Below are 72,089 nucleotides of genomic sequence, written 5' to 3'. Positions count from 1 at the left end.
TTATGTATAGGGATGCAAAAGATTTCTGTACATAGTTTTGTATCCTTTAACCTTACTGAATTTATTTATCAGTTTTAGTAGTTTTTTTTTTTGTTTTGTTTTTGGTGCCTTTCAGGTTTTCTATATATAATTACCAGGTCATCTGCAAATAGTTTAAGTTTTACTTCTTCCTTACCAGTTTAGGTGCCTTTTATTTCTTTTTCTTATCTGTTTGCTGGGGCTAGGACTTCCTGTGTCATGTTGAATAAAAGTGGTGAGTGTGGACATCCCTGTCATGTTTCTGACTATAGAGAAAAAACTCTCAGTGTTTCCCCATTGTGGGGTTTTCATATATGATGTTTATGATGTTGAGCTATATTCCCTCCAACCCTACTTTTTTGAGCATTTTTGTAATGAATGGATGTTGTACCTTGTCAAATGCATTATTGATTTGTGAATATTAAACCATCCTTATTGTGATGGTTTAAACCTCATATCGTGAATATTAAACATCCCGGAATATATCCCACTTGATTGTGGTGAATCATTTTTTTAATGTATTGTTGCATTTGGTTTGTTAATATTTTATTGAGAATTTCTGCATCTAACTTCATCGGGGATATTGGTCTTTAGTTCTTTTTCTGGTGGGGGAACTTTATCTGATTTTGGTAATACTAGCTCATAGAATGAATATGGAAGGTTTGCTTTCTCTTCTGTTTTTGAATGTTTTGAGGAGAATAGGTATTAACTCTTTTTAAATGTTTGGTAAAATTCACCTATGAATCCATCTGGGTCTGGACTTTTGTTTTTTTTGAGTTTTTAAATTACTGATTCAATTTCATTGCTAGTAATTGGTCTGTTCAGAATTTCTTTTTTTTCCTGATTCAGTTTTGAGAGGTTATATGTTTCTAAGAATTTGTATGTTTCTTCTGGGTGGTCCAGTTTTTTGGCATATAATTTTTCATAATATTCTTTTATAATCCTTTGTCTGTGGTATCATTTCTGATCTTACTTATGTGGGTTCTCCCTCCCCTTCCCTCTGTGTCTCTCTGTCTCTCTGTCTCCTTTCAGAATGAGTCTGACTAATACTTTATCAATTTGGTCGACCTCTTCAGAAAACTAGTTCCTGTCTTTATTTACTAATCCTATTTTTTTTTTAGTCTTTGTTTCACTTATTTCTGCCTTAATCTTTCCTTCCTTCTACTCTTTGGGCTTTGTTCTTCTTTTTCTAGCTCCTCTAGATGTATAGTTAGCTTGTTTATTTGAGGCTTTTCTTGCTTTTTGATGTAGGCTTCTATTGCTATAATCTTCCCTTTTAGAACAGCTTTTGCTGCATCCCAATGATATTGGACCATTGTGTTTTGATTTTTATTTTTTTCCATGTCTTTTCTGATATCCCCTTTGATTTTCTGGTTTATCCATTATTCATTGTTTAGTATCATGTTTTTTAACCTTCATGTGTTTGTGTTCTCTCCATATTTTTTCTTATGATTGATTTCTAGTTTCAAAGGTTGTGGTCACAAAATATCCACGATATGAGTTCACTCATTTTGAATTTTTTTGAGACTTGTTTTGTGGCTTAATATGTGATCTTCTGGAGGCTGTTCTCTGGGCACTTGAAAAGAGTATATATTTCACTGTTCTGGGATGGAATGTTCTGAATATATCTATTAGATCCATTTGGTCCAAGGTGTCATTCAAAGTCCACTGTTTCATTATTGATTTTCTGCCTGGATGATGTAAATGGGGTTTTAAAGTGCCATGTTATTATTGTATTACTACTGATTTCTTCCTTTATGTCTGTTAATAATTGCTTTATGTATTTGGGTGCTCCCATGTTTGATGCATATTCACAATTGTATCTTCTTCTTGGGTTGTACCTTTATGATTCTGTAGTGTCTGTCCTTCCTTGTTTCATTACATTCTTTGTTTTAGTCTATTTTGTTCAATATAAATTTTCTTCTTGGTTTCATTTGCAAGTGTGTTTTTATATCCCTTCACTTTCTGTATGCATGTCTCTTTAAATTGTAGATGAATCTTTCATAAGCAACACATACATATGTTTTCCTTTTTTAACTATTCAGTCTGCTTGTCTTTTGATTCGAACATTTAGTCCATTATATTCCAAATGACTATTGATAGATATATACTTATTTCCATTTCATAACTTATTTTTACAATTGTTTTTGTAGCTCTCCTCTGTTCCTTTCTTCTCTTGCTCTTTTTCCTTGTGGTGTGCTGGCTTTTTTTAGTGATCTACTTGGATTCCTTTGTCTTTATTTTTTGCATATCTGTTAGAGGTTTTGATTTGTACTTACCATGAGGCTGATATATAACATCCTATGTCTATAATAGTCTGTATTAGGTCAAGTTTTGCTTAAATTTAAATCTTTCTGAAAGTGCTAAATTTTATTCCCCTGCCATGTTTTATGTATAGGACATCATACTTTACATTCTTTTATTTTGTCAATTCCATGACTGATTTTTTAGATATAATTGATTTTATACCTTTCGTGCTTTAACCTCTGTATTAGTTTTACAGTGATTAATCTACCACTTTTGTTATATCTTATATTTACTTGTGAAATTGTTTTCCTTTTCTTATGTTCTTACTCAAGATTATGGCTTTTCCTTTCCTCCCCTAGGATTCAATTTAATGTTTCTTGTAAGGCTTAGACATTCCTTTAACTTATGTTTGTCTGGGAAACTGTATCTCTCCTATTATGAATGACAGCCTTGCTACATATAATATTCTTGGTTCCAAGGTGGGGTTTTTTTGTTTTTGTTTTTTGTTTGTTTTTGTTATTGTTTTCTTTTCACTACTTTGAATCTGTTATGCCATTGCCTCTGGCCTTCAAAGTTTTTGCTGGAAAATCAGCTAATAGCTTTATGGGAGTTCTCTTCTATGTAACTGTTTTCTTTTCTTTACTGCTTTTCAAATTCTCTCTTTAACAGTACTTTTTGTTATTTTAAGTATTATGTGTCTTGATGTGGACCTCCTTGGGTTGATTTTGTTACAGGTTCTCTGTACCTCTTGGATGGATGTCTGTTCTTTCTATGGATTAGGAAGTTTTCAGCTATTATTTCTTCAAACAAATTTTCTTCCCCCTTTGCTCTCTCTTCTTCTGGAATCTCTGTAATGTGAATGTTATTACTCTTGATGATGTCATTGAATTCTCTTAATCTTATTTTTTTACTTTTTCTTGTTGAGCTTGGTTGCTTACCATTACTCTGTCCTCTAGCTCACCTCTTCTACTTCCTCTAGTTTACTGTTTATTCCTTCCAGTATATTTCTGATTTCAGTTATTGAGTTCTTTATCTCTAGCTGGTTCTTTTTAGATATATTCTATCTCTTTGTTGAAGGTCTTGCTAAAATCATCCACTTTTTCCTCAAGTCTAGTAAGTAGCTTTACATCAGGCATATCACTTATCTCTGTTTAATTTAGTTCTTTTGCTGTGGTTTTGTCCTTGTCTTTCATTTTGGACATATTTCTTCCTCTTTCTTCTCCTTTTGTCTCACTCTCTGCATTAGGAAAATGCACTCTGTATTAGGAAAATCAACTATATTTCCTAATCTTCAGCATAGTGGCCTTATGTAGAAGTCCTAGAGTGCCTTATAGTCCATTGTATCCTGTTCACCAGAACCTGGTGCTTCAGGTTTGCCTACTATGTGTTTTGTATGCTATGCTCTCCTATCATGGTTGAGCCACATTTGCCTTTAGTCCCATTGACTGCAGTGGTCCAGTTTGCCTGTTATGACCTGGATTTCCTTTCTGTGCTGTTAAAGGACCCATCTGAGGCTGCCTTGGGCTTGTAGTTGGGTCAGACCAGGTGCCTTCCTTCAGCCCCTTTGCTGGAACTGTAGTAGCACTCAATTACAGGGCACTCTACCTATGTTATCCCCTGATAACATAGATTGGTAGATGGGGCCTGCAGTCAGGACCGATGTCTGCCCCTATTTTGTCTGTTGGGGCTACAGTGACCCCCTAACTGTAGGGATCTCTTCTTATGCTACTTCCTGTGAGATTTTTCTTGGTGGATGAGGCTGGAAGTCAGATCAAATATCTTCTCCAAGCCCACTACTGAGCCAGCAGTCAAACTGGTGTCTATGGCTATCTTCCCCTCTTCCCAGGGCATGAGTCACTTTGGAGTGGTCCTGGCCACTGCTGGGGTTGTTCACAGAGCCATAAGGGGTCACTTTGGATGGACTCCTGCTGAACAGAATGAGTTCAAAGGGCCACTTATAGGAGAAAATGGGAGTTCAGTGCTCAGTGTCAGCAAGGTATGTGCCATTGCCTAATAGGGCTGCTTGAAGGATGAGGGCTGGCCAGAGCCACCTTCAGGGGCTCCTGTGAGTGGGTGTGTTGGATGGGGTGGATCTGCAAAAGAACAAGAAGGTGGGGCACATGGTATTAGCAAGTTTCATGGGAAGTGTTTTTTCTAATCTCAGCAGGTGTCTGGATCTAGGCTGGGGGAATGGGAAAGAGAAATGGCACCCTTTAGCTCTTTTCTTCTTAAGGAAGACGTCTAAAGATCCCTGCCCCTCTAGCATGCTTTCTGAGATTAGTAAACAAATAACCTTCCCTATATCTCAGGTGTTTTTCAAACTACTACTTTGTTTGGTATATACTGACTCTTTAAGGACATGGACATAGTTTCCTATCACCCTCTGGCTCTCCCAGAGCCAGGCCTACTGATTTTTAAAGTTCTTTCTGTTAGGCCTTACTGATTGTAGTAACTTGCAAAGTTAAGCCTCTGGTTTTCAAAACCAAAAGTTATGGGGCCTAGCCTTCTCAATGCAGGTCACCCATGTCTAGAGTGCTTGGTGTTGAGTCTTTTCCTCTCTCTTCTCTATCCTTGTGGTGTCCCTCTCTCTCATGGTTAGTCTCACTGTTGAGTTTGGTTCCTGATCAGGGCTCTGCCCTTCCTAGCATATTTAGATGTGACCACCTCTCTGTGAACTGTGAAGAGTGTTCTAGCAGTCTTCAGTTCATTTTCTGGATTAGTTACACTGATGTGGCTGCTACTTAGGTGTATATTTGGAAGGAGGTAAGCTTAGGATCCTCTTACTCTGCCATTTCCCCAGGATCCTCCCTGTAACTTTGTTTTTGAGTGACATTGGACAATATTTTCCCTTATTATATCATACTTGTAAAATTTTTGAAACGAGGTTGAATGAGTGGAGGAATGTTCTCCCAATAAGGGTAAAAGGAGCTGACTCTGTTTTCAGATGGCACTCTTATGCATTAGAGGAGTTACAAATTATCTTCTTATTTATGACTTGCCTTAACAAAGTCTTCATGGGGATTCTATTTCCTAGAGTTCATGATGCCCAACATAAACATATCAAATTTTGTGCTTGAGAATAAGGAGATAAATTACTCAAGAGAAGGACCCCTAGAAGTAAAACTACTGGGTCTTGAATACAAGCATATTTTGGTAAAGATACCAAATTACTTTCTAAAAACTGTTCAGTAATTTTTGACCAAATAGAACTTCCATATTTCCAAATTTTCAGTCCTGTTTAGTATTATTCTTTTGTTTTCTCTTTACCAGTGTAATAGGGGATATGGCACATCTCTCTTGTCTTAATTCATATTTTATTACCTGTTAGATTGAGTATTTTTTTTGTTTGCCATTTTTATATTTTTCTTTTTTTAAAGATTGTATTTATTTATTTATTTTAGAGAGAAAGAGAGCATGAGTGGGGGGACTGGGACAGAGGGGGAGAGGGAAAAGCAGACTCCCCACTGAGCAAGGAGCCTGATGGAGGTCTTGATCCCAGGATCATGACCTGAGCCAAAAGCAGACACTTAACTGACTGAGCCACCCAGGCACCCCTATATATTTTTCTTTAAATTTGCTTGTGATATTTGACTCATAACCTTTTAGATAATGAAATAAGGTTGTCATTTGAGAGTTAAGTGCTCTAAGTACACATAATGGATAGGAAAACATATGCCAACTCTTGATTAGAATGATTCCTGGAATGGTGTGTCTTAATTTTAAACTAGTGAGAAACATTAATACACCTACAAAAAGATTGTATGTAGTCCTGAATGTATAGATAAATAAGAGGAGCCACTGAAACAATTCATTAAGTTAATGTCAATTATGAGGTGTTTTCGTGACTGGCCAGCTAAATCTCCTATCCTAGCTTTATCATTCTATAACCCTTATACAGAATAAGTCCTTTGTCATTCAAAACTTTTGTGGATCTCTGCTTCGTTAATATTTAGTCATTTCCATGAGGCTGGAAATGTTCCTTAATCTTTATGTGTCCATAATATCTGGCATACTTAATTTAAAAAATTGCAGGGGGATGCTTTAAGTTAAACAAAACTGAACTGAACTTTAACACACTGAGATTAACTCAGTATATGTTTTATGTCTATTATATCCTACTTGCCTTTATTACCTAATTGCTAACAAACATTTTTATAGCTATCTTGATTGATTTGAAAGCTTTTATTAAACATGGGATTATGACTTTTGCCTCTTTTGTAATATCTGTAACCACTTATTTTGATATTCTTACAAATTGTTTTTGATCAGTGTCCGTTTATTTAGGTAACATCCAATGAAGTAACCTCAAACACGGAAAACTAAATATGAAAACTACAGAGTACAAGGACTCATAAAAATCTGAGACCTAGATCTGAACCATCTAGTTTTCCACTGGCTTTCTATTCCATCCTCCAAATTGCCTTGTTTGTATGAAACAACAGTAGAATTTACCTGGAAATCAATGCTCTGTGTGCTTGTATTCTCCTTAGGGCACTTACTGCATATGCTAGCCTGTTAAACTTTTCGCAAATGGACACATATGGTAAGAACTAGAACAATAATGGTCTGAGGGACTTAAAATCTGTTCTAAGTAGTAAAAACAAAACCATAATCATATCTTCAGTTCAAAAACCACAGATTTGAACTTAAAGCTGACTTAAATTGAGTAAGCTCCTCATGGCATGGAATCAGTGATGCAGGGATGATTCTGTGACTAATAAGGGACTGAATCAATCATGCTCGCCTTCCTTCTTCTATTCTTTCCATGATATGGTAGGATCCTCCTCAAGTTGCATTTAAAATTTGAGAAAAATAAATGCTACAGGATGCTTTTTAAAACAATGCCTATATAAGGGGGAAAAAACTACTTAGGAATTTTAATATATATAGTTGATTGTTTCAGGGAAGATGAGATGAGCCTTAGAGTATTAGAACTAGTATCATATGAGATTTTGGACTGCATTTACCAGCTTTAGATCACCAGATGAAGGTCCTCTAGTAGCAAAAGTCTAATTGTGACAGAAATACAACAATAAAAGCATACATGTGCTTTGCAAAGGACATTAAGTATGGATTTGTGTTACAGCTTCACAGTTGTCTAAAAGACTTCCTTGGAACCCACATGTCGGTTCCTTAGCTTTTTCATGGCTTCCTTTACATCTTTATTCCTCAATGTATAGATCATGGGGTTAAGGACAGGAGTAAAGACAGTAAAAAACACAGAAATAAATTTATCAATTGGGAAGTTTTCAAAGGGCCAAATATAAATGAAGATTAATGGACCAAAGAACAGAACCACAACAGTAATGTGGGCAGACAGGGTGGAAAACGCCTTGGACATGCCACCAGAGGCTTGGTGGTGGACAGTAGCAAGAATAATAATGTAAGAAATGAGCAAAAGGAGGAAGCAGATAAGTGAAAGCAGGCCACTATTGGTGAGCACCAGGATCTCTAAAACATACGTGTCTAAGCAGGCAAGCTTGATCACAAGGGGAAGGTCACAAAAGAAATTATCTACCTTATTGGGTCCACAGAAAGGAAGATTGACAGTGAATGCCAGGTGGCTGGCTGAGTGTAAGATGCCAGTGGTCCAGGAGACCCCCACTAAAACAGTGCACACCCTTTGGCTCATGATGGTCATGTAGTGCAGAGGTTTGCATATAGCAATGTATCTATCATAGGCCATGGCAACAAGAAGCACCATCTCACTACCCCCAAAAACATGCAAGAAAAATATTTGTGACATGCATCCCTGGAAGGTGATGGTCTTGTGTTCATTGAGGAAGTCTGCAATCATTTTGGGAGTGGCAAATGTAGCCTGACACACATCAATAAAGGAGAGATTGCTAAGAAGAAAATACATTGGGGAATGTAAGCGAGAGTCTATAATTACTGTGAGGATGATAAGGATGTTTCCCAACACTGCAGCTCCATAAAACACAGAAAAGATAAAGAAAAGGAAGAGTTGGATGTCCCGAGAACTAGACAGGCCCAACAAAATGAATTCAGTAACCACTGATTTATTGCTCCATCCATTAACTGACTCTGGGCTGCTGAAGTTATCTGCAAGAAACACAGATAATTAAAAAGAATAAGGAAACCTGTGATTCACAGACCTGTACCTCTGGGGCTAAAAATACATTATGTGTTTATTAAAAATTTTTTAGAAAATTTTAAAAAAGGGTAAGGATAAGCATTTCACCACTTTGCAAATGGAGTAGATGCTTCAGTTCTAATAATTATAAAAATAATATAGTGAGACTATAGGACAATGATTATTCACATTACTATTAGGAGTTGTTGTTTTCTCTGTGATTATTTACATAATTATATGAATTGTTCTTTACTTTTGCACTTAATGAATTGGCATGAGGGGGAGAGAGAGAGGAAGGAGGAGGGAGGGAAAGACAGAGATAGTTATCTAACACATAAGTCAATATGGAAGGAAGGAAGAAGTTGAGTATTTGCCTTTGTGTTGTAAAGTGTTTTTGTAGAAGTGTGCAAGATCCCTGTAATACCTTTAAAGATACAAACATTGTACTTACGCATTCAGATTATAACTTGCAGAAAATGAGCCTGGTGCCCTTTACAGAATCGTGAAGGGAGAGAAAAGTTAGGCCAAGTATAAAGAGGTGGAAATCAGCCCAGTTACTTTAGTAAATGATAACAGAGAAAGGAGTGTGATGTGGCCATGTATTTGAGATATCTGCAGTTATAAGAGAGACGAAAGTTAATTTGTAACAAGTCAAATTAGTGTGAGCAACAGATTGTTCACTATTCTATATTAAAACAATTAAGTTTTATAGCAATGAACTTTATGATTTAGCAGTGAAAAATTATCTTCCCAGAACCTCAGAAGCATATATTCTTTTAAATAAAAAATTATTATTTTATGAAAATGGGAAATGGATGCAAACAAGTATCACAGAAAGAGAACTACAAATAGCAAATAGCCATTTGAAGAAATGATCAACCTCACTGGTAACCAAAGAAATAAAATTTCAGTGAAAAAAATTATCCATCAACAGAAGAATTTATAAAGATGATGCACACACACACACACACACACACACTTCACGCACAATGGAATATTACTCAGCCACAAATAGGATGAGATCTTGCCATTTGTGACAATATGCATGGGCATAAGACGGAATTATGCTATGTGAAATAAATCAGACTGAGAAAAACAAAACAAATGGATAAACAGGCAAACCAATAGTCTCTTAGTATCACAGCTGTACTATTTACTTTTTTCAATGTGATTTTTCTTTTAGATAGTTGAATTCAGTACTAAAAATAGTCTGACTAGCTACCTGCTCATCAAATATGAGAACGAAAGCAATTTTAACTAGCATGTTTGCTGATTTAATTTATATTTGTACTACTTATGTTTGCTGCTGATTTTATAACCTCTTCTTTCTCTAATGATGTTACTATCACAATAACAAAAGTATTTTTCCAAAGCCTACCAAATAGTGTAATTGATGTAATGAATTCATTCAACAAATGCTATAGGTTGCCTTCTCTGTACCATGAATTTTATAGACTCTGGAGACAAAGCAATGAAAAAGAAAAGAAAAGAAAAAGTGTTCAACCTTCATGTAGCTGGTGTTCTAAAGGGGGTAAAAGGGATGACAGAAGCTATTAAAAATAAATAACATATACATTTATGTCAGTTAGTGACAAGTGCTATGGAAAAAATTAAGCAGAACAAAGATATATGGACTAACCAGGTGGTCAGAAAAAGCTTCACTAGTTTCTCAAAGATTGTGGGAAATTAAGAGCAAGCCTTGATACTAAGAGCATGATAGCAAGCAGGTGCAAGAACTTATTTAGATGAAATAAGCATTCTCTTGGGAAATGTCAGTATAATTTTGTCAGTTTTATTGGAAATTAAATGAATGGGACATTGGCTTTTAACCTTATTATGGAATTGACAAATGCATAATTATCTTTTCTGAACAGTATTCTACCTCATAGGCTTAAATACATCTACAGTTTTCAGGAACTATAAATTCAGTCTTACAATAAAGAAATGCATTTTAAACTAACCTTTTTATTTTCTAGAATGAAATGTGGATATTACAAAAATTGCTTTACAAATTTTATATCTCCATATATATGTAATCTATAAGCAGATTTGAAAGGCAATTTTATATATTCTTGTATGAATATGCTAATTTTATCATTCAAAATAAAATTGAAATGATCTGTGATTTCCAGAACAAATCCTTTGAAATGAAGTTCATACCCAGATATCAAGCTGGGAAGACCTTCCTGTGTAACACTTAGTGACAACTAGTTGAGATTATTTATTTATTTATTTATGGCATGACTTTCAAATATTGAGTCCATTTAAAATATAAATATAAAAAAATAATATAAAACTTGCTAATTACTGTTTTAATAATACCCCCATAGACTCTTATGCCTGTTGAAACTTTTCTGTATTATTTCTCTGTGTATAAAGACCTGACAAGAGTTTGCCAAGTGAGAAATGATTTAAAATAAAGGGATGCCTGGGTGGCTCAGTTGGTTAAGTGGCTGCCTTTGGCTCAGGTCATGATCCCAGGGTCTTGGGATCAAGCCCCGCATCATGTTCTCTGCTTGGCGGGGAACCTCCTTCTCTCTCTGCCTCTGCCTGCCACTCTGCCTGTTTGTGCTGTCTCTCTCTCTCACTGACAAATAAATAAATAAAATCTTTAAAAATGTATTAAAACAAAGTTTTATCCTTGTTTATGTCTAGTTAGTTGTATTGAATTGACTTGGTTTAGTTCTAGATTTATAGGCAGACTTTCTCTAAAACCATCCTAAAAGGATTTTTTCCATATTAAGAGATAATCATATTTTTATTCACAGTTATGATATCAGCCAGTCTTCATAGGAAGACAGAGTGTGAAAATTTCTACAGTAAAATATTAATAGTACTTGTTTGAGATCAGAAAATCTGGACTTAGTTCCTGGCTCCACACTAACTCTTTATAATAGTGTTTGTACATTAATTCCCACTTATTGAGCACCTGCTATGATACGTGTCAAGCATTCTATAGGCCTGCAGATATAATAATGATCACAACAGAGAGGATTCATGTCTTTGTGCAGTTCACCCCAACTCTTTGAACTTTGTTGCAGCATACATTTGAAAGAGGTATATAAACTATGAAGTGATAACTTTTAGTTGAGTGAGCATACTATTATATTAAAAAGCAGATAATAAAGTTTTACCTCTACTTGGTAAAGCCAGTCTAAACAAAAAAATACCTGCTTCTGAGCAGATTAATAATCTAGGAGATTTTAAAAGACCAAAGAATAATGAGGCATAATTCACAATAAAGATAACCATATTTATACGAGGAAATTATCTTCTTGTCTCTGTATATAAGTAATTAAATTGGATAAAGGCTTTTGGATATGTCAGACTTGATTTAGTTGCCTTACATTATTACATGACTAATAATTCCATAAATATATACCATATAAGAGAGTGCAAAAGAATAGAAGCTGGAAAATGTCCTCAATAATATATATATATATATATATATATATATATATATAGCATTCTGTACTTGTAAAATGCTGGGAGGAAAGAGCATCTGTTAATCATAACAACCAGAATTTTCTTAGTCAACTTCATATAAAGCACCATGCTAAACACTTCATCCATTATCTCATTTCTTCTTACAACAGTGCTCCAAAGGAAGTACTATTATTACCCTACACAGCAGAAACAGCTAAATCCTAGCAGTAAAGTTAGTGTCACAGGTGTATTCAAAACACACCTATATGTCACTTAATGAAGAGGTCTGATCGCTGAGAATCTATCAGAGGAAGTCTACCTGGTCGTTACAATGACAGTTTTATGTCCCATTCTATTCTCTATCCTCATCTCTATTCTTTCAGATTTATGTATCAGTATGCCCACCTTTACCTGGGCATCTCAATCCATCACCTGTGTTAGCAGTAAAAATAATCAGATGGTTCGATACTGTGTTTGATTTAGAATTTCATAAACAGACTCCAAATTCTTATGCCCAAGAGCCCATGTTGTCTTAATTCTAGTAATCACTTTAACCCACAATCCCTTTAACTTTCTGAATGATGACATGTAAACTTAATTTTTTACCTGATGTGATTAACTTCCACATACCAATTATGAGAGAAATTCTAGGGGAGTAACAACAGGTTGAAGAAGAGAAACCTCCAAACATTTTTATAAAGACTGAGTCACAAAGCCCCCAAAAAACAAATGTTTAAGTATCATACCACACACCCATACATCTTGGATAACCAGTACCATGGATTGCAATAGCTAATTAAAGAACTTCCTTTGTGAAGTGAAGTCATCTTGCTGTGGGAGTTATTAACACAATTTCAGTTGCTTTTCCCAAAAACAAGATGGAACGGATTTTTAAAATGTTGCCCATAATTACACATGAGGCATATATCACAAGGGGGACATTTAGTGACCCAGAAGCTTGCAGCAGCTACATTCACTCTCATTTAATAATCTTTCTCTCTCCATGTGGCTTCCTTTTTCTATACTTTTTTTTTTTTTTTTTTTTTTTTTTTTTTTTAGGGAAAGAGGGGGTGGGGGCGGGGCAGAGGGAGAAGGAGAGGGAAAGAGAGAATCAAGAGCAGATTCCACCCCAGCATGGAGCCCCCAACACAGCTTGACAGTCATGACCTGACCTGAAACCAGGAGTTGGATACTTAACCAACTGAGCCACCTAGGCTTCCCTCTTCATGTGGCTTTCCACTGTTTAGAGTGACTGTGCCCATAAGTACTAGGTCACAAGCTCGGGAAAATGTAAATCTGGCAATGGGTCTAAGAGAATTGGAATTTTGTTTTCTCTAATCCTTCATTTCTTTCTTTTCACAGAAATATTTATGATAAAGTTTTTTTTTTTAAACTCCATGCTATACAGTATGCCACCAAAACCCCCAAATTTTTTAGTTGTCATTGCTCAGTACCTAACCATACATTAGAATCAGAAAGAAAGCTTATTTGGACATAAGTGGGTAGAACTATACACCTAGCTTCCTTTTGGACATTGGAAAGATACCTAAGAGCAGTTAGAAGGGCTGAAAAGGTCTACAGAGAAGAGCAGGTGACAGAAAGAAAATAGTTAATGTTGAGAAACAGAATAAATGCCCAGAAAATTTGGTGAGTCTGAAGAGCTTTGACTTCTCTGAGTTCTTGACTAGTAGACTAAATTCCTTCTTGACATCATCTCTTTAATGTTTCATAGGTATTTCAGTTCTTCTGTTTCCAAACCTATTTGTACTTTACTCTGCCTCATGCCAGCTAATGGCACTTCTGTGTCCTGTGATTCTAGTCAAATATTTAGGTCCTTCCCTTTCCTTATTCCCTTTCTAAACCCTGCTTTACCTTCCCCCCAAATATTCCCAATTTATCAAATTATTTCCATCTTAACTCCCTGTCCAAATCTTTATTTTCTTTTCCCATTAAGTGTCTCAAAGGGCTTCTAATAGTCTCTGCCTTGTACCATTGATATTTTCCAGTCATTTCTCTAGAATGATCTTTAAAAATAAAATCAGAATTGGTCATACAACTTTAAAATGGTAAATGCATTCCATTGCTCTAGAAATAAAATCAGTGCCCTTGCCAAGTGTGTGTCATTTTACATTTCACATGTTAACCTCAACCTCATGTTTTCTCACTCTGCTCAGTCACTAAACCTATGCTTTCATTTCCTGGAATACTCCTTTTCATATCAGTGAGTTTTGCTTTCTCTTTCTTCTATCTGAATATTTTTTTCTCTGGCTCTTCATGTTCTATATCCTCATTTAAAAAAAAAAATTGTGTAGGGGCGCCTGGGTGGCTCAGTGGTTTAAAGCCTCGGCCTTCAGCTCAGGTCATGATCTCAGGGTCCTGGGATCCAGCTCCGCATCCGGCTCTCTGCTCGGCAGCGAGCCTGCTTCCCCCCTCTGCCTGCCTCTCTGCCTACTTGTGATCTCTGTCAAATAAAAAAAAAAAATTGTGTATTTATTAGAGAACGTGAGCAAGAGAGCACAAGCAGTGAGGGGCAGCAGAGGGAGAGGGAAAAGCATGCTCCCCACTGAGCAGGGAGCCCGATATGAGACTCCGTTTCAGGACCCTGAGATCATGATCTGAGTTGAAGGCAGACGCTTAGCCAACTGAGCCACCCAGGTACCGCTGTGTCCTCATTTTTAAAGTATCAGATGAAATATCATTCTACAGAGCAGATTTATCTGCATACACTTCCCTCTCTATATACTCCTCCTAATTTTGAATTTTTTTCATCTTGCAACATTATTTGCTCCCTCATAATACTCATTACAGTTTTAATTTTTACTTATTTTGTGTACATGTTATTTGTTTGTCCTCTCTACCCCAAGATTATAGGCTCCATGCATGCAAGAACTGAATCTCTCAGACCACTGTTAAATTTGGCACATAACTTAGCAAGTGGTAAATGCCCAAATAATAGTATTGATTCAGTGAATAACTGAATAGGTAATTGCCCATGAGATGGTTACTTTTTATTTTTAAGAACTGCTATAAAGCTTTGTTGTTTTGAGAATATCACATAAATGGGATCATATGTGTTTCCTCTATATATTGGCTTTTTTTTAACCCAACATAATGCCTTTGAGATTCAGTCATAAGTCAATAGTTTCTTCCTTTTTATTCTGAGTACCATTCTAAACCAATTCTGGACTTGGCCATGTGTCTTGTTCTGTCCAGGAGGCTGCATTGCATCTCACAAATGAGAGGCCATGTAGAGAAAACTGAGGTGCCTTTGGCTGATAGTCAGCTAGCTCCTACTGCCAACTTGCCAACCACCAAATATGTGAGTGAGGTCATTGTTGATCTTCCAATTTCCAGACTTACCAGACAATATAGCAGAGGTTATATATGCTGACCCACACCAGAGAAAGAACCCACTGGGTTTGTGAGCTAATATAAAATGCTTGCTGTTTTATTTGTTTATTTTTAAAATGCTTGTTAATTTCAATCAATAAATTTTGGAACAGTTTGATACCATTTTCTTCTACTTCTTGCCACATCACTAAGATTCTAGCAGTAGTTATATCCTTGACTACTCAATATCCTATTGTCCCCTTTATGGCTCCAGCTCTTACTAGTTTCATCCCCTTCTTTTGTGCTTCAGGTTAACGGTGGCAAAAGTTCCTGCTGCTAGTTCCTGAATTCCTCATTTAATTCTGCCAGGACTTCTCTATATTGTATGTTATATTAAAAATCTCAGCCAAGTGTGCTTTCTATTTCCTTTTGTGACCTTAATTTGTATACTTCTTGACGTATTCTAAAATTATCTCAGATTTCATCATTCCATTAAAACTATTCCCATTTATCTCTTATTTTAGCTGCCTGCTCAAAACTTAGAAAAACTTGCAGAAAAGTGGCCTGCCAAGGTACTTCACTAAATAAAAGGCCTTTGGGAATTATATCATCCCAATGTGAAAAGAAGGTGCTAGAAATAGTTGATATTAAATAGCATGTTTTCTCTGTACTCCATATCTAATTACATACTGAATATATCCACTTCAAGTCCATTATGTACAATACTTAATTTTCATCTTCCCCATATTTTATACATAATGAATATTTTAAAAATTAGTGAATAAACTCCTCTTGAAGTATATATCTTCCTGCTAGTTCCCTAAGCAAGAAATCTGAGAGTCAATGCTGATTCTCCCTTACCTTCAAATGCAGCCAATCGATAGGCTTATCTTTAAAAACCTCTGAATCTGTTCAGTTATATCTGTCCAACCCTCATCTCCCATTGCAGGGAATCCATTTTCTCTCCTAAAAGGCAGCATCCTTTACGAGTTTCTTTGATATTTCCAAAGATAATTTATAGATATATAGATAGATAGAGATAATTTATAAATAACTATAAATATATAACATCTCCTGCATTTATATCATTAAACACAAGTGGTAACACACTTTGTACATGACTCTACATGCTGATTTTTCTGATAAATAATACTTTGTGGAGATATTTCCTATTTGTACATATATAATGCTGTAGTACTTTCTTTGTCTGAAAAAAAAATATTGCCATTTGCAACAACATGGATGGATTTAGAGGGTATTGTACTAAGTGCAATAAAAGAAAACATATACTATATGATTTCACTTACATGTGGAGTCTAAAAAAATAAATGAGTAAACAAAAAGCAGAAACATATTAATGAATACAAAGAACAAACTGATGGTTGCCAGAGGCAGATGAGGTGAGGGGATGGGCATAATGAGTGAAGGGGTGTAGGAGGTACAGGATTCTGGTTATGAAATGAATAAGTCATGGGGATAAAAGGTACAGCATCTGTAGTATAGTAAATAGTATTGTAATAGCACTGTATGGTTATAGGGGGTAGCTACACTACTAGTGAGCATACCATAACAGAGTTGTTGACCATGTTGTACACCTGAAGCTAATGTAATATTTTGTGTCACTTATATTTCAATTAAAAAATACTTATTATCTTTTATGGTTTCTGTGTGCTAAGAATTCAGTAATGGTTTGACTGGGCAGTTCCAGCTTAGGGTGTCTCATTCTCATAAAGCTACAATGAAAGGCTTGGCTGGGACTGAATGATACACTTCTCTGGCTGGGAGTTGGTGCTGGAGCTTGGAAAGAGGCCTCCATTCCTCTCCATAGACTTACTTGAGTGTCCCCATGATATAGTAAGTGATTTCCTCCAGAGTAAGCAGTGTAAAGAGAACAAAGTTTTCTATGATCAGATCTCAGAAATACCTCCTTGTGGTCACTTTTACCATATTCTGTGGGACACACAAGTCGGCTCTAACTTGGTATGGAAGGGACAAAAGAAAAGCTTGAAAGCCAGGATATTCAGATCATTAGAGATTGGCTACCACAATTGCAGTATTTAATTTTGGCAGAAATGGGAGGCAATGGGTGCCTTCATATGCTACTGCTAGGTGTGTAAATTGGTATACTTCATTTAGGGGGTGATTTGATAGTGGCTAATAAGATTTAAAATGCACATATCTTTGCATATATTCTATGTCCACTGTAGCAGTGTTTGCAATAACAAAAAGAAAAGGAAAAAATAAATGTCTGTAAATAAGGGAGTAGATCAATAAATTATAGACTACTATGGAGGATTTAAAAAGATGTGTGCAGATCTATAATTGGCCATAGAAAGATTTCTAAGGCAAATTGTTAAGCAACAAACAGAAAGAAAATACTCTTCCATTTATACAAGAAGGAAAAAAACACACAAAAACTGATTTTGTATGTTGCATATAAATGAATGGATACAAAAATCCATGATAAACCTCTTGAAGGATAGTGTAAAAATTTTGGCAGTTACTTCTGAAAATGGTGTGGAGAGTGGAGTGGAGGCAGTACCTTTGCTTTATAATATTTTGTCTTATTTGAATTTTTAACAAAATGTCTTTAACAATTTAAATATTTAAACTTGGTACCAGACTGACAACTTAAGATAGCCTCTTCTAGTAAAGAATATAGTGTTTAGACTTTATGATATCTATTTTAGCTTTCAGAGCCCCTTTCTGGTTTATAGATTTCTAATTGCTGCTACAATTTTGTTGATCTCAGAGCAAGTCTTTAGAAATCATTAAGGGAAGAGGGCAAGGTCTCAACTTCAAGCCTTTACTTATGGTGTTATAATGCATAGGAAGTGGCTGTTAGATATACAGATATTAAAATATTGCCTCCCACTTAGCCTCAGTTTTATCATCTATAAAGTATAGATAAAATATAACACTGCCTACCATATAATACTACTGTGATCAAATGTGACACTGACAGTTGTTGGCACTTACTAGACATGCAAAAAGTAGCCACTAGATCCATTCTACATTTCTTATCAAAACTAAAGCATTGTTTTGGTCAATGTGGAGGATGTGACTGAATATATGCTAAGTAGAATGAAACCAATCATGATGGGTGTTGGTTTACTCTTATTCTTCCCCCAAGAGTATTCATGGGAGGAATACCACCTGGATCAGACTTATATTAGCTTATGAGAGTGTATTTTTCTTGGACTATACAATCAAAACACAAAACACAATCTATTGCATTACAAAGGGAAAAAGTCTTTATAAACAATTATTACATAAATACTTAAGCATCCATATCTAGATATCTGTTATTAAATTGTTTGGAGGTCATTTATATTCTCTGAGCTTGAATTTCCTTAGTGAAAAATAAAGAGTCTGGGTTAAATTATCTCTAACAACCCTTCCTATGCCAAAAGTCCATGATGAAGTGCTCTCTAGCCCTCCTTTAATCTGGGCCACTCCTTTTCCTTATAACTAGAATACAGCATAAGATGGTCTCTAGTTATTTTTAATAGCTGGGCAGCATTCTATTTTATTGATATACCAATAATATATTTTAGAAGTCTACATTGATTGACATTTAGATTTTTATATTTACATTTTAAAAATATTTTGTTCTTGGGGCACCTGGGTCGCTCAGCGAGTTAAGCCTTTGCCTTCGGCTCAGGTCATGATCCCAGGGTTCTGGGATTGAGCCCTACATCGGGCTCTCTGCTCAGCGGGGAGCCTGCTTCCCCCTCTCTCTCTGCCTGCCTCTCTGCCTGCTTGTGATCTCTCTCTGTCAAATAAATAAATAAAATCTAAAAAAATTAAAAATAAAATCTTTTGTTCTTAAAATCAGTGCTTGCAATACATACTAAGTCCAATAATTACCAATTCAAAGTTTTAAATTTTAATAGATATTTATATTTTCCTTCATATATATTACCAATTTAGAGATTTAATAACAATACTTGAGGTTTCTTTTTTCTTGGGAGGGTTTGAGATTTGAGGTTCATGTTTTACCGGTCTTGTCAACATGTTATACTATCAGACTCTTGGATCTTTGCCAATCACATAGGTAAACAAAAGAATTTTGCTATACTTACATTTGTATTTTTTCATAAGATAGTTTTACTGTTTATTTGTTTATTAATATGTCCAAGAATCACTTTCATTACATTAGTAATTAATTCCCTATTCATATACTTTGCTAATTTTGCTCCTGCCTTATGGGCATTTACTTACTGGCTTCAAAGAGTTCTTTACAAATTAAAGATATAACCCCTACAAATAATCCTGCTTTTCACATAGTTTTATTTTTAATTTTATAATAGGCTTTTAAAACAACAACAACAAAATAAAACCTCTGTGGAAAATTATGTTGTCAGATTTATCAATCTTTTTTTTTTTTTAACTTTATGACTTTAGGATTTTTTTGGTCAAACTTGGTGTGATAGGTTATGCCTGATCACTCAAAACCCAAGTAGATCTAATAGTGAAGAATGTGAAAATGGAAGAATGTGTCTCTGGCAATATAAAGAATTGAGCAAGTCAAATAGCCACTCATTAAATTCTAATTTCCCTCCTCCTCCTGCTGCTGTTCTTATTCCCCCTCTTCTCCATTTTCCCCTTGTGCCATAGACTTTCTCTCCCAGTTGAGGATCAGAGCAGCAAAATGACTTGATTTTTTAAGAGTGCTATCATTACCCCCCATTTTCACCAGCAAGGTAGAGTTAAAAAGAAAAAAATGGTATCAAGAACGTCATGACTGCATTAATGTTTATTGTGTATTTTTAAAGTTTTTGACACTGTGTAAAAATATATAAAAAGTATTCAAGTATAAAAGATCATTATCATATTTGACATTGTATGAATGAACCAAAAAGTCTGAATTTCTAAGAAACTTAAAGTTTATAAGCATTATCGTGGTCTAAAAAGACTGTGTGTCTATATCTGAAACTCTGCACTAGGATTTAGCATGCAGAGTTAAATTCTATGTATATAGCCACTAACTTATGTATTACAAGTGAAATACTGAATCCAGAATGAAGACAATTACAAACTTTCTGTTTTATGTTAGGCAATTATTTTCTTCAGTGTTAGAATACATTTAGTCTTCCTGTTACAAGACCTTTTTCATGATGTAAATCACAGGAGAAGTACATAAGAAAAATTTGGCTAATGAATGAAATACTAATAATAGATTTTTAAATATTTATTATTAGATATAAACAAATTTTACTTTCCCTCTTCTGGTTTACAAAAATTACGAAAGGATAGATTTCAGATTTGGTCATCAAATAATTCTGGTCACTTTGCGCATCAGCATACTTTAGGTACACATGGAACTTTTAAACTTTTTCTGTGAATAATGAAGAATTCATTATAACCAATTATTTCTACTTAAAATAAGTAAACTTGGAAAAAAGATACAAAGACATTTCTCAACTTATGATGGTTTGACTTACAACTTTTTGACTTTTTGATGATGTGAAAGTGATAAGCATTCAGTAGAATCTGTACTTTGAATTTTGAATTTTGATCATATCCTGGGCTAATGATATGTGGTATGATACTGTTGCATGATGTTGGGCACCCACAGTTCCCAGTCAGCCAAATAATATGAGGATAAACAACCAATATACTTACTACCATTTTGTATCCATACAAGCATTCTGTTGTTCATTTTCAGTAGAGTATTCAATAAATTACTTGAGATTTGAATACTTTATTATAAAATGGGCTTTGTATTAAATGATTTTGCCCAGTTGTAGGCTAATCCTAAAATAGGCTTTCTGTTAGATGGTTTTTCACAGTTGTCGGCTAATGTAAGTGTTCTAAGCACATTTAAGGTAGTCTAGGCTAAGCTATGATGTTCAATAGGTTAGATGTATTAAATGCATTTTCAGGGGCGCCTGGGTGGCTCAGTGAGTTAAAGCCTCTGCTTTCGGCTCAGGTCATGATCCCAGGGTCCTGGGATCGAGCCCCGAATTGGGCTCTCTGCTCAGCGGGGAGCCTGTTTCCTCCTCTCTCTCTGCCTGCTTCTCTGCCTACTTGTGATCTCTGTCAAATAAATAAATAAAATCTTTAAAAAAAATAAAATGCATTTTCAGCTTACAGTGGGTTTGTCAGGAAGCAACTCCATTGTATTTCAAGGAAGGTCTGCAGATGCTGCTGATACCAGTAAATATCTAGAAAATGCTTTATAATGAGTATAAATTCATATTAAATCATCTAGAGGAAAAAAGAAAAATTGAGATGAGAAAGATGATACATAACCAAATACACTTGATCCTTGAACAATGCAGGTATTAGAGACACCAACTCCCCACAAAGTAGAAAATCCAAGTATAACTTTCAGCTGTCCCCAAATTTAACTATTAATAGCCTACTATTGATTGGAAGCCTTACTGAGAACATGAACAATCAATTAGCACATATTTTTATGTTATATATATTGTATACTATATTCTTACAATAAAGTAAGGTCAAGAAAAATATTAAGAAAATCATTAGGAAGAGAAAATACACTTACAGTATTATACTGTATTTATTTAAAAAAAATCCACATATAAGTGGACCCATACAGTTCAAACCCATGTTGTTCAGGCATCAACTGTATGTATAACCAAATTATAAATTACCAAAATATTCAGTACAGAAAGAAAAGATAAGCTAACTAATATACATTAATGAGGTAAAATCTATGTTGCAAGACACATTTCTTTTTACTATGTCAATATATGGAAAAGTATAATTAAGTTGAAAGTATCAAAAGCTCAGTTTGCTTATACATTTTGAGTGCAAGGTATAAAAATGTCATGTGTTCAGTTGAAGAGAATCACAAGTTTAGTAACATGAGTAGCATTTTATGTAGATTAGAATATCATTAGCAAAAGTAATTGGCATGGTGTTGTGATCCAGTAGAGGCTTTTTATTCCCATTCAGGATTACCTCATGGTGATCTCTAGTTTTTCCAGGAGTTCACATGATGGTTTCTCAGTTTTCGCATGGCTGATTTAACATCTTCATTCCTTAGAGAGTAGATGATGGGGTTCAGCAGGGGTGTACAAACAGTGTAGAACACAGAAAGGAACTTATCCACAGAGAGTCTGCTAAAAGGCCATATATAGAAGTAAATGCAAGGCCCAAAGAAAAGAATCACTACTGTAATGTGAGCAGTTAATGTAGAAAGTGCCTTGGATGAACTGCTGGAGGACCGGCGACGAACAGTGATCAAAATGATGGTGTAGGAAATAATTAAAGCCAGAAAACAACCCAGTGATATCAGGCCACTGTTAGTTAGGGTCATAATTTCCATTTCATAAGTATCCATACAAGCCAGCTCTATCACCAGGGGAAGGTCACAAAAGAAGCTGTCTACCTCATTGGGGCCACAGAATGGCAGATCCACTGTAAAAGCCAAGTGACTCACAGAATGAAGAATACCCACAGACCAGGAAATAAACACAAAAATTATACATAGTCTCTGATTCATAATTGTGCTATAGTGTAGGGGCTTACAGATAGCTATAAATCTGTCATATGCCATAGCTACAAGCAACATCATCTCACTCCCAACAAAACTATGAAGAAGGAATATCTGGACCATGCAGCCCTCAAAGGAGATAGTCTTGTGTTCAACAAAGAAGTCCAAAAGCATCTTGGGAGTGGCAAAATTAGATTGGCAGATATCAATGAAGGAAAGGTTACTGAGCAGGAAGTACATAGGTGAGTTCAAATGGGAGTCAGAGGAAATTATAACAATAATCATGATGTTGCCCAGAACTGATGTCACATATACTAAAGAGAAGATGGCAAAAAAGAAAAGCTGAAGTTCCCAAGATTTAGAAAGTCCCAGAAGCACAAACTCAGATACCACTGATTCATTTGTGTTAGCCATGAAGCATTCTCCTGTTACCTAAGTAAAGGAAAATCAGGAAAGATCACAATGGTGGTACTATATCCAGTATATATACAAAAGAAATATGATAAGATTTCAATTAAAAGTCAATTTAGTTTAATGAAATTATATAAGTAATCAATTGACTAACATCTGTGATTGCAATATAAAGTAGAAGTACAGAAAAAGGTATGATATGGATGGTTTCATAATTTAGTAGATATACACATTAAAAAATAAAAATATATATATATTAAATCCCAAACAAGCAAATTTGATACATTAACACCACAAATATTAGTAAGATGAAAGAAATTATGCCAAAATGGTGAGGTAAGGTATCATGGGATAGGTATTACTTAAGTTAAAACTTCTTAAAAGTTTTGAATTTGCCAGCCAAAACTGAATAGAAAAGTCCATTTCAAGCAAAGGGAATAATGGGAAGAAAGACATAAAGGTGGAATGGAAAGACATTTTCACAAAGCCAATAAATTGAATGGCCTGGCTGGAGGAGGGTATATAATAAGGAGCAATAAAAATGAAGATGGTAATGACAGATCAGAAGCAAAGCATGGAATAGTTATTAATGCCTTGAAAAAGAAGGCTAAGTAGACTAGATTAATATTCTTGGAATTGAAAATCATAAAGTGCTTGACATTGTTTTAAGAGGCTTAATGGAAGCAATTTGCCATATTATGAAAAGAAGAGCCAATGTTGATGCTCTGAAGTTTCTTTAAAGATCAAAAATGTTTCTTTCATCCATGTAACAGTTTACCAGTGTCCACCTTCTGTCACATAAAGATCAATTTTGAATGAACCACCCATGTATTTTCAGTGTATTCTCTCTACCTTTTATCTCTTCCTTTTTTTTTTTAAAGATTTTTTTATTTATTTATTTGACAGAAATCACAAGTAAGCAGAGAGGCAGGCAGAGAGAGAGGAGGAAGCAGGCTCCCTGCTGAGCAGAAAGCCCAATGTGGGGCTAGAACCCAGGACCTGGGATCATGACCTGAGCCGAAGGCAGCGGCTTAACCCACTGAGCCACCCAGGCGCCCCTTCCTAAACACATCTGATGCACCTGTATTTATCAAAATCTGTGACACCTTTCAGATATCATCCTTTTGGAAATACTCCATATGATTGGTGCATTTTGAATGCATGACAGATTTTCAGAAGAGTGAAGTTTAGTGCTTAAATTGTCTCTTGAATGTTTTTGTTTGTTTGTTTGTTTTGTCATTGTGACCATTTGATCCCAGAAAAAAAAATCCTACGTGACCTCTGGTTGTTCAGGAATCATTTTTGCCTCTAGTCCTAGATACCCAACAATATACAGTAGGAATTTGTCATTATACCGATTGATTCTGTATTCTGTATTTGGCCATGATAAATATAACTAATATAATAAATTTTTTAAACTTTTAAGGTAAAATTGTATAGGTAAACATAAATCAATTAAAAAATGTTACAAACTTTCATTGTGGTTGTTGAAGCACTAAGTTCTACTCTTTCAAGGGTTCCCATCTTTGCATCTGAATTATGATATCTAGTTTTAAGAAGAGTGCCAAAACTTAAGTGACTGAAGAATATAAACAGATCAGGAAGGCATGAACTGACCTCCATATAAACTTCTATTATGGAATTCTTTATCTCCATGGGGAAGAGTTGAGCCAATGCTCGAATGTCTGATCACATATTTACAATGCAAAGGGGAGGAAGGAGGCAAATAAACATTGAAAAGGAAAATGACGCCTATTTCTAAGATCTAAAGTGCTAAAGGACTACAGTTATGAATTTTTAAAAAGATAAGATTAAACTTTCAAATTTAAGAAGATGCCATGAGGGGCTACTTACAGTGTTCAGTTTATTGTAAAGCCTGCCAAATGTGGTCACCTATTAAGATAACGCTGAAGAGTGAGAGGAAGAAGAGAAGGAGGAAGAGAAGGGGAAGCATAATGGTTAAAACATGTTAGATAAAGTTAGTGGTATTAATACAATTTCAAAAGATCATTTTATCTTTGAAAAAAAGATACCCTAAAAAAATTTTTTTCTACAAATTCCATCTTTCTAATACCTAATGAATGTTAAGGTTTGTCAGTTTCATTTTTCAAAATACATGAAGTAACTAGAAAATCCTTTCCACACTGAATTTCCTGTGATCTCTTAATCCAAGGAGAGTATACCAGGTTCAGTGTTAGATCTCATTTTCTTTTTAATAATTAAGGTAAGTACCCATTAGAAGAGATACATAGCATATACCACTTAGTAGGTATGTGACTGACCTTGGGAGATAGAACTACATTATTTCCAAAGCTGTTTTCATCTCTAAAATTCTAAATGTAGAGGCTGTTATATTATGGAAACATGTGAAGTTTATACAAGTCACTAAATTCCTTGGGCTATGCACAGAACACCCAGAAGCTTCTCCATTAATGAGTCATTTGTGTGTTCATCACTAGGCTACTTAGAGATAACAAATGTTTTCAGATCAGAAAATATACTGTAAGAAAATTTCCTCTTCCCAATGTAAGGCCAAGTCTGATATGTAAAAGTTGATGTTATATCAGTACCCATCTAAAATATTGCAATAGAACTCCAAAACCATAAACATGCATATTTTTTCTTTTCATTATTTCATCTTATAATAGTTGATTACCTATAAGCCTAGCAATAAAAAACAAAGATACACCTTTTTGACCTACTTTGTGTAGCTACTCCTTCTTTATTCCAGGGAAATTATGATGGTCAGCAAATATTTGCTTAACAAATGGCTAAATATTCTCGAATACAAAGCATGAAGGAAGCAAAGAAGGGACAGATAATGGTTATAGCATACTTCCCTTTGTTTATCAGATGCTGATCCTATTATATCAGAGCCACCTTAAGCCAGTGTAGTGGGAAATCAACAGAGAAGTAGAGAGCCAGTTATTTGCCTCTTTTAGGTAGAGCTTCCAGCTTGACTGAGACAACAGTGGCTTTTCCTTTTCATTCTTCTAGTTGCTGATTTTGCATCTAGAGGACAGTTTACAAATTATCTAGTCCAAACACAGTGATCAAATGCATGATAATGTTTACACTTTTAATTTCTCCCAGTCCTTCAGTTCTTCCTTATTTTCTCCAAATACGGTGTCCCACAGTTATTTTCTAAGCTCCCCGCTTTTGCTGTGAGTCTTCATGCCTAAAATATTTGTGATATATTCTTGACTTGATGCATTTTAGTAGGTCTCTGCACTAAGCTGTGCAGAAGCAAGCACCTCAGGTAGTGAGGCTCCTCCTTTACTCCTTACTATACAAGTGCAGTATCCTAAGTTAAGGCAATATAAAGCCTTAAATCTTGTTCTATGGAACAGATTTCACTGGGGAAGTGAGAAATCACTCATTGGAGATCTGATGTCACCCTGCAGTGGGAGTAATTATGTTTTACAAATTTTTCTTTCCAGGAATGGAAAAGAAAAAAAGTTTTTTACCAACTAGTTGGTATATAGGAAAGCAAAATATTACTAGATTTTCACTGACTTCCACTCAGCAAATACTTTTTCAACCACTAACTTTTTGTGAAAATAATGAAACCATCCTAAAAAGGATCACCTAGCCTCAGGGTGGTTTCCTCCATTTGCAGGGAGCTCAGTATTTCCCAAGATAGTTCTGTCTATTGTTAAATTGCACAACTGGTTCTACCATTAGTAGTTTAGTAGAACAAATGTGTTCTCACTTCAGCAGGATAGTTTTTCAAATACTTGAAGGTGCTCTTCATTTCTTTTCCATGAAAAATCTTTTATTTCTCTAAACAGATGTCAGCAGTTCTTCCAATACATTTTACATAGTAAATTTTCTGTATTTCCAAAGCTGGTGATGTAGATGTGAGTTTCAAATGGTCATCTTTAAAAAAGGAAATTGAAAGTAAGTTTCCTTGTATATGCTCCGTATGTTTGTGTGTGTATATATACTGTAGTAAAATGTTCACATACCTAGCAATGCATGAACATTGATATTGCAGCATTGATTGAAAGAGAAAGCTAATACTGGAAAAACACCTACATATCTATGAATCTGAGAATGAAGCAATATAATTTTTTAACATGATAGATATATTCAATGATTTAAATTATTTTTGTATATGAATTTATGTGTCATAAAATATGTCAGGAGAAAGTAATTGGAGACTGATAAAATTATTATGTGCATAGTTTTATAAGCAAAAAAAAATGAACAAACTTATGAAAAAAAGTTTTAAAATACCCAGTAATACAGATTCAAAACTGAAATGTAAACAAAAGAAATGGTGAGAAGATGTATAAAAGGGACTTAAAGTGAATCTGTAAATATTTTTAGGAGTTTAAGCTATGGCCAAATATACTATATGCATAATAGTAGTAAGTTTAGCTAATATTATTTTAATATTTTACTTTCTGTATTTTTATATCTTGACTATTTGGCAAAAGTGTGATTTTCAAAAAAGTTAGAAAAATATATTAAATGAGAAAAACTTAATTTATTTATGTTTATTTATTTAGCAGGCTCCATGCCCAAAGTGGGGCTTGAACTAATGACCTTGAGATGGAGAGTTACATACTCTACTGACTAAGCCAATCAGATGCCCCTAATGAGCAACAGTTTATAAAATTACAAAGAAAATACAGTGAAGGACAGTTTCCATTCACAAAGATAAAATATAAAGTATCTGGAAAAAGTTAATCATAAATATACAGGTTGTACATGTAAAAATTTTAAAACAGTGGAAATATGAAAGGAATAAAAAATACAGGGAAGTATATTTCTTTTTTTGATTAGAAAGACTCAGTTTTGCCAAAAATTTGTTATCTTTAAATCTAAATATAATATAAATTTAATGTAAATTGTTTCAGAAAATATTTATTTTGGGGATACCAGGGTGGCTTAGTCTGTTAAGGGCCTGCCTTTGGCTTAGGTCATGATCCCAGGGTACCAGATGGAGTCCTGCATCAGGCTCCTTACTCAGCAGGAAGCCTGCTTCTTCCTCTGACTTTGCCCTCCCCTGCTTGTTCGTGCTCTTTCTCACTCTCTGCCTATTGGACCAATAAATAAGTAAAATCTTTTTTAAAAGAAAAAAAGAAAATACTGTTTTATAAGAAAATATTTGTTATTTTTTAAATTTATTTTCAGCATAACAGTATTCATTGTTTTTGTACCACACCCAGTGCTCCATGCAATCCGTGCCCTCTCTAATACCCACCACCTGGTTCCCCCAACCTCCCACCCCCCCACCTCTTCAAACCCTTCAGATTGTTTTTCAGAGTCCGTAGTCTCTCATTGTTCACCTCCCCTTCCAATTTCCCCCAACTGCCTTCTCCTAACTCCTCATGTCCTCCATGCTATTTGTTATGCTCCACAAATAAGTGAAACCATATGGTAATTGACTCTCTCTGCTTGACTTATTTCACTCAGCATAATCTCTTCCAGTCCCATCCATGTTGCTACAAAGTTGGGTATTCATCCTTTCTGATGGAGGCATAATACTCCATAGTGTAAATAGACCACATCTTCCTTATCCATTTGTCCATTGAAGGGCATCTTGGTTCTTTCCACAGTTTGGCAACCGTGGACATTGCTGCTATAAACATTGGGGTACAGATGGTCCCTCTTTTCACCACATCTGTATCTTTGGGGTAAATAACCAGGAGTGCAATTGCAGGGTCATAGGGAAGTTCTATTTTTAATTTCTTGAGGAATCTCCACACTGTTCTCCAAAGAGGCTGCACCAACTTGCATTCCCACCAAAGTGGAAGAGGGTTCCCCTTTCTCCACATCCCCTCCAACACATGTTGTTCCTGTCTTGCTAATTTTGGCCATTCTAACTGGCGTAAGGTAGTATCTCAATGTGGTTTTAATTTGAATCTCCCTGATGGCTAGTGATGATGAACATTTTTTCATGTGTCTGATAACCATTTGTATGTCTTCATTGGAGAAGTGTCTGTTCATATCTTCTGCCCATTTTTTGATATGATTATCTGTTTTGTGTGTGTTGAGTTTGAGGAGTTCTTTATAGATCCTGGATATCAATCTTTTGTCTGTACTGTCATTTGCAAATATCTTCTCCCATTCTGTGGGTTGCCTCTTTGTTTTCTTGACTGTTTGCTTTGCTGTGCAGAAGCTTTTGATTTTGATGAAGTCCCAGAAGTTTATTTTGGCTTTAGTTTCCTTCGCCTTTGGAGACATATCTTGAAAGAAGTTGCTGTGGCTGATATCGAAGAGATTACTGCCTATGTTCTCTAGGATTCTGATGGATTCCTGTCTCATGTTGAGGTCTTTTATCCATTTTGAGTTTATCTTTGTGTACAGTGTAAGAGAATGGTCGAGTTTCATTCTTCTACATATAGCTGCCCAGTTTTCCCAGCACCATTTATTGATGAGACTGTCTTTTTTCCACTGTATATTTTTTCCCACAATGCTTTGAAACTGGAGCTCAGTCACAAGGAAAAGTTCAGAAGGAACTCAAACACCTGGAAGCTAAAGACCACCTTGCTTAAGAATGCTTAGATCAACCAGGAGATCAAAGAAGAACTGAAACAATTCATGGAAACCAATGAGAATGAAGACACTTCAGTCCAAAACCTATGGGATAGAGCAAAGGCGGTCCTAAGGGGGAAATACATAGCCATCCAAGCCTCCCTCAAAGAAATGGAAAAATCCAGAACAAACCAGCTGTCTCTACACCTTAAAGAACTGGGGAATCAACAACAAATCAAACCAACTCCACACATAAGAAGGGAAATCATCAAGATTAGAGCTGAGATCAATGAGGTAGAAACCAGAGATACAGTAGAACATATCAAGGAAACTAGAAGCTGGTTTTTTGAAAGAATCAATAAGATCGATAAACCATTGGCCACACTAATCCAAAAGAATAGAGAGAAAGCCCAAATTCATAAAATTATGAATGAAAAGGGAGAGATCACAACTAACACCAAGGAAGTAGAAACAATCATCCGAAGTTATTATCAACAGTTATATGACAAAAAGCTAAGCAACCTAGATGAAATGGATGCATTCCTGGAAAACTATAAACTCCCAAAATTGAACCAGGAAGAAATCAACAACCTAAATAGACCGATATCTAGTAACGAGATTGAAGCAGTGATCAAAAACCAAAAAAGGGCCACCTGGGTGGCTCAGTGGGTTAAAGCCTCTGCCTTCGGCTCAGGTCATGATCCCAGGGTCCTGGGGTCGAGCCCCGCATCAGGCTCTCTGCTCAGCGGAGAGCCTGCTTCCCTTCCTCTCTCTCTGCCCGCCCCTCTGCCTAGTTGTGATCTGTGTCTGTCAAATAAATAAATATTAAAAAAAAAAAACAACCTCCCCAAAAACAAGAGCCCAGGACCTGATGGATTCCCTGGGGAATTCTACCAAACTTTCAAAGAAGAAATAACACCTATTCTCCTGAAGTGGTTTCAAAAAATGGAAGCAGAAGGAAAACTTCCAGACTCTTTCTATGAAGACAGCATTACCCTGATCCCCAAACCAGCCAAAGACCCTACCAAAAAGGAGAATTTCAGACCAATATCACTGATGAATATGGATGCTAAGATTCTCAACAGGATCCTAGCAAACAGGATCCAACAGCACATTAAAAAGATTATCCACCATGACCAGGTGGGATTCATTCCTGGGCTACAAGGATGGTTCAACATTCGCAAATCAATCAATGTGATAGAACAAATTAATAAGAGAAGAGAGAAGAACCACATGGTCCTCTCAATTGATGCAGAAAAAGCATTTGACAAAATCCAGCATCCGTTCCTGATTAAAACACTTCAAAATATAGGGATGGGGGAACATTCCTGAACTTCATCAAATCTATGTATGAAAAACCCACAGCAAATATCATCCTCAATGGGAAAAAGCTTTCAGCCTTCCCATTTAGATTGGGAACACGACAAGGATGCCCACTCTCACCACTCTTGTTCAACATAGTACTAGAAGTCCTAGCAACAGCAATCAGACAACAAAGAGAAATAAAAGGTATCCAAATTGGCAATGAAGAAGTCAAACTCTCTCTCTTCGCAGATGACATGATTCTTTATATGGAAAACCCAAAAGACTCCACCCCCAAACTACTAGAACTCATACAGCAATTCAGTAACGTGGCAGGATACAAAGTCAATGTACAGAAATCAGTGGCTTTCTTATACACTATCAATGAAAATACAGAAAGGGAAATTAGAGAATCGATTCCATTTACTATAGCACCAAGAACCATAAGATACCTGGGAATAAACCTAACCAAAGTGGTAAACGATCTGTACTCGAGGAACTACAGAACACTCATGAAAGAAATGGAAGAAGACACAAAAAGATGGAAGACCATTCCATGCTCTTGGATCAGAAGAATAAACATTGTTAAAATGTCTATACTGCCTAGAGCAATCTATACTTTTAATGCCATTCCAATCAAAACTCCACTGGTATTCTTCAAAGAGCTGGAGCAAATAGTCCAAAAATTTGTAAGGAACCAGAAGAGAACCCAAATCGCTAAGGAAATGTTGAAAAACAAACATAAAACTGGGGGCATCACGTTACCTGATTTCAAGCTTTACTACAAAGCTGTGATCACCAAGACAGAATGGTACTGGCATAAAAACAGACACATAGACCAGTGGAACAGAGGAGAGAGCCCAGATATGGACCCTCAACTCTATGGTCAGTTAATCGTCGACAAAACAGGAAAAAATATACAATGATTATCTGTTTTGTGTGTGTTGAGTTTGAGGAGTTCTTTATAGATCCTGGATATCAATCTTTTGTCTTTACTGTCATTTGCAAATATCTTCTCCCATTCTGTGGGTTGCCTCTTTGTTTTCTTGACTGTTTGCGTTGCTGTGCAGAAGCTTTTGATTTTGATGAAGTCCCAAAAGTTTATTTTGGCTTTTGTTTCCTTTGCCTTTGGAGACATATCTTGAAAGAAGTTGCTGTGGCTGATATCGAAGAGATTACTGCCTATGTTCTCTTCTAGGATTCTGATGGATTCCTGTCTCATGTTGAGGTCTTTTATCCATTTTGAGTTTATCTTTGTGTATGGTGTAAGAGAATGGTCAAGTTTCATTCTTAGTCTTTGACAAAACAGGAAAAAATATACAGTGGAAAAAAGTCTCTTCAATAAATGGTGCTGGGAAAACTGGACTGCTATATGTAGAAGAATGAAACATTCTCTTTATTTTTAAGAAGATGACAAAATTAGAGGCCCAGGACAATGGAGGGGGACAGCAGGCAAGGAAGGAAAACCCATATCTGGAGTAGGAGTCCATCCCAATAAGGATAAATCACTGCCCCCCACATGGAAGAAGGGGTGTGATATATTTGACTTGCCACTGAATGGATGTGGTCTCACTGCGGAATGGCATCATATCAGGATTTCAGGTTCAGTTCCTTCTGCTGATCAAGTGTTTAGGAGCATTACCCAGAACTTAGGAGACTAATCTTAATAAAAGGGATTCCATAGCTTTGGTCTCAAATGGACACTGATGTGAGGTATAAAAATCCACACACTTTGTGCCTACTCACATAGACATGTCCTTATTTTTCTCTGCCACATATTCCAATTTTGATCTTTTAAGACATCTAACAAACCAATAAAACTGTATTTCACTGTCCAGGAATTCATATTTACTTCCACATAGGACCGATTTTCCATCCCAGATTTGATAACTGAGTGAAATATTTATGGCTTTTCCCAGTAATAGAATTTTCCCTCACCAGTTTCCATTAGAGTCATCTGAGTGGACAAGAATGCAGCAGTTGTCCATTTTGGGCTTGCAACAAGACAAGCAGATCATTTATAGAAACCCTTCTATGAGACCATAAAATTGATCTGATGTAAGGGTATTAATGCAACAAAAGTAGGTAATATAGAATTCTGGACTACTTAAGGGTGCTGATTACTTGTGATTTTATACCTGCTTCAGCCTGGTGCCAGAGGTACTAGTTGTAATACTTGTTGGCTTACTGCTGTGACAGCTAGAAATTGTGACTTGTTGATACTTGGTTCATAATGAGCAGTGCTAGTCACATAGTCACTTGAAAATCCATGGTCTCTGACACTAGAAAACTCAGTCTCTGGCCAGGCCCTGCAGCATCCTAGGATTTGCTTTTTTTTATTTTATTTTTTTAAGCTTTTTTTTTTTTTTTTATTTGTCAGAGAGAGAGGGAGAGAGAGCGAGCACAGGCGGACAGAATGGCAGGCAGAGGCAGAGGGAGAAGCAGGCTCCCCACCAAGCAAGGAGCCCAATGTGGGACTTGATCCCAGGACGCTGGGATCATGACCTGAGCCGAAGGCAGCTGCTTAACCAACTGAGCCACCCAGGCGTCCCTAGGATTTGCTTTTTAACCACAGTGTAGTTCTCTGCTGCAGGATGCAGGGCTTCTTTTCTAGGATCCTAGGAGTTAGCATTGTCATTCTTCTAAGTGGCTTTGCTAAAGAATCTGCACAGTGTTCTTATTTATCATCCCTACCTCTATTTGACTGGTTTTCCTGGTTTGTATAGCATGAGTAGTAAGGGCAGCTTGCACTCAAGACTGGACTAGGTACAAAAGATTCATGGAAATTGGAAATCCAGTGTGACTTAACCCAAAATGGCATCAAAGCCATGTTTGCAAGGCAGCTTTATGCTGCCTCCAAGATTCAGTGAGCCTGTAAGCACTGTGTCTCTTTCTCAGTGGTAAGAAGTACAAAACAAAATTACATTTTTGTATGTTCTGAGGGGATTAGGTATCATACCCCAGAATATTCAAACCTTTAAAACTTGAATGACTTAACAAATCTCTGAAATGTTAGGGATTATCTCTTACCTCTTTTATGTCATTTCTGCTCAAAGGTCCAATCACTATGTGCTTTCAATGTAGTGGGCTAGTATGATGATGTATAGATTACCAGGGCCATTAAGTTTACTAAGGACCATATTGTGACAAAGTAGGAGAACCAATATAGAAATGGGTCAACAGCAAATGTTTCAGAGGGTGAGGGAGTGACTGATGTGTTTTTTTTTCCTTTAATTGTGAAAACTCTGTCACAAAATAGAGTTGAGATGTTTTCTTCATTGGTGTTTCAGTTACTTTGTGGCATCCTTCATGTATTTAGTTCTGATATAGTTTGGAATTTCAAGATACTTGAAATACAGTATATTATATGTCAAGGATCTTCTCCAAAGTGGAGTATTTATGATGAAATACAATTTTGTCAAAAAAAAAAAAAAAAAAAGAAAAGTAAAAATACCTATGATGAAATACTGGATCTTGCTGTTATCAGATTCTTCTCTCCCTTTTCAGTCTTCTAAAGACCATCATGATGTGCCTTGTAGTCAGTGTGTTTCTCCTGGAGGTTTCTGTTACTGTGCACTTTTGGAAATTATACTGCTCATGTTTTGCTTTTACCCTATGGTGAACATGAATCAAATTATTTCCAGTTATTTTTATTTTAATGGAACTAAAGCTTCACTTTTTACCCTGAGCTAGCATCTTGAGGTACACTTACCACTGGCTATATTGTCTCATCTCTCCAGAGTCTGTTCCATCACTTCAGCCCTTCTATTCTCTGAGCTATGCATTGAGTTTCTATTCCTTGTCTGAAGTGTTACTCATCCACTTAGCTCATACACATAGCAGAAGTAGTTTACATTCTGAGAGCAGAAGGAACAAACAAGTCTGCCCTGGCTTTTGGCTCCATATCTTCTACAAAAAAATCACATTATGAAAAACACTTTTGGGATATGTTCACCTGCCATAGACAAAGTCCCTGTTCTTGTGGAGTTTACTTCCATCAGGGAGAACCATATTACTTAAACGAGGATGTGGGTTAGTGTGGTGATACGAATAGAGAGCCAAGAGCCTTATTAATCGGATTAATGAGGATTCCTTTTCTTTTGCCCTGAGAGTAATGCATAGGAATTGGAAGATTTTAGGGAGGGGACCTGATCAAAAGCAAGTAATCTGCTCAAGAGCACATAATAATAATATAGTCTGTGCTTGGATTTGACAAGTCTTATGACAAGCAGTGCAAAAGTTATTTTCAGATTTCTAAAATGTACTTTTATTTCCCCGTTTTTCTGCAGTTAAATTTGTCTCTGTCAGTTTCTCAGGGGTATAAGAAAAGTCCACAGAGATCTGTAAACCGGACAGAAAAAAAAAAGGAGTATTTCAAATTATCATTTTAAAATACCTCCATGAAAAAAAATGTATTACCAAATTATATTAAGATTTGTTTTAAACAAAATATAACATGGGATTCTACTGCTCTTAGTGTCTCAATTCCAGGTGAAATGTATTGCTAGTTACCTTGAATAGTTGACAGTAAATTAAAAAAGCTTTTGTTTTAGTATTATGAATGTCTCTCTTTGTTTTATTGGAACTAGAGTAATTTGAAATATTTTATGAAAAAGTTTGTTAAAGTCTGTAAACTCTTGGCTTTATATTTTGTTTGTTTTTAATCATTGCATGTATGACACAAAAATGCATTAAGACAGAGTGGTGCTGCTTCTGTCTTGGCAATCGTCTTGACCTGCAGGGTAAAGATAACAAGCAGATTTATCTTTTCAAATGGAAAGCTCTTCAGTAGGGTCTTCTCAGGAAAAGCAGACTGATGATTAAAACTTTAATACAAACTTTAAGGATTCAGTGTTATATACACTTGAATTCTCCATTTTCCCTCATTAAAGAGCACTATACAAGTTTCCTATCACATTAAAATGAAATCCATGAATGGGGAAAAACGAATGAACAAAAACAAAACCAAACCTTTGCTATGGAAATAGTCACACTGGCTTGGAGCAGAGAGTGAATTTTTTTTTTAAGGTAGTAAATACCTCATTTGTTGTCTTAGGAGAAAAAAAAATTTAAATAGTTGACAAATGATATCATACTATGAGTATATAAATAGATGAAACCACTAACATTTTTTGGTTACAGTTCTTGAGTTTCCTCCTTACGTGTCATATTTTATGAACCACTTTTAGATGCTTCTGGCTTTTCAATATCTTCTAAATACTTAAAAGTTTCTGTATCTGTCAGAGTGCCATCAGAAGACAGAAACTACACTGGTATTTTGAACAAGGAATGTTGAATATGGAGACTTAGCAACTGGTAGTAGTACAAAAAAGGGATGAAAGCGAACTCCAAATAATGTTCTAGGGCTGAAGGACAGAACCAGGGAAGGAATAGACTTTGAAGGGGGATCCCCTCCCCAAGGGTGAATTTGAGAACTCTCTGGAGAGCTTACACAAAGCTGGTCCCCAAATGGAGGGATGAGGAGCAGGAAATGAAAGGCTGAGACTGGCAACAAAACTTGCTGGAGGGTGAGTGCCACTGGGTAGCCCATGGTAGCTGCAGTGTAGGAGAAAGAAATTAAGGACACTGGAATTGGGAAGAAAAGCCTCTCTTTTCTGTAGTGTTCATCCAGCATCCTTTCATGACAGAAGTGAAAGGTTTGAGCCAGGTCAGATACCACAAAGCATGCCAATGAAGGGTGGACTTCATGTCAAGAGACAACAAATTGATAATTTATAGAGCTTCCTTGTCAAGAAATACACAAAGGAAAAAAAACATGATTCTTCTCTATTAAATGGAGTATTTTATTTTCAGCAGCTTACCTGCTCTTGTTACTCTTTTGATGAGAGGAAATTCCACACATTATTTTAATCATTGCTCTCTTCCCTGCCATGCATTAGTAGCAATTCTTCTAACAGCTCTGAAATTGTGTCTAAGAAAGTGGTCAACTTTGTCAACATTCAAAATGTAGGACTTTGAATATCCAGCTTGTCAAGGGATTATACCAATAATTGAGAATAAAATGTGTGTGTATGTGTTTTTTATTTCTTTTCAGCGTTTAACAGAATTCATTGTTTTTGCACCACACCCAGTGCTCCATGCTATACGTGCCCTCCATAATACCCACCACCTGGCTCCCCCCAACCTCCCACCCTCTGCCCCTTCAAAATAAAAAGTTGTGTTTTTTCTCTATTACGAGAAAACTTGCTGGCTTTCCAGGCATTCTTTGGAAGAACTTCACTGAAGTATAAATAGCACTTCATCTTTTCTTGAATGAGAACTTGCAAAAATAGTTTGTAAGGAACATAAATCATTTCATGTGAAAAAAATTCAAAGAGTTTGGGAAAATTTGAAATTCTTTCACTCAAGCATTTCCTCTTCTGTAAATATTAGCTATGAAAGTTCAGACTCCATTTCTTTTTTTTTTAATAGATTTATTTATATGAGAGAAGGGGAGAGAGAGAGAGCACATGCAGTTAGGGAGAGGGAGAGAAGCAGACTCCAGGCTGAGTTGGATCTCAGGACTCTGAGATGATGACCTGAGCCAGAATCAAGAAACATGTAATGCTTAACCAGCTGAGCTACCCAAATGCCCCCAGACTCCTTAATACTTACTTTATTTCAAGGATTCCAGTAAAAGTTTAAGATTAATTCAGTATCATAGACAGCATATACTTTCCTCTGTTAAAGATCACTCTACAGTCATTTTTTTTAACTGAAAACCAGAAATCAGTTACTAAAGTAAAATATTAATGTCTATCCAGTCTTATGTTTAAGTGTTTATGCTATTGTTTGGGAAGGAGAGCTATGATGTTTATCATATTTTCAAAAGAATCTCATAGTCACAAAATGTTATGAGTGCCTGAGTAGCTAATAACTGGTCTAGTTAACCAGATTACATACTTTCTGAATTTCTTAACACATTTATTCTCATTATTTACCATGGTTAACATAACATTGTTATAAAATACCTAACAAGAAGGCTCTGTTTCATATAATCTAGCATCAAATCATCTATCATTGAAAAAAAAGAATGAAATTAATAAGCTTTCTGATGAGTTCTGCCTCCCTAATACTTTGGTACTATAGGCTGATTAAAAGAAAATCATACAGTACATATAGTCTTTTATTCAAGAAGAAGGGGAATCATAAGGCTGGACATCATTCCCTGAATAGAAAAACAAGGCAGCCTGCATGGTTTAGAGTCAGGAAACATTGGTAAGATCACTTTTTCTGCCACTGTTTCAGATCTAAGCTGCTGACTTTCCCCTCTCACTACTGATGGAATGATATCCTAAAATTAGAAATCAATGTGTACATATTCCTGGAAGAAGTAGCTGATGTATTGAAATTTACACTGAAGTGTAAATTACTGTTAAACTACCCTTACTGGAAGGTAAGCTTTGAGAGTAGAAAAGAGAAAAGAATATCAGGTCTCAGAAGAACTAGAAAGCTATGGAGAGAGTAAAAATTGAGTGGGATGGGAGAAGAGGAAATTCCCAAGGTTTTTTCAATATTTTACTTAATGATGCTTTATTACAGTTGGGTTCAGAAAAGATGAGATGGAATTGGGAAGATAAGTAGGCAAACAACAAAAAGCAAAACTCGTTTTCATCCTTGGAGAGACTAATATTTATGTTTGTCTAATTACCTTTTATGAATTGAGGAGTGTTGGGGGGGAAAGTTTAAAAACTACTAATGAATCATTGAACACTGCATCAAAAACTAATGATGTACTATCTATTGGATAATTTAAAAGATAAAAATAAAATAAAATTTGAGAAGCATCCAAAAAAGCCCTTAAAAACAATTATCAACATTAATAAATCCGCTAATGGTCCTGAGAGGTTCAGAGTAGAGATCCAGAGGTCTTTCAGGATCCAGGTTGCAGTTAGATTGTATGTTTATCATTGATTCATTGCCACTAAGAACTCTGTATTTTGTCTAAATGCAAAGACTGTTGCGTAGCTACTTATAGCATAGACAGTAACGTCACTGTTTTCAGAGGAAACTGGAATTATCTTAACTGATTATAGAAAGACCATTAAGTGAAAGATTTGAAATGCAAGCTCCTGATTCATTTTAAAGCATTGTTATTGGAAAACAATATGGGATAGGCATAATTGATGTTAGAGGAGGGGTTTCATAATTTAAAAATCTCGACTTAAGTCTACACACTTGAATCAGTGGAAAGGCTATCTTCTGGTTGGGAAAATTCACTTTCACATTCTTAAAAACGTTATTCATCTATATAGATTTTTCAGCATACAAATTAGGAAACTGCTAGGACCAGGAAAAATGTCTAAATTTATGTCCACCAAAGAATCAGGTACTCCCTTTTTTTTCCCTATCATATTCATGCTGCAACTAAAGCAGTGAAAGTATTAATACTATCCATATAGTCATTCTGTTCATTTCCAGAACAAGTAATCATGATATATTTTCCCCTATTTTTAAAAAATATTTTATTTATTTATTTGAGAGAGAGGCAGTGAGAGAGAGCATGAGCGAGGAGAAGGTCAGAGGGAGAAGCAGACTCCCCGTGGAGCTGGGAGCCCGATGCGGGACTCGATCCCGGGACTCTGGGATCATGACCTGAGCCGAAAGCAGTCATCCAACCAACTGAGCCACCCAGGCGTCCCTCCCCTATTTTTTTTATATTTAGCTTTTGCTTAGGTGGTACCTGGGAAGGGACTAATTAATATCCATTAGATACTCTCTATATCATCTTCCTCAACACTTCCACCATAATTGAGATATGCCACAAGAACACATTGAAAATATTTATAGACAGAGTATCAATTTGAGGAATTTGAAGGAATTGTGTCTTAATAAAGGGAATTCCTTGCTACTAGTGGAATTTCAGAAATTTTCTTGGGCCTCAGGTAATAGGTCATAATCTTCCTCATGGCAGCCTTCATATCCCTGTTTCTTAGTGTGTAAATAATGGGGTTTAGAACGGGGGTGAAAACGGTGTAAAATATGGCAAGGAGTTTATCCATAGGGTAAGTGGTAAAGGGCCACACGTAGATAAAGATACAAGGTCCAAAGAACAATATTACTACAGTGATATGGGCAGCCAGTGTAGAAAAGGCCTTGGCCATTGCAGCAGAAGACTTAAACCAGACAGTGACAAGAATAATGATGTAAGAGCTAACCAAGAAAGAGAAAGTACTTAGGGAAAGGATTCCACTATTGACTACAATTAGTATTTCAGTGATGTAAGAGTCCAGGCAGGCAAGTTTGGTCACTCGAGGAAGGTCACAAAAAAAGCTGTCTACTACATTGGGTCCACAAAAAGGCAGGTTCAAGGTAAATGATAACTGGCATAATGTGTGCACCAAGCCCACAGCCCAGGAGACCATTACCAGGACAGTGCACGTCCTTCGACTCATGATGACTACATAGTGTAGGGGTTTGCATATGGCTATGTATCTGTCATATGCCATGGAGACAAGTAGTACCATCTCTCCTCCAGTAAAAAGGTGAATGAAGAATATCTGGGCAATGCAGCCACTGAAGGAGATGGTCTTATGTTCACTCAGAAAATCAGCAATCATCTTAGGGGTAGCAAAAGAAGCCTGACAGATGTCCACAAAGGAGAGATTTCCCAGGAGGAAGTACATGGGGGAGTGCAGTTTGTTATCAGAAGTTACTGTGACGATAATGAGAAGGTTTCCCAGCACAATGACCACATATAACACAGAGAAGAAAACAAAAAAGAAAAGCTGGAGCTCCTGAGAACTAGAGAGTCCCAACAATACAAATTCAGACACCACTGAAGTATTGACCTTATCCATGGATCCAGGCTGCAGATGGTCTCTGCAACAATCCTAAAGGAGGGGAAATAGTAAGGGATCAGAATTCTGAACCACAGACTTTTAAAGCAAAGGATTCTGAGATCCCAGATATAACGTGTACTTGCTGAGTAAGAAATGTTGAAGAGATCATGATAATATATGTGGAGGGTAGGAAGGAGCTTAGAACAATATCTAAATAAATAATTTTATCTTCTCATTAGAACCCCTTGAGTTTTGGATAGTCTTAATAATCTATTACATAGTAGTAAACAGGCTTATCCATGAGCTTACTTATGATCGATCACAAGGCAAGAGGAATGACTAAAGCCAGCTCCACAGGCTTTGTAGATTGACAAAAATAATTTACATCTGTTGTTCTTCTGGTCATTTTCCATCATTAATTATAATATATCTTGAAGTATAACATTCTCTTTAACTCTCTAAGTGATATACATGGCTTAATGTTTATTATGTGATGTCAAGTCACACTGACTGTTTGACTTTAGACTACTTTTTCTGATGCCTACTTTACAGAAGGCTTTGAAGTTTAAAAAAGTTGATGACATTCTTCTATCAAAGTAATTCTAACACAATAGATGTTCTTAATATATTAAATATTCCCATATTAACAAAACTTTACCTTACTGCTATTGCAGGAATCCTACACAATTTAGACAATCCCTACTAAAGAGATACTGTTATATATTATCTGGGTCTGTAGTCAGACAACCCAGTTTGTCAATTATTCATCTGTATAATTTCTTAAAATACATATTGTAATTTTAATTATCTAAAACTCATTTCTGCTTGATTATTTAGGAACAGTACCTAAATTTTCTTTATGCATTTTGTTTGCAGATCACATTTAGTTTTAGGCTGGAAAATTGTTCAGAGAATAGATCCTAAAAGTTCTCATCACAAAATGAATTTTTTTCTTTTTATTGTATCTATATAAGATGTTGGTATTAACTAAACCTATAGTGATAATTATTTCAAAATATATATAAATCAGACCATCATGCTATAAAATTACACAGTGATACATGTCAGTTATTTCTCAGTAAAACTGGAAAAAATTATATTTATTAATTTAATTAAATTATATTTAGGCCAAATTATGCTTCCCTGTTTTACTATTATCAATGGCCTTATTAATACACCTTTATAATTGATGAAAGAATAGTTGTTGTAGGGGTTTTTGCATAAAGAGGTAAAAATGATGAGTTATAAATGTCTCATGCTCCTAAAATTATTTTTTGGGGGAACCAGAATAATCTTAATAATCCTAAAAAATAATCTGGCATCTCATTATTTTTTCCTATAAGGATGCAGCCCTGCTTTATAAGTCTAATTTAATTGAACTAGAAAAGCCTTCAAGAAGTTCTATTTTAAGAAATCATACTAGTTCTGACAATTAATTTGACCACAGTTTTAGTAAGGAACCTGAATGTGATGTAATTTTAACCTGTAATGGCACAAATATATCTTTCATTGCCTGTTTATTTCATACATGAAGCCAGTCTTCCTAAGTCCCTAGGATATACCCCCTAGTCTTTCATTTTCTCCTACCAGTTTTATTGAGTTATAACTGAAAAATAAAACAATGTGATGTTTTGATATACATATACATTGTGCAATGATTATGGTAATCAAGCTAAGTAACCTATCCATTACCTCACATAGTTTCCTTCCTTCCTCCCTTCCTGCCTGCCTGCCTTCCTTTCTTCCTTCCAGTAAGAACAACTAAGATCCACTCTCTTAGCAAATTTCAAGTATATAATATGGTATTATTAGCTAGTCACCATGCTGTACACTAGATCTGCAGAACTTACTCATCTTATATCTGAAGCTTTATATCCTTTGATCAACACAGCCATTCATTTAAATGGATGTTGAAGGGGAGCAGAAAATACTATCCCAAAATATACCACTTTGGTATATTGGTTATTTTGAATTAAAGTTACTTGAAAAACAGTACAAGAAGAATACTCTGAGCTTCCTTTGTTCCCCTGAAAGTGGGAGGTAAATCTCCCAGGTGAAAGGTACCCTCCCTGTACCAAGAGGGTAGAAGGCATCCTTATCACCAGATATAAAGTGTTTAGGAGTTTATAGAAGACTATATAAGCAACTATTATTATTTCTTCACTAATTTAATACCTCAAGCCCAAACCCCTCTATCTTGTCAGTTCTTCACAAACTTACTGTTTCTTTGTCTAAAAGGTACAAAAACTTCCTGCTTTGGTCACTTCTTTGAGTCTCATTTTTTTTTTGATGGGATTCCTGTGCAAACAAAATGAAATTCCTCTTTCTCTTATTAATCTGTCATATTTCAATTTAATTACTAGATTAGCTAAAGAACCTAGAAGGGAAGAAGAGAAAACTAGAAAGTTTCTACCCAGAAAATGTGATTACATTCCATACAGGGAGGCCCTCAAGTATGGAATCATTTCATGTACTCATTAGAATGTTCAGAGAAACACATTTAGTCCACATTTCAGATATACTTTTTATGGACTCTGGAGTCAGAGCAAAAAATTAAGATGATTCATAAAAATTAAGTGAATTCATTAGCAATAATGAATCAGTATTTATTATAGTAGAGAATAATAATTGAGCAATAATTGAGAAGATTCTGAAATATACTGTAGGTTATATTATTTCCTTATCCTGTGTGTGATTCTTTTTGTTTCCCCATTTCTAAAATAAAGTTGTTTTTCCTCAGGTTTATGGATTTATTATGTAAAATGAACTCTACCTAATGAAAATGTTTATTGCTAGATATAATGTCTATAAATTAACAAATGAGGTAGATTTTTTAATGAGTGATAAATAATAATTTTAAAATATGGAAAAGAAAGCTTTCCGGGCAGCATCAGTTGAGTTAGATGTTTGTGTTTATGTTGCATCAAGTGATGTGTACAACAGACCTGAGGGGAAGGTATTATTCCAGAGCTATAGAGGAGAAAACCAAGGATTAGGTAAATTTAGTAATCTCCAAGCAATTTATGTAAATTAATTGACTTTCCCCATAATATTACATGGTAAACACAGTCCCATTTTGCAGTAAAAAATCAGAGTAACAGAGATGATAAGTAACTTCACTGGAGTTATATACCTGGAAAGTCAGTGAACTAGAACTTGAACCCAGACCTTTAAGTTCAGGGCTAGCTCTCTCTGAGGCTACATTCTAGTTTTAGATCTGAATGATGTGAAACCCATACCATTTATAGTGGACTACACTTGAATAGTTCCTCAATATATGCTCTTGGTTCTTATCTTTCCACCAACCATGAAGTATTAGTTCTTCATTTCAGCCAGGTTTCTCAACCTGGGCACTATTGACATTTGGGGTTGGATAATTCTTTGTTAGGAAGAAGTCTTGTGTACTTTAAAATGTTCAGTGGCATCCCTGTTCTTTCCTACTAGATGCCAATAGCGCTTACCTCTCTCTTGTGATAATCAAAATGTTTCTAAGACATTGCAGAGTATCAGGGGTTACCTTGACTTTAAAATCTGTAAGTTAAGCTATCTTTAGCTTGCATTTTTAGTCTCTCCCACTGTCATTTAAACTTTGCATCTACTGAAAATGGACATAGTCTGACTCATTCAAGAAATAAGCCAAAAAAAAAAAAAGTCAAACAAAAAAACTCTTAATTCTTCTACCTTTTTAAGTTGCTTTCCTACATACTCAGACCTTACCATACTCAATTATGCCCTTTGCCATCAAATAAGGAAAACTTTTTTGATCAAAAGTTTTCAAAGACCTGGTTATGATAGGTAATTTTGTTTTAAGTGAAGCAACCCCTGGTATACCTCTTTAAATTTTTGTGTTATCTATTTTGATGAATATTACTTACTTACTTACTTACTTACTTACTTATTTATTTATTTATTTATATTATTATTATTATTCCTTCATCCACACACTGGCCCTTACAAATAGATTTCCACTGAGGACCTAGCCTAGGTTTCTAGATTTGTCCCTTCCCCTTCTGCATACCTTATACTCTTTCCCTCTTACTTTATGTTCTCATTAGTCTCTCTTCTTCTATTTGTTCCCTCTCTTCCTTTGGGCATTCCATTCAGCACTGTGTGATGACCTCAAATTTTGCAGCACCACACTCCAGTAATCAAACATTCCATTCAGCACTGTGTGATGACCTCGAATTTTCTCACTACACTCCAGTAATCAAACATGTTTCTGACAGTTTACTGGATGTTAATATTACATAGCCATCTTATCACATCATCATCTCATCACAATTTCTCTCCTCAGGTCAGCTCCTTTTTTTCCCTTTAAACTTTTCTTCACTGTGTAACTTTCCCTCTTATTCTTCCAGGTTGTAAACTTACTTTTTCCTGGATCTCATTCTCCCACTTGTAACATCTCATTCCTCCTTGAAGTAATATAGTAGAATTTAAAGTCCTTAGCATGACAGCCAAACATATAATTTTTTTATGGTTTTAATTATACCCCTTGCTATCCTCTAGACAAAACCAGACTATTCAACATTTTATTAAGCTGGGAGACCTTTTCTATTCATTTTCTGATGCCCTTCACAGATAATCTATTCCAGTGCAAATGCCATCTCTTCTAAAAGCCTTCCTAGAGGCTTAAGTTGATGTTTCTCTTTCCTATTGCCGTTGTATCACTTTGCTTGTATGTAGATTATGTGTTCTCCCAAAGTAAGAGTTTTTGTGTATATCTTCTTCCCCTGCCATGTTCGGTACTCCTTGTATTCTCATGCTTTTATGTATCTTTCATAGGATTTAGTATATAGATGCACATGGAATATTTTTCACAAATGTGTTTTAGTGTTAACTGAAGTATATTCCACTTCATATATGTCATTTATTCAATTTTTCATGTTTTCATGTTATAATCTAACTGTCCACAGAGATCTTCCTAGTGATAGAACTCAAACTCTGCAAACCATAAGCCACTTGCATAAACTTCATTTCTACATGGAACAAGAATATTTTATCTCATTAGTGATACAGGCTAATACTTAAGTCATCAAAATCAGTGCCAGTAATCAAACCAGCAACAGCAAAGGGGACAAAATAATCCTTTTGAATCATAGCATAGAGAAAATGGATTATCTGTTGTATTAAAAGTAAACCATGGGGCGCCTGGGTGGCTCAGTGGGTTAAAGCCTCTGCCTTCGGCTCAGGTCATGATCCCAGGGTCCTGGGATCGGGCCCCACATTGGGCTCTCTGCTCAGCGGGGAGCCTACTTCCCCCTCTCTCTGTCTCTGCCTGCCTCTCTGCCTACTTGTGATCTCTGTCTGTCAAATAAGTAAATAAAATCTTTAAAAAAAAAAGTAAACCATATTTTGTTTACCAGCTTTTTAAAAAGTAATAGAAATAAGGTAGTTAGAAGAAATTTTCACTCTAATTTTATAAAATTAAGTAAATTTTATCTAATCTACTTTAAATGCAGAGTAAATAAATCATTAATGCAAAGATATACAAGTACAAGCCTATGTGACCTGAGCTTGGTATTTAACATTCCCATGAATTTTTAAAATAGCTTTACTGCATAGTTATATGTCCACAAAGAAATATATAGCCTTGATTTGCATTTTTATTTAGTTTCTCTAGGTGGTAGGTAAGCATGTCAAAATGCATTTTTTTTAAGTACAGAGTTTGTCATAATCTCTAAAGGTAACTCCACCTCTGTACGTAATTTCTCACAAATTCTCTAAATCATGCTAAGACACATGGACATCCTCACCTTGGTTCACTTCCTTTGACTTCTAATACATTTTTCTCCCATTTATAGATCTTCTCTAAGGCACAGTATAATAATTGAATTGATAGACTGGACACAGTCTATTTCTAATGTATATCTTTTTCAGATATAGCCTACCTAATATGATGCATGTCAGAGATGTAAATTGAATTCTCCAGTTTTTCTGTTGTGGGGTTAATTTCTTTCAAGTAGTGATATTTATAGATGCTTTTTTCTTTTGTCAAATTGGAGTAGTACCATGGTTTTATCTAATTGATCAGTTGAAGCTTTGGATAGCTAGTAATAGATGACCAAGTTTTATCTTCCAGTGGGGATTATTATTACCTTCTACTACATATTCCTAATGGAACAAAGTAAGTAACATCCACATTATTGACAATTACAAAAAGGACCATAGTGGGAAAAGGCAGGATCATTTAACCCTTGGGAAGTGTGTAGAGTAAAATATGTTCTGTGAATTCCATACAGTTGAACCAGCTACACTAAGGGGAATGTATGGGAAAGTACATTCATCTTGTCTAGATGAGAAATGCTTTGGCTTTAATGGAAGGACATGCTGTATCCTTGCTGTTTGAACATGTGGTGGATACAGAGGAAAGGGTGACTAATTAGAACTTAGAGGACATGGGTTCTTGTTCTTAGTTCTGTCAAAAACTAAGAATAAGTTATTGGACAAAGACAACCCTCTGAGTCTCAGTTTACCCATTTGTGAAATGATTTTAAATATTTCAAGTATATTGAAAATAAAGGAAACTACTAATTTAATGCCTTTGTTTATGGTATTCAACTTTGTAAAATTTTAATGTTTTCCCATATTTCCTTTATTTTTGTTAGGAATAAAACACTGTGAAAGGTATTAGAATATGCTACCCCAAAATATGCCACTTCGTCATATGAATCATTTTGGGCTGAAGGCAACTGAGAAGAAGCAGATACAAGAAAAGTTCTCTACCTTCTACCTATTAGCCTAAGAGCAGGACATAAATTTGTAACAGTGTACCCCTGTCCCCTCTCCACCAGGAAGGACAGAAGTTAACCACCAGAGACAAGTCTAGATCCTTTTCAGTCCAGAGAGGGCACCAAAGGAATCAGTATAACAAAACTTACTAAGAGGCTAGTGACTTTATCTTTTATTAGTTCCTCCAAATATTTGCCTTTCCACAGTTTTGCTGCCCTAGGAACTCAGAGACCTTTCTTTTGTCTTGTCAGTTCTTTAAAATTTATAGTTCTAAACTGAGGGTTGATAGAGGCAGGTGGGCGGGAGATGGACTAAATGAGTGATGGGCATTAAGGAGGGCATTTGTTGTGCTGAGCATAGGCGTTGTACGTAAGTGACACATCACTGAATTCTACTCCTGAAAACAATATTACACTAGAATTTAAATAAAAATTTGACAAAAAATAGAATGTATAGACCTTTTAAAATTCTTTTTAAGACCAAGTTCTAACGACCCTTTTGAGTTACTTCTTGTGTATGTGCAATGCATATGTTAATAATTCTTGCATGATTTCTTTTCTCTGTCTCTTGTTAGTTTAATGTACAGGGTCCTAGCTAATAAACCTAGAATGGGGGGAGGGAAAAATGATTTTTTCCTCTCCTACAGTTGTTAGTTGAAGTATCTTATATAGCAGCACAAACCAGTTTTTCTTAACCTGAGTTTGATATTTAACCTTCCCATGACTTTTTTTATACTTTTACTCACAAGGTTGTATCCACAAAGAAATACATAATAGCCTATATTTGCATGTTTATTTAATTCTTTTGCAACTTGCTGTTTTCCACTAAATAAGTTATTTTGGACAGTTATCAATAGTCATGCATATAGTTTTAGTTCATTTTAATGCTATACTTTTCTTACTGTATAAATACATTGCTTATCTGTCATTTTTTTGTGAATAGACACACAGCTTGTTTACAGTTCTTGGTATTATAAACAATGTTAAAATGAACATTTGTGTGAATAAGTACATGCTAGAGGTTCTCCAGAATGTATTCCTAGCAGAATAATCGCTAAGTCATAAAGGCTACAAATTTTCAACATTACTAGATGTTTCCAAATTATCCCACAAAATGGTTTTGCACATTTGCACTTAGTATTATTTATCTGTATATTGCTTCTCACCTTTGAATTCATCCTTTTTTACATGTCCCATGATGAGAATTCCTTTAAGTATTTCTCCTTTAAAGTGATCATGACATTAACCTTTCTCAGAGGAGGGACCTAGAGGCACATTATAAGATGAAGGGACTCTCCTACCAGTTCAGGCATGGGTGGGGTCAGTGGTGTGTGAGGACATCCAGTGGATATCCCAGACACTGACCCGAAATGCAGTCCCTCTCTGACCTTGCAGACCCCATTCTGGTGATAACCTTTCCACAGCACTCTCCACACAGAAACCAGGGCTCTCCACTCTGAAAGGCTTTTGCCCATGCCAGAACCTAGAGGCCTTGTGTACACATACCCTACCAGTTACTGATTACCTGTTTCCCCGCTTGCACAATGGGTGGACTAACATTGCCCAGCAGTTTGAATCACCTCTCACCTGGCCAAACCAGTGAACTTCTTTACTAAGCTGTGAGAGAAACCAAACTTTCTCCTTGAGTTTGAGCCCTTTAGAGATTGTCCTTCTTTGGGTATACACAAAATATAATAATTTTTCTTCAATTAGGCACATGTTCACAGGTGTATTTTTGTGCTTATTATTGGCTTTTCTGTGGTTATTAATGAGTTCTAACTTGTTTCACAAATTAATAATACATGTAGTTTTCATCTGTGAAATGCCTATTTTTAACAGTGTTGAAAAGTGTCGGTAATGGTCTTTCTCATTCACAGAACCCAGATGAACTTGGTTCAGTCAGAAGTATGCCCATCAAAGGACGTGAACTAGATAACGTGTCTCAGGTAAATTAAGTCTCAATTCTCTCTCCTACTTGTATTTGTTTTCACTACTATGCTTTGTTTTTACTGTGTTTCTTTTCTATTTCATTATTGCCTTTTATTAAATTGAGTTCTGTCTCATTTTTGTTTCCTTCATTAGTTTGAAAATCATATATTTTATTTTTACTTCAGTGGCTGCCCTCACAATTTTAACATACATAGCAAGTCAATATTAATATCTTTTTCCCCATTCATTAAAGTAGGAAGAAGTATTTTCTATCTTGTTGAGAGTAGAATGATCTGTTTTGTCTATTACCTCTCTATTCTTCAAAATGAGGAATTTTTATTCTCCATTTCAATTCACTGATGCATTCCTTTGTCTCTTCCTTTCTGCTGGTGAGCCCATCCACTGAATTTGTTTTTTTTTTTTTTAATTTACATTTGGCAATCATTAATAATCAATTATACTTGATTTAATTTATATTTTTTTTAAATTTACATTAGTTCTTTTTTGTATCTTCTATTTATTTGGTAAGACTTTGTATTCTGTTCTTTGCTGAGATGTCGAATTTTTTATCATTTATTTTAAATGCATTCATAATTGCTCATTTTTAGGATAGTTTCTTTAAAATCTGGATAATTTTAACACCACTACCCCCTTCTTGTTAGCATCTATTGATTTTCTTTTTTTCATTCAAGTTGAGATTTTTCTACTCTGTATGGTTAATGATTTTTAATTGAAATCTCAACATTGTGTGTGTTATTTTCAAAACACTGAACCTTTTTCAATTTTTTTGTTTTACTTGGCTTATTTTTACATTTCTCTGACAAATGAAGACAGAGGAACACCACTTTGTTACTGCCAGGTTGGTATAGAAGTCCTGTTTCCCAACTCTGGTTCCATCAGCACCCAAAGGAAGGTAAGGACACTTCTTGTTACTGCTGGGAGGGAAGGAGAGCTCTAGACCCTTACTAGGCCTCCAGTGATTTCCCTGGCTGGGAGGGATAGGTTTGCCTATCCTATGTCACTGCTACTCATTTACACCATGGGAGGAGGTGCCGATTCCTGTCTGACAGAGATGAAAGTTCAGGTTTCATACTTGGCCTTCACTGACACCTCCTCAGGTGTATGGGGGTGGCTGGGGTAGCTTGCTACACCTTGGCCAGCAGTAGGAGCCTTAGGCGACCCATTTGGCCTCTGCTGGTATAGGTGAGGTGGGACCAAAGATTCTTTTGTGGTGTTTGGCTGAAGTAGAGATGTTGTATTAAATATTTTATCATGTTAGGCAGCCCCTTTCCTGGTTGTTTGGCTAGAATGAACCGGCTTTTGTTGAGGCCTTTTTGGTCTATTTTCCTTAGTGTTCCTGAGTTGTTGGTGTCTTCTCTCATGTCACGTAATTTCTTGGGTCCCTATGCAGTCTGCCTTTTTCTCTCCAACTTTCAGAGTGTTACCATGTTTGTCTTATATATAAATCAGTTTATATCAATCAGTGATTGTAATTATATTGAGCAGGAAGAACATGGAAAATTGTGTCTACACCCCTTCCCAAGAACAGAAGTCAACTGGCTTTTCTTTTATGATAGCACTATTTCTCCTTTTATATTTGTTTTGTATGGTTAGTCATTTTGAATATATTTGCTTCAAAATGTGCATCCAATAGATTTATTACTGATTTGAGAGGAGAGTGAGAAGTTAGTCTGCTGTTTGCTCAAATGACTGCCGTCATTGTAGATAGTCTCCGTGTGCGTTTGTAAGTTTGACTCAATTCACTCAAGTTCAGCTGAACTTCATGTATCTAAACCCTGTGTGGCCAGTTTCAAGGAAGCAACCATTCATAAAGGCTTTTGGTCTGTGCTTTTTAAATGACCCCCAAATTTCAATGACCCATTGGGTTCCCAATAGCTAATATTGATTTTTCAGGTTAAAGCTCTTCTGACTGTGCAGAGATTACACATACAGACTCCAAACTCCTATTTCCAAAAGGAATTAATTTTTCTATCCATAGGCTAGACCAGCAAGGATAATTTGGTCTTTTCCTTGTGCTTTGTAGTATCTTCTTCTGTATACCTTTAAGAGTCCTGGATTGAAAAGATCCGATTCTACCTCATGCTCTTGCAAGACAATATTTTCCAATAATGGCCAAGTGCACTGCCCATCATTTTCATGACCTGCAATCACTTTCCACCAGTTTTCCTCTCTCAAAGCATCTGTTTGAGATGCCATGAGGTCATTTATTTATTTTAAAGAATGCATCTAGAATTCATAAGTATTTTTGTAATTGTTTGAGAATTATCTAAATTTCAGTATTGTCAGTAGTAAAGGTATGATCTTATTTTTCAAATCTGCAGATACTTTGTGAGAACCAAATGAGATGATATAATGGTGCAATTTACGTGTTACATTATGATCATTAAGTTTGTTTGGCTTTCTCATTATCATCATCACCACCATCATATGACACAGTCCTATATTCATTTTTTTTAATTCTATGTTTCACAAAGGAATCAACAGAGCATTGTGGAGTGATAAAATCATGAAAGGAAAAAAATGAGTCAAAAATTGTTTAAAGCATATTAGGTACTAAATCTTATTCCATACTGCTGTTTCTTCTACACACTCTGTTTCAAAAACATAATTTGTCTTCAGGGAACGGCTTTCTTTCAAATATTAGAAGTCAGAAATTGAGGTTTTTTTGTATCATGTCTTTTATTTGCTGATTATGATTGTGCTCGACACACTTGTGTGATACATGACTCTTAGTGTCTTAAGATTGAGGGGCACCTGGGTGGCTCAGTGGGTTAAAGCCTCTGCCTTCGGCTCGGGTCATGATCTCAGGGTCCTGGGATCGAGCCCATTGGGCTCTCTGCACTGCGAGGAGCCTGCTTCCCTCTCTCTCTGCCTGCTTCTCTGCCTACTTGTGATCTCTCTCTGTCAGATAAATAAATAAAATCTTTAGAAAAAAAAAGATTGGTGAAAGAGGGGTTAGACTATAAGAATTAAATATTATCCCCCTGCTTGTGTTCCCTCTCTCACTGGGTCTCTCTCTGTCAAATAAATAAATAAAATCTTAAAAAAAAAGAATTAAATATTAAACTTAAGAATGATAATATAGTCTTCCTTTAAAAAGTAAAGATAATTCTCTGTTTTTAGAGAGCTTTGGAAAAATGTATTCTGAATTATGTTTTGTTGGTTGGTATGGATTAGAGAGCATGAATGATGTAGAAATAGGTGAGACTATACAAAGCAGTGTTGATGAAAACTCTCTAATTATATAGGGAGGATATCCATTTTTATGTGTAGTCATTGAACTTTGAATGTCAATTCTAAACTTTAATACACTGATATAGAGAAACACCATGGCCTCAAGTTTTAATATTTATAGCATGGTTAATGTAAATTTATGAATCTAACTTGGTTTCTGAGTTTGGATGATGAATTCTGCAACATAATCTGTTTGTTCTTTGGTCCCTATGTTTGGATACTTTGTTGTGAGAGTTCACATTGCAAAAATACCATCCATGCATCCAAAAATAAAAAGTCCTAATCTATTTAGTTTCTTAGTTCAGATGGCAATAGTTTGAATAGCAAAGAATATAAGTGTGGTGTTGGTATACATTTACAAATGTATACATTTGTATACATTTATAAACTCTCTCTAGAGAGAGAGAGACAGAATGAGATATATAACCAGAAATGATAAAAGCATGGTAAAATTTATGATAATACCTACCTCTCATTGGTGATACCAGGTAAATGATGACTGGGGAATAACTACAAATCAGTCACTATCCTGAAACTTTAAAATGATTTAAATATTTTACATTACTTTAGTATTTTGTACATTTTTATATTAAGTTGATTGGGAAAAGCATGGATTTGACAGACAAATTTTATAGTTAAAAGACTTACTCTAAATAATTTTAGTCTGAAATAAAAATTATTTCATAAGTAAAAAATAGGAAGTCCAATTCTCTTATCTAAAATTATTTACTATTATGGGGCACCTGGGTGGATCAGTGGGTTAAAGCCTCTGCCTTCGGCTCAGGTCATGATCCCAGGGTCCTGGGATCGAGCCCCGCATCGGGCTCTCTGCTCAGCAGAGAGTCTGCTTCCTCCTATCTCTCTCTGCCTGCTTCTCTGCCTACTTGTGATCTCTGTCAAATAAATATATAAAAAATCTTTAAAAAAATAAAATAAAATTGTTTACTATTAGAAAATGCTAGAAAGAGAAAGAAAATGGGTGCTATGATATTTCAGAACAGTAGTTGACAGAGTAAGGTACACTAACCTGGCTTTTATTATAGGTGTTATTTATCACAAGGAAGAGCTGGGAGACTTTCAGAAACACACTTGTCGACACCTTAGCTTTTGCATTGCTGATATCACCTCCTTGTTTCTTAAGGTGTAGATCATGGGGTTTAAAAGAGGGGTGAAAACAGTATAAAATATGGAGAGAACCTTATCCACTGGGAGACTGCTAAAAGGCCAGGCATAAATAAAGATGCAGGGTGCAAAGAAGAGGGTCACCACAGTGATATGGGCAGTCAGGGTGGCCCTTGCCTTGGCCATGCCTGCTGAGGAATGCCGCTGCACGGTAACCAGGATGACTGTGTAGGAGATCAGCAAGAGCACAAAGGAGCTCATGGCCATTAGACCACTGTCTGAAAGCATCAGTACCTCAAGAGTAAAGGTATTGGTGCAGGCAAGTTTGATAACCAGGGGAAGATCACAGAAAAAACTGTCCACTTTATTGGGGCCATAAAACGGAAGGTTTACTGTGAAGATTAACTGACTCACTGAGTGGAAAACCCCAACGAGCCAGGAGCCCACAACAAGGCTTGTGCACTTGCACAGACTCATAATGGATGCATAGTACAGGGGTCGACATATGGCGACATATCTATCATAAGCCATGGCCACAAGGAGCATCATTTCACCACCAGCAAAGACATGCAGAAAGAATATCTGGGTCATGCAGCCCTCAAAAGAGATGGTCTTGTGTTCCATAAGGAAATCAATAATCATTTTGGGTGTGGCAAAAGTGGAGAGACACACATCAATGAAGGAGAGGTTACTAAGTAGGAAGTACATGGGTGTGTGTAGTGCAGGTTCAGAGATGACAGTGAGCACAATGAGGAGGTTCCCCAGCACAATGGAGAAATAGAAAAGTGTAAAAAACACAAAATAGAAAAGCTGTAGCTCTTGAGAACCCGAAAGACCGTGCAATATAAATTCAGTCACTCCTGATTTATTTCCTTGGTCCATGATTTCAAACTTCTGAGATGGGATCAGAAATGTTCCTGTCAAGTGAAATGAAGAAAACATCATCATATTGTGCCAGTGAATGAGCAAAGCTAAGCCTGGGCTATCAGATTCCATTCAGCATACTTATCTATTTAGATCCTCATAAGCACACAGATAAATGTTATATGCAGTCATTTATTTTGTAATGACTCTCTAACCTTGGCTTTCATCTCTGAATCCCAACCTGATAGTTACGTTTTAAAACACAAGTTTACATGTCATTTCCATGACTAAAGGCATACTGATAATAGTGTCCTCTCCCTTCCATAGCTTCCATCTCATTTTAAATCACTCCTTATAGGTAATAAAATCAACTTATTTCTGTTTTTCCCTCCTGTTTGTATTTTTGAAAAAATAAACATGTACTTATTAAATAAATAAATCAATAAGTAAAATTCCTGATAAATGGGAAACTTACAGTCTGAGTCATACTGAGAGGTTTCAAATGCTATTTCTTATGATTCCTAGTGATATGACCTTGGGGAAGTTAATTAAACTCTCTATGCTTTAGTTTTTGCCTCTGTGAATTAAGAGAAATAATTGTATATAGATGAACTACTTAGGACAGTACCTGGCCCATAAGAGATGTTCAGTAGATGTTAGGTACTATGCCTTTGTTCCCTCAATGATGAAAATGTTTTCAGGTATAAACTAACATACTACATAAATTATTAAAGTATGTACTCATCCTACTTAAGAGAACAACTACTTCATGCATGTTGATGGTGTCTGTTTACATGTAAGTGTGTGAATATTTGAGTTAATAATATCATATTTTTAGCTTTTTAATTAATTCCTAATTTAGATTCTTTGTAAATGTGTAATGGCTTTTTTCTACCCAGTGACTCTGAATTTCTGTGAATTTAATATGTGATCCTTAGCATCAAATACAGAAAAGGATACCATATTTGCTGATATTATCAATCTATAACTTCTCTCTCAATTTATATAAACACATTTTATGATTCTGAAGGAAATTACATTTTATTAATTCTTTGATTTTTTTACAGTACATTACTCATAGATAATATTCAATAATACTTGTTGATCCTACTATACAAAAAATAAAATTTTTAGTTTCACATCAGTTAAAAGAGAACTGCTTTTATTTTCTTCTGTAGGCTAATTGTGCCTGTGTGGTTTGTAGGAAACTAAAAAAAAATTCTTTTTAAGAGGCTCTGATTCTTGGGTCATCTGGGTGGCTCTGTCCATTAAGCATCTGGCTCTTGATGTCAGCTCACATCATGATCTCAGGGTCACAAGATTAAACCCTGTCTCAGGCTCCCTGCTCAGCAGAGAGTCTGCTTGAGATTCTCTCTCTCCCTCTCACCCTACCCCCAACTCATGTTCACTCTCTCTTTTTGTCTCTCTCTCAAATAAATATTTAAAAATGGCTTTGATTCTTTTCTTTGAAAAATAACTCTATTCTGTTTCTCAGAGTCCACAGTCTCTCATGGTTCAAGTGGGAGGTTGGGTGAGCCTGGCTGTGGCTATTATGGAGGGCACATATTGCATGGAGCCCTGGGTGTGGTGCATAAACAATGAATCTTGGAACAGGAAAAAAAATAAAATTAAGGTGTTAAAAAATTAATTTATTAAAGAAAATTCTGCAGAAACTAAGTAGGATGCATAATAAAGAATACCTGAGGGGCACCTGGGTGGCTCAGTGTGTTAAGCCTCTGCCTTCGGCTCAGGTCATGAGCTCAGGGTCCTGGGATTGAGCCCCACATCGGGCTCTCTGCCCAGCTGGGAGCCTGCTTCCCCCTCTTTCTCTGCCTGCCTCTCTGCCTACTTGTGATGTGATCTCTCTCTCTGTCAAATTAATAAATAAAATCTTAAAAAAAAAAAAAAGAAAAAAAGAATACCTGAATGCCGCAACATAAGAATACATACCTTTAGAAAGGTTGGTGTCCCTATGTTTTTCACTATACTCCTCTAATAGCAATAGTTATGACCAGGTATATTTATTTACCTGTAAATTATATGCATACATCACTATACTAATATATTACATACATTATAAAATATAAGTGAAATTTAAGAAAGAATGATATTTTGTAAATGTGGAGAACTCTAAATATTTTTTCTCAAACTCAAGCAGCTTACTTAGTTGGGTATGTACACCCTATTTTAGATCCAAGTAATTAAGAAAAGTAGGTGGCTCTTTCTCTGGAGTGAAATTTCTTAAAATCCTGTCTTATGAAAGGTACACAGTAAACTAGTTATATGTGGCACTCCCATTTCTGGAAGAGAAGCCAAGAAGCCTTTGCAGGGCAGGAAGAAGCTTCCTCCCCTTGGGCAAAATGTTCAAGGTGGTAAAATACTTGTTTCAGTACCTGTCTCTACTTACTTTTGTTCACCAACTCCAAGGTCTCTCTCCTTTTGACTTTTTTTTTTTTTAACAACATCTTAAGAATACAAGTTCATCATGTTCCTTTGTGGAGGCACCTAATGAAACTTATAATAGACAAAATAATATTCTTGAGTGTCCAAACCTGTTACTTTATCTGGTATTAAGGAAAAGTATAATAGGGGTCTGAAACACATTAACTAAAATCAACTATATGATCTCTTATTACTGTCATGTACTAGAAAAGCTTATAAAGACCTACTGTAAATTATTAAAAGTGGTTATCTCTGGGTAAGAGAGGATAGTAGTTTTATTCCTTATTCATTTTTGTATTTGCTGAGTTTTCTTTCTTGCAATAAGCATATAATCTTTTTAAATGGAAGAAACAGCAAAGCTCTTTTTAATTTACAAGTTTCTATTTTTAATTTAGAAAATTTAGTAACAAGATGAAATAAGATTATCTTTAATGAGAACACACAGGGATAATAACTGTTAATATAAATCCTTATCTACAGTGCATATCATTTTATAACCGACCACTAATAATAAATACTTCCCATGTCAATACAGTACTTTTATAACAGTCTTTTAATGTACTTGTGGTATTTTTATTTTATAGAAGTTTATAATTTTCCCTGTTATTAACATATAATAACCTTGCTTTTTATTTAACTAAAACTTTATGATTATGCATAACATTTAGGATATATCATTATAATTTCAGAACTCAGAAATTTTTTACTTATTGTACCAAAACTTAATATCACTAAAATGTTTTATGAGAAAGACTATTCTTCACCTCATCCTTTATTGACAAGATGGTGTATTAAAACTTTTATTTTTACTTATTGCCACAGGAAAATGTATCTTACTGATGTTTCAGTGCATTTAATGAACATTAATGGAATTGACACTTATTCATGAATTGGTCCTTTGTGCATTTTTACTCCTCAATTGCCTATCCATATTTTTGCCCATTTTACTATTGAGCTCTTCATCTTCCTAATATGTATATGTAAAGATATTTTTGTGTTAAGGTATTGCCATTTTTTATAAATATTCCACAAATATTTTAGTTCACTCTTTTTATTTTTATTTAATTTTCAATAAAATTAGTTAAAATATATGAATAAACTAAGATCTACAATTTTCCCAAATAGTTTTTCCCTTAATGTCTTGCTTAAAAAGTTTTTATATAATGTTATATATTGTTTTTAACATTTATCAAAAGGCATATTAATTGTTTAATTCAGTAGCTAAACAAAAATTTTAAACATTTATGGCTATGGCAGAAGTAAATTCAGTGAGTGATTAAGAGTTAAAGCTTGGGGGTGCCTGGGTGGCTCAGTGGGTTAAGTCTCTGCCTTTGGCTCAGGTCATTATCTCAGGGTCCTGGGATTGAGCCCTGCATCGGGTTCTCTGCTCAGTGGGGAGCCTTCTTCCCCCTCTCTCTCTGCCTGTCTCTCTGCCTACTTGTGATCTCTCTGTCATATAAATAAATAAAATCTTAAAAAAAAGAGTTAAAGTTTGAAAGATCTCATCTGCAAATGCTGCCTATTATTGGACAAAAGGGAGTGCCAGTGTTGGGTCGGGTAGTTGTGAAGGATGGCATTTCTATGGATATCAAAGCCTTATACTGAAGAAAATTAAATTCTGTCATAGAAGTTACAACTATCACTAAAGGGTTAAAGGAAGGTACGGATGGGGTTTCTCAGCATGCCTCTGAATTCCTTGAAATTTCTGTCTCATCTAGCTGGTCATTTTTCCTAATACCAAGCTAAGGAGCCTTGTAAATAAGCTAAACTCTTTTGCAAGTTCCTTGTAATTGGAAGTATATTACCCCTAACTTTAGTCTCTTAAAATAAGCCAAGCCTTATTACAAAGACTTTCCACAGAACGATTAAAATCCCCAAGATCTGCTGATCACAGGAAACTCTCAGACATCAGGAAGGACCAAATATCCACCAACTCAAAATAAAAATTACTTTAATAAAAATTTGTTTTACTCCTCATTTAGCTAGTATTTATTTTAAGATAAGGAAGTTAGAATTATAACCTCTCCAGTGTTTGAATATGGTTGTAAACTCCAAAAGGAAAAGAATCCAGCCTTTTTTCCTCGTCACAGTTAAACCTGTGTCTCACAAAGGGCCTGTTTGTTTATAAAAGGCCACAAAAATAGTTCCTAAATTAATAAACATTTAAAAAATTATCATATGAATAATTATATGCATGAATGAATGAACACATTACAGTTTTAGCAGGCAGAATAATGGCTGATTAAATATATTATTCTGTCCTTATTTATAGACTAAGTCACAGAGGTAATTGAGTATAAGCAATTAATTGTATATTTTGGACATTGAGACATAATAAATCCTTTAAAAAGTCCAACATATATTCTGTCATCTTGAAACCATGACTTGGTGAAAGAACAGAGAAAGACTGAGAGAGAAAAGAAAGAAAGGGAGGGAGGGAAAGAAGATGAAAAGAGGGAGAACATATTCACACTGCTTCTATTACTTCCTCAATTTCTGCTAATTTGCTGAGCATTGATGGGGCCTACAAGATCTAAGATAAAGCTCTCCATTTGATTCATTTGTCTTAATATCATGAGCACATTCTTCCTGTTTTGTAGTTAAGAAATAGTATGATAAAAATAGAGATATTGAAAATCTCTGGAGCTAGGGCTAGCACTATTTACTTAATCCATTTTAAATGGAGAGCTTTAATCACCAGAAAAACTATTGTTATTAATTTCACAAATTTCATAAATGGTAAGGAACATGAGAATATTTTTATATAAATAGAATTTCTGGATCACTTAGTCCTGTAATTTGTAAGAAAGACACACAGTGCTTAGGCTATAGAACTAGCAACCAGACCAAATTTTACTTCAAATCTCTGCCTTGACTATTCGATGTGGAGGAATTCCATAAACTCTGCACCCTATAAACTTAATAGGAATCTTATGGAAAAACAATGCATGTACCTTCTGCCCAAGTTATTATAAGGTAAATTAAAGGTAAAAGAAATGAAACAGACAAAAAAATCCTTGAAGGGAAAAAAGTTTAATAAGAGACAAGCTAAAAGGCATAAGCAAGAAGATGGGCTCTCAAACTTCTCTTAATGCATGTAAGTTAGAATGAGATTTCTTTGTACATAGTTGATTCTTTCTGAGCAATAAATTTTGGATACTTTACTCCACTAGCTGAGTCACTGAAACCTGTATATAAATACCATAGGATCTCTAAAAGAATAGAGCCTGAAATAATATCTATAGTTCACTCTAAACTAAGAATGGCACAGAGCACACACATTTTTTAAGTTGTTCATCAATAATTTTTAATTACAGTAACCAAAAATACCATTAAAATAACTGAAATAGTGAAATATATAAATGTATACAGAAATATAAAGTATATCCTATACATGTAGACACAATGTATTGTATATAGATACATTGTATAGATACATATAGATATAGATAGATATCTATACATTGTATAGATACAATGTAATGTATATAGATTATACATGTAGTACATGTAGACACAATCTTCACCAAATAAAGTTTATATGTTATATGTATATATAAAATCTAAAATGCACACAGTAACCTTTCAAGTATATAGACCTATCCTTACACCACCAAATCTCAAGTCAAATAATATAGCAAGCAAGTGACAAAGCCAAAATTTTCATCATAAAAATTGTATGGTAAGCATTCTAATAATAGTATGTTGGCATAACTATTTGCATGGAAATCAGTGCAACAACTAAAACAATGTATGTGCCTATGTGTGTAAAGAAGCAATCCATTTTAAGCAAATATATTGACCATTAACTGGGTCACTACACTATGTACCATATAACTGGAAGTAAGCTTAGAAATAACAGTGGCTGAGTCTACTGAAGAGGGTCTGAAGTTTCCATACAGAAAAATGAACTCAGGGTGCCTGGATGGTTCAGTGGGTTAAGCCTCTGCCTTCGGCTCAGGTTATGGTCTCAGGGTCCTGGGATCGAGCCCACATCAGGCTCTCTGCTCAGTACGGAGCCTGCTTCCCCTCCTCTCTCTGCCTGCCTCTCTGCCTACTTGTGATCTGTCTGCCAAGTAAATAAATAAAATCTTAAAAAAAGAAAAAAAATAGAAAAATGAACTCATTCAGAGCATTCAGGGAGCTCAAACATGAAGATACAGTCAGTCTTATTTCAATATAATTAGAAAATTATATTAAAATAGTTCATTTTCAGAGACCTATTTGAAGTGGCAGAAGTATTAAAACTTACATGACTCATTCCCCAGTCACCATACAGACTCACTAAGAAAGGATGGAATTTGTCCACTGTTTTTATTTCAGAAGTTCCACAGAAATACCTGGAGGTATCATGGTGATATGAGAAATAGGTTCTTTTCATATGGCTTGCAATAGTCCTTGTGCTTTATATTTTATTTAAAAGGAACTAAAGCTGGAAAATGTATTTCTCCTTGATGTGTAATTTTGTCCCATTGGGGCCATCGCTAACAAGCCTTTTTATTTTAGAGATTAGTAAATGTCATTTCTATCTAGGGATTCACATTACTAGAAATCATGTTACCAATATATCTATACATGAGTTGTTTTAGTACCTTATTATAAATGGTATAGAAGTCATTTTCTAAGAAAATTTATCCACAGGCAAGATTGCTGAGTGTTTTAATTGGACTATTCTTATAAAGTAACTCATTTTCTCTGCAGTTTCAATTCTGTCCCAATCACTACCATTAACTTTTTTTGTGAAACACTTATTGTTTTAAGCCACATTCTAAGTACTGTAAAGATAAGTGTAGCCAAATGCTACAATATTGCAGAACTATAAATCACTTAGGTCAAACAGAATATGTCTTGTTTTTATCTGTGTTCTCCAATTAAATATAATTCAGAAATTTAAAGAAAAATGAGTATCTATGGGGCTCCTAGGTCACTCAGTCAGTTGGGCATATATTTGACTATTGGTTTCGGCTCAGGTCATGCATGATCTGATGGATTGTGGGATCAACCTGATGTGGGGCTCCTTGCTCTGTGGGGAGTCTGCTTAAGGTTTCTCTCTCTCTGCCCCTCTTCCAAGTCATGTGTGTATGCATGCATCCTTGTTCACTCTCTCTGTCTTGAATTAATAGATAAATCCTTTTAACAAATTAAGTACTACATGCAAAAACACAAATAATTAAAAAACGCACAAAGACAAAGTGCTTATCTGTAAGTTGCTTGCAATTTTGAAGGGCAATTAAAGAAAATTAAAAATGTAACATAAAATTCAAATAGAAGACCATACATATTATAAATGTATGTACATATATACATATATATGTATTATAAATCTATATGTATAATGCATATATACACATTATGATGTATGGAACATCAGGAGAGATTATATTTTGTTGGAAAGATCAGGAGGAGAAGAAGTGAATAGAAGGAAAAGGGAGGGTAGAAGTTCTCTTGAACTTTCCTCTTTGAGGAAAATAAAATGAGACAGAAGCAGACAAAAATATATATTTGTAAAGGACCTTAAATGAGAAATGATGTTGTGAAAGGCAGAGATAGTGATGGAAGATTACACGGCACAAATAGACTAACATAATAAAAGCATGAATAAAGAAAATTAAAAGTAATTGAAGAACAGGTGCTCTAGCTTGGCTAAAGTATACTATATGTCAGAGTTTTATTGGACGATACATTGGAGGATCTTAAATATAGGTCTTAGGATTCTGTAATTAATTTGTTGGAAAACGGAATGCTACTCACCATTTCAGTGAGGAATATGTTTTAGGAATATGATTCTGGCAGTGGTTGGGAATTAACCAGAGTGTATAAAACACTGGAGGGGAATAGTTCTAGTTGGAGGCTACTTCAAGAGTTTCTTGTGTGGCTACTAAAGTCAAGAATGGGTATAGACAAAGAAGGATAAAGGGAATACAAATGTCAGGGATTGGATATTCAGACTTCATTGTCTGCAGGCAAGTACCAAGAGGGAGAGAGATCAGAATATAAAAAACCAGGAAAGGCCAGTGAGATTTCTAGTCCAGCGCATTTCAAACTTTGATCCATGGGGCGCTGGCAGTATTGTGTACAGGTGCCCCCACATATTCCTGAAGGGGAATGGAGGCTCCAAATTTTAATCCAAATTGATTTAAGTAGGTGCTTTCTGTAAAGTTTTTCCGGTGAGATAAACACAACACCAGGCAAAGTGGGTGCAAGTCAAGATTTATTAAAGGCACTATCCGGTGAAGTTTCAGGGCTCAGAAGAAGGGGAGCCAGGAAAGTTGTGCCAGAGGAGGTGGGCACCCTTGGGCCAGGTTCCGCAACTCTGGAAAGCAGAGTGGGAGAAGTCGCACCCAAGGCAGGGAGAAGGGGGCTTTTAAGGGGCCTCGAGGGGAGTTCAGGGGTCTTTTGGCAAGTTTCCCTTATTTGGATATTTTGCCTGCTCGTTGGGGTCCCATTGGTCCACTGGAGCCCGGGGTGGGGGTCTCAGCTTCCCACTTGTCAGGGTCCCATTGGTCCACAGGAGCCCGGGGCGGGGGGTTTTCAGATTCCTGCTTGGGTCTTTGTTCTCCTGTCAGAGCTCAGGTTTTGTGGCGGGAACTTTCGCCATCTTAAGTAGCCCTTTCTTTCTGCCAGCCCAACACTTTCTGCATAAGTGGAAATGGAATTCAAGGAAGTTGAACTTTGGAATAAACCCGAAGCTAAAAACTAAGTCTCCCAACTGAAAGTCCAGCCCTTTCCAGCACAGTGGACAAATTTGTTCAGCCAGCATCAGTATCAGAAAAAAGGTGCCTATTTCAGTTGGATTATTTGGGAGACTTCTTACTCATTAGTAGCTGCTTATATATCACTATATAGGTAAATATTTTTGCTTAGAACTTTCCTATGGATTTGATCCTCTTTATATATACATATATTTACATATAAATATGTGTGTGTGTGTGTGTGTGTGTGTGTGTATATACATGATCATCTTAGAACCTTTGTGTGGATTTGAGAAATAAAGGAATAAATAGCAGATGTAGAATGTGAGTAGATTTTACTTCTACTATGTTTATGCAGCGAGTACTTTTTGATCTTAAAAAGAGTAACATCTATTTATTCAACTGTATTTATTGCATGCCTACCATGTATCGGGAAATTTTCCAAATTTAATGGATATAGCAGGGAATAAACAAAAGCCTTACTCACAGTGAAACTTTTCAGGTAGGTAGGAGGAGCAGATGGTGAACAAAATAAATCAATACATAGTATAACTTTTTAGATGGTAATAAGGCTATAGAGCAAAATATAAAGTGGGGAAGAATGATAAATATCATTGAAGGTGTTGCAGTTGTAGATGTAGTTGTCAGAGAAGGCTTCACTGAGAAGATTAGTTTAAGACCTGAAGGAAGTGAAGAAGTAAGACATGGAGATATCAAAAGAAAATTTCTTCCAGGATGAAGGGATATCAACTGCAAATAAAGGACTTATATAGGTGCCTAAAATTTTCTAAAACATTAACAAGACCAGGTTGACTAAAGTAGGGTGAGCAAAGATGAGAAATGTTTAAGATCAGAGAGGTAAGAAGGACCAGAAATACTGGGGCTTACAGGTCATGGTAACAACTTTAGTTTCAATGCGTGTGAAATGGGTGAGGCCTTTGGAAGATGCCAAGCAGAGAAATGACATGATATGACAGACTATATTAGGATTACTTTAACTGCCATAATAGAATAGACTGAAAAGTTGGGAAGCATGGAAACTTACTAGGAATGAGTACTTGTAATAATCCAAGCAAATGATCAAAACTTGGATCAGGCGGTAGCAATAGAGGTTAGAGGTTGCAAGGACTAGTCAGATTCTGAGAATATTTTGAAAATAGACTCAGTAAAATTTGTTAACCTATAACAAGAGATAAGAGACAGTATGGGAGGATAATTCCAAAGCCATTGAACTGACCAATTGTAAAGATGAAGTTTCCATTAACAGAGATGGATTTCTTCATTAACCTGGTGGAACAGTTGTTTGAGGGATTTTCAGGAGTTCAGTTTTAGACATGTTAAATCTGAGACAGGTGATAGATATCCAAGTGAGGCTGGGTGTTGAAGTGTGGAAATTGAAGGAGAGTCCAGTATAAATGCAAAGCTATGTCTCCTCAGTACATAGTTTTTAAAGCCTTGAGGTTAAATGAGATCACCAGTGGAGAAAGAAAGATGGTAGAGTCTCAAGAAATGAGCTCTGGTGTAATCTAAGAGGTCTGAAAAAAGGAGGAGGAACCCAAAAGAGATTCAGAGAGCACCTCCAAAAGTATATGAAGGAAGCCAGGAGAGCATTGTGTTCTAAAAGCCAAATGAAGAGGGTTTCAAGAGGGAGAGTGTGATCAGCTGTATCAAAAATTGTACAACTGGGCACCTGGGTAGCTCAGTCATTAAGTGTCTGCCTTTGGCTCAGGTCATGATCCCAGGGTCATGGGACTGAGTCCCACATCAGGCTTCTCGCAGAGCTTTTCTCTCTCCCACCCCCGCACTTGTGTTCCCTTTCTTGCTATGTCTCTCTCTGTCAAATAAATAAATAAAATCTTTTTAAAAAATTGTACAACTGATTGATCAACTAGGATGAGGATTGGGAAATGATCTCTGGATTTAGCAGTAGCGAGGTCACTAGTAACCTTTAAAGAAGCAATATGAGTAGAATATGGAGATAAAAGCCTTACTGGAGTGGGCACAAGAAAGAAAAAGAAGAGAACTATGGGAGACAGTGTGAACAAGTCTTCAGAGCTTTCCCCATAAATATCTTGTGAACAAGGACAAAGGTGAGAAATGGATCAAGAGCTAGAGGAAGAAATGAGGACAAAAGGATTTTCTTTTTTTTCCTGTTTCTTTTTATTTAAAAAAAAACACTTAACTGTAAAAGGTAAAAAATATCCAAAAAGAAAAGTAGAAGAGAAGGTTTCAAATACTTGAAACCTTGAAGCCATGAAAGAGAAAAAATTAATTTAAAAATATAATCTGGGTTGTTTTTGTTTTGTAACATGTAAGCATGTCATAGTATATTGCACTGATTTTTTTTTTTTTTTTAGTAATCTAACACCATAGGACACCTATACTTCAAAATTCAGAAGACAGTAAATATTACAGAGATGCTGAAAAAAATCTTGTATATGGGGATGCCTGGGTGGCTCAGTTGGTTAAGCAGCTGCCTTCGGCTCAGGTCATGATCCCAGCGTCCTGGGATTGAGTCCCACATCGGGCTCCTTGCTTGGCGGGGAGCCTGCTTCTCTCTCTGCCTCTGCCTGCCATTCTGTCCGCCTGTGCTCGCTCTCTCTCCCTCTCTCTCTGACAAAAAAAAAAAAAAAAAAATCTTGTATATGGAGGAAACATCAAATTATGATGGCTTTAAAGAAAGACAAAAGAAGTCTTAAACACTTGTCTAGATATGTCATGATCGAATCAGTAATTGTAAATTTTAAAATTTATTCTGGGAAACTACTCTAAGACTGGTTCTTCTATATGTGAATTTTAATTAATTTAAAATTTATCTTTGTCAGTACCCTAAATTAACTAAGTAGGTATTTAACATGTATCATTTGAATTAAATTAAATCTTCTATTTCTTTGAAGAAAGTTGATAAGGAAAATATACTTCAATAGTCTGAGTGCTCCTTTGGACATTTGCTGTATAAAGCATGGTTCTAACTTGTGTTTGACACATAGAATCCATTGAATATATTTTCAAGTTAATAAGTGTAAATACAATATGAGCAATTAATAGGTTTTCCATTATAGTTAAATTCTTACTTTATCATCCCCTTCAGTTTACTTCTCATAATTGAATGGATAAATAATTTAATAAAAGAACATACTATATTATAAAAGTACATCTACTGAAAGTGAAAAGAAAATCAGACCTCAAAAAATGCCATATTCTAGGGAGGAGTCAAGATGGCGGAGAAGTAGCAGGCTGAGACTACTTCGGGTAGCGGGAGATCAGCTAAATAGCTTATCTAAAGATTGCAAACACCTACAAATCCAACGGGAGATTGAAGAGAAGAAGAACAGCAATTCCAGAAACAGAAAATCAACCACTTTCTGCAAGGTAGGACTGGCGGAGAAGTGAATCCAAAGCGACGGGAAGATAGACCGCGGGGGGAGGGGCCGGCTCCCGGCGAGCGGCGGAGCAACGGAGCAAAATCAGGACTTTTAAAAGTCTGTTCCGCTGAGGGACATCGCTCCAGAGGCTTAACTGGGGTGAAGCCCAGGCGGGTTAAGCGCGGCCTCAGGTCCCGCAGGGTCGCAGAAGGATCGGGGGTGTCTCAGTGTCGCAGAGCTTACCGGTATTAGAACGGGGAAGCCGGCTGCAGAGACAGAGCCGAGGAGTGACTCTCAGCTCAGGGTTGCCTTGAACCGGTCGCAGGCTCGGTCAGCTCGGAGCGCGGACGGAGGCCAGGGTGACGGGAGTCATTTGGCGCTGTTCTCTGAGGGCGCACTGAGGAGTGGGGCCCCGGGCTCTCGGCTCCTCCGGGCCGGAGACCGGGAGGCCGCCATCTTAATTCCCGTCCTCCGGACTCTACGGAAAGCGCTCAGGGAACAAAAGCTCCCGAAAGCGAACCCGAGCAGATGACTCAGCGCGACCCCGGGTAAGGGCGGTGCAACTCCGCCTGGGGCAAAGACGCTTGAGAATCACTACAACGGGCCCCTCCCCCAGAAGATCTATGGGAAACCCAGCCAGGAACAAGTTCACCTACCAAGGAGAACGGCGGAATTCCAGAGGAGAAGAAAGCAAAGCACGGAACTCATGGCTTTCTCCCCATGATTTTTTAGCCTTGCAGTTAATTTAATTTTTTTTTCTTTTTCAATTTTTTTTTCGTTTTCTCTTCTTCTGCTAAATTTTTTTTAACTTTTACCGTTTTCTTTTTTTAACGTTTTTTAAATAGTTTATCTAATATATATATATTTTTCCTCTTTTTATATTTTTTCTTTATCAGCTTTCTTTTTTTTAATAGTTTTTTTTTTCTTTCTTTCTGAACCCCTTTTTATCCCCTTTCTCCCCCCTCACAATTCAGGATCTCTTCTGATTTGGCTAAAGCATATTTTCCTGGGGTTGTTGCCACCCTTTTAGTATTTTACTTGCTCCTTCATAAACTCTTATCTGGACAAAATGACAAGGCGGAAAAATTCACAACAAAAAAAAGAACAAGAGGCAATACCAAAGGCTAGGGACCTAATCAATACAGACATTGGTAATATGTCAGATATAGAGTTCAGAATGATGATTCTCAAGGTTCTAGCCGGGCTTGAAAAAGGCATGGAAGATATTAAAGCAACCCTCTCGGGAGATATAAAAGCCCTTTCTGGAGAAATAAAAGAACTAAAATCTAACCAAGTTGAAATAAAAAAAGCTATTAATGAGGTGCAATCAAAAATGGAGGCTCTCACTGCTAGGATAAATGAGGCAGAAGAAAGAATTAGCGATATAGAAGACCAAATGACAGAGAATAAAGAAGCTGAGCAAAAGAGGGACAAACAGCTACTGGACCACGAGGGGAGAATTCGAGAGATAAGTGACACCATAAGACGAAACAACATTACAATAATTGGGATTCCAGAAGAAGAGGAAACAGAGAGGGGAGCAGAAGGTATATTGGAGAGAATTATTGGAGAGAATTTCCCCAATATGGCAAAGGGAACAAGCATCAAAATCCAGGAGGTTCAGAGAACCCCCCTCAAAATCAATAAGAATAGGTCTACACCCCGTCACCTAATAGTAAAATTGACAAGTCTTAGTGACAAAGAAAAGATCCTGAAAGCAGCCCGGGAAAAGAAGTCTGTAACGTACAATGGTAAAAATATTAGATTGGCAGCAGACTTATCCACAGAGACCTGGCAGGCCAGAAAGAGCTGGCATGATATATTCAGGGTACTAAATGAGAAAAACATGCAGCCAAGAATACTATATCCAGCTAGGCTATCATTGAAAATAGACGGAGAGATTAAAAGCTTCCAGGACAAACAAAAACTGAAAGAATTTGCAAATACCAAACCAGCTCTACAGGAAATATTGAAAGGGGTCCTCTAAGCAAAGAGAGACCCTCAAAGTAGTAGATCAGAAAGAAACAGAGACAATAGACAATAACAGTCACCTTACAGGCAATACAATGGCACTAAATTCATATCTCTCAATACTTACCCTGAATGTTAATGGGCTAAATGCCCCAATCAAAAGACACAGGGTATCAGAATGGATAAAAAAACAAAAACCATCTATATGTTGCCTACAAGAAACTCATCTTACACCCGAAGACACCTCCAGGTTTAAAGTGAGGGGGTGGAAAAGATTTACCATGCTAATGGACATCAGAAGAAAGCAGGAGTGGCAATCCTTATATCAGATCAATTAGATTTTAAGCCAAAGATTATAATAAGAGATGAGGAAGGACACTATATCATACTCAAAGGAACTGTCCAACAAGAAGATCTAACAATTTTAAATATCTATGCCCCTAAGATGGGAGCAGCCAACTATATAAACCAATTAATAACAAAATCAAAGAAACACATCGACAAGAATACAATAATAGTAGGGGATTTTAACACTCCCCTCACTGAAATGGACAGATCATCCAAGCAAAAGATCAACAAGGAAATCAAGGCCTTAAATGACACACTGGACCAGATGGACATCACAGATATATTCAGAACATTTCACCCCAAAGCAACAGAATACACATTCTTCACTAGTGCACATGGAACATTCTCCAGAATAGATCACATCCTCGGTCCTAAATCAGGTCTCAACCGGTATCAAAAGATTGGGATCATTCCCTGCATATTTTCAGACCACAATGCTCTAAAGCTAGAACTCAATAACAAGAGGAAATTTGGAAAGAACCCAAATACATGGAGACTAAACAGCATCCTTCTAAAGAATGAATGGGTCAACCAGGAAATCAAAGAAGAATTGAAAAAATTTATGGAAACAAATGATAATGAAAACACAACAGTTCAGAATCTGTGGGACACAACAAAGACAGTCCTGAGAGGAAAATATATAGCGGTACAAGCCTTTCTCAAGAAACAAGAAAGGTCTCAGGTACACAACCTAACCCTACACCTAAAGGAGCTGGAGAAAGAACAAGAAAGAAACCCTAAACCCAGCAGGAGAAGAGAAATCATAAAGATCAGAGCAGAAATCAATGAAATAGAAACCAAAAAAACAATAGAACAAATCAACGAAACTAGGAGCTGGTTCTTTGAAAGAATTAATAAGATTGATAAACCCCTGGCCAGACTTATCAAAAAGAAAAGAGAGAGGACCCAAATAAATAAAATCATGAATGAAAGAGGAGAGATCACAAAGAACACCAAAGAAATACAGACAATTTTAAGAACATACTATGAGCAACTCTACGCCAACAAATTTGACAATCTGGAAGAAATGGATGCATTCCTAGAGACATATAAACTACCACAACTGAACCAGGAAGAAATAGAAAGCCTGAACAGACCCATAACCAGTAAGGAGATTGAAACAGTCATCAAAAATCTCCAAACAAACAAAAGCCCAGGGCCAGACGGCTTCCCGGGGGAATTCTACCAAACATTTAAAGAAGAACTAATTCCTATTCTCCTGAAACTGTTCCAAAAAATAGAAATAGAAGGAAAACTTCCAAACTCATTTTATGAGGCCAGCATCACCTTGATCCCAAAACCAGACAAGGATCCCAACAAAAAAGAGAACTACAGACCAATATCCTTGATGAATACAGATGCAAAAATTCTTGCCAAAATACTAGCCAATAGGATTCAACAGTACATTAAAAGGATTATTCACCACGACCAAGTGGGATTTATTCCAGGGCTGCAAGGCTGGTTCAACATCCGCAAATCAATCAATGTGATACAACACATTAATAAAAGAAAGAACAAGAACCATATGATACTCTCCATAGATGCTGAAAAAGCATTTGACAAAGTACAGCATCCCTTCCTGATCAAAACTCTTCAAAGTGTAGGGATAGACGGCACATACCTCAATATTATCAAAGCCATCTATGAAAAACCCACCGCAAATATCATTCTCAATGGAGAAAAACTGAAAGCTTTTCCGCTAAGGTCAGGAACACGGCAGGGATGTCCGTTATCACCACTGCTATTCAACATAGTACTAGAAGTCCTAGCCTCAGCAATCAGACAACAAAAGGAAATTAAAGGCATCCAAATCGGCAAAGAAGAAGTCAAACTATCACTCTTCGCAGATGATATGATACTCTATGTGGAAAACCCAAAAGACTCCACTCCAAAACTGCTAGAACTTGTACAGGAATTCAGTAAAGTGTCAGGATATAAAATCAATGCACAGAAATCAGTTGCATTTCTCTACACCAACAACAAGACAGAAGAAAGAGAAATTAAGGAGTCCATCCCATTTACAATTGCACCCAAAACTATAAGATACCTAGGAATAAACCTAACCAAAGAGACTAAGAATCTATACTCAGAAAACTATAAAGTACTCATAAAAGTAATTGAGGAAGACACAAAGAAATGGAAAAATGTTCCATGCTCCTGGATTGGAAGAATAAATATTGTGAAAATGTCTATGCTACCTAAAGCAATCTACACATTTAATGCAATTCCTATCAAAGTACCATCCATTTTTTTCAAAGAAATGGAACAAATAATCCTAAAATTTATATGGAACCAGAAAAGACCTCGAATAGCCAAAGGAATATTGAAAAAGAAAGCCAAAGTTGGTGGCATCACAATTCCGGACTTCAAACTCTATTACAAAGCTGTCATCATCAAGACAGCATGGTACTGGCACAAAAACAGACACATAGATCAATGGAACAGAATAGAGAGCCCAGAAATGGACCCTCAACTCTATGGTCAACTCATCTTCGACAAAGCAGGAAAGAATGTCCAATGGAACAAAGACAGCCTCTTCAATAAATGGTGTTGGGAAAATTGGACAGCCACATGCAGAAAAATGAAATTGGATCATTTCCTTACACCACACACGAAAATAGACTCAAAATGGATGAAGGATCTCAATGTGAGAAAGGAATCCATCAAAATCCTCGAGGAGAACACAGGCAGCAACCTCTTCGACGTCAGCCGCAGCAACATCTTCCTAGGAACATCACCAAAGGCAAGGGAAGCAAGGGCAAAAATGAACTTTTGGGATTTTATCAAGATCAAAAGCTTCTGCACA

The 72,089-nt window shown here is 35.9% G+C and overlaps 4 protein-coding genes across 5 annotated transcripts; all 4 read right to left on the bottom strand.

Moving 5' to 3' along the window:
* Positions 1–7,363: 7,363 nt before the first annotated feature.
* Positions 7,364–12,790, bottom strand: LOC125104776 (olfactory receptor 4K1-like). Of its 2 annotated transcripts, none has more exons than XM_047737606.1 (2): positions 12,757–12,790; positions 7,364–8,280 (listed from the first exon to the last, which is right to left on the bottom strand). In XM_047737606.1, exons 1-2 carry the CDS (start codon positions 12,788–12,790, stop codon positions 7,364–7,366), a joined length of 951 nt encoding a protein of 316 aa, XP_047593562.1. The 2 variants fall into 2 exon arrangements, with proteins under 2 accessions (XP_047593562.1, XP_047593564.1); XM_047737608.1 differs by lacking the exon at positions 12,757–12,790 and adding an exon at positions 11,922–11,932 and having other exon boundaries at positions 7,364–8,291.
* Positions 12,791–22,061: 9,271 nt separating this feature from the next.
* Positions 22,062–22,997, bottom strand: LOC125104830 (olfactory receptor 4K1). The gene has a single exon (XM_047737663.1). The coding sequence runs from the start codon at positions 22,995–22,997 to the stop codon at positions 22,062–22,064; it is 936 nt and encodes a 311-aa protein (XP_047593619.1).
* Positions 22,998–39,610: 16,613 nt separating this feature from the next.
* Positions 39,611–40,582, bottom strand: LOC125104826 (olfactory receptor 4K5). The gene has a single exon (XM_047737652.1). The coding sequence runs from the start codon at positions 40,580–40,582 to the stop codon at positions 39,611–39,613; it is 972 nt and encodes a 323-aa protein (XP_047593608.1).
* A 12,974-nt stretch (positions 40,583–53,556) lies between these two features.
* Positions 53,557–54,483, bottom strand: LOC125104702 (olfactory receptor 4K15-like). Its single transcript, XM_047737460.1, has one exon. It carries the CDS (start codon positions 54,481–54,483, stop codon positions 53,557–53,559), a length of 927 nt encoding a protein of 308 aa, XP_047593416.1.
* Positions 54,484–72,089: the final 17,606 nt, after the last annotated feature.

The sequence above is a fragment of the Lutra lutra genome, chromosome 7, assembly GCF_902655055.1.
Source record: "Lutra lutra chromosome 7, mLutLut1.2, whole genome shotgun sequence".
NCBI lineage: Eukaryota > Metazoa > Chordata > Mammalia > Carnivora > Mustelidae > Lutra > Lutra lutra.
Note: the sequence above shows the minus strand (reverse complement) of the source record. Positions and strands in the feature narration are given on the sequence as shown.

Bases quoted from the DNA above. Each gene is read 5' to 3' on its own strand.
- LOC125104826 (XM_047737652.1), bottom strand. From the start codon at position 40,582: ATGGATAAGGTCAATACTTCAGTGGTGTCTGAATTTGTATTGTTGGGA.
- LOC125104830 (XM_047737663.1), bottom strand. From the start codon at position 22,997: ATGGCTAACACAAATGAATCAGTGGTATCTGAGTTTGTGCTTCTGGGA.
- LOC125104702 (XM_047737460.1), bottom strand. From the start codon at position 54,483: ATGGACCAAGGAAATAAATCAGGAGTGACTGAATTTATATTGCACGGT.
- LOC125104776 (XM_047737606.1), bottom strand. From the start codon at position 12,790: ATGGAGAGAGAAAGATTATTAAATGAGAGTGAAT. The intron at 8,281-12,756 runs GTAGCTGCTGCA...GCAATAAATCAG, and splicing joins ATTATTAAATGAGAGTGAAT to TGGTTACTGAATTCATTTTG.